Raw genomic sequence first — 69,240 nt, 5'->3', positions numbered from 1 at the left:
GATTTGGGTGCGCTGTACAGTTATCAACGAACATGAGAAGACATAGATATAAGTACGATACATTACCATTACACATAATTCCAGAAATAATACTTTTTATTTTTTTTTTGAAAATTTGTTGTTTTTTTGGAAATCATGCAAATGATCCATTTCTCAAGAAGCATTAAGGCCATCCAGTTCTTGGTGTTGCACTTGTAAATCACTGATAATGGCTTCTTCTTTTTGAAACATCGTTGGTTTTTACTCTTTCCATTGGCCAGCAACGATAGTTTATCGCTTCCATCCATGTTGGTTGTGCTTTGAAGTTGAGAATTCCCAGTTTCTGGACAAATTCGCTAGCCATATCCCGAAGAATAGAACCTGAAAGAGGTGAATTATTCTCTCTGACTTGATGAGACAAAAAATCCATTGACCGCTCCAGCTTTTCGATTCCGATATGCTTTTTGTCTAGATTAAATTTTCCCTTTCGATACCATTTTTTCTCTAGCTTGAATAGTGTTGATATCGTACTATGTGCAATACTGGAATCTTTTGCAGCTTCAGACCCTTTTCGTCCATAATTTTTGACCTACCCGGTAATGCTCAAACGTTGCGCAATTGTTAGCGTTTTAATCGTGACCTGGTCTTTCGTGGTTTTCCATACTTGAAAAAATAAATTCCTTGATTACACGAACACTTCGGCTTCACTTTCAAGAGCAATTGAAATAACAGTTAATAACGCTTAAAAACAAAAAATTAATCTAGTTAGGGAGGTGAAAATCCATGAACGATGAATCAAACCCCATCGAGTAAGGGAGGCATCGAGTTATGGAAAGAAGAATGCTCATAAAATCAAAGGTGCCATGAAATTCATCGAGTTAGAGGAAATATCGTGTTACAGAACATTGAATAAGGTAGATTTGGCTGTACTCTGTACTGTACTGTTTTCTGTACACTGCACTGCGATGAACAAAGAAAAACCATTGTGTTTTTTATTGTTATAATTACCTAAATTTCTGCATTTGAATCTTCAAGTAGATAATGAAACAATCAGATCAGTAGTAAAATTAAAATAATATTGATTCTTAGCATTATAACTCCTCGAATTCGACATCTAATTATTCCACATACTCAGTATTTACTCATACCGTTGGTGTAAGTCACTCCACCAACTTTATGCGATTGATCGTGATATCGGTAAATTATGTTGCTAAAATTACCAACACAAATTCAATTAATTGAAAAACACGAACCTGCTGTTCTTATCAAATCCCAGGAAATTCCAGGAAAAAAAATTCAGGAAAAAAGTACTATCATAGACTCGCAACAAATCCAGAGCACCTTTTCCAGACATTTCACTAAATTTCTTCCAAACCTTTCCGATTTTACCCGATAACAACTGAAACTACCTACGGAAAAGTTTGACTATTATCGGAAATGCAAATACTAACGCTACAGACAGAGCAACCTGGTGATTACGTCTAGCTATGCGAACAAATGTTCATTGAAACGATTGATTGTCCGCATAAATAGACGCAGGCGTTTTCCAAATGGGAAAAAGATGTTTCAATCCGCAAAATATCTTAGGCCCTCTTTTTGCCGATAATATCAACTTCAACTGGACAGATTATTTAATTGGAAATTTGAATGGTTACGCTTGTAGGCGAAAGAAACAACACAAATGCGTTTTCCCAACACTAATGTTGTTGGTAATTACGTCTCCTATGCAAACATGGGTAGGATATGATGGATTATGACCAGGCGAGGCCAAATGGGCCACCATTAGTTTGGGTTCGTCATTCAACCAATAACACCTATTTTCCAGCAATTGTGTTAGAAATACACTTATTAAGTGTCTCCGTGAAAACCGTATTAAAATTCAATTATTTGATAAAGATATTGAAAGAAATCTCACACTGACTGATTATCACGAAAAACATATAAGAAAAGCAGTCAACAAAATAAGCTCTGTACACTTCATACAGAAATTTATGACTCTGCATATCAATTCGTGCTAGTATTATTTGTGAACTTTTCCACAGATTTATTTCACCGCTTTGTCGTTTCATGTAAAAGATCAGTTCTTTTTTATTGGGTGTAAATGTACGGGCAGATTGGGCATACTTCTTTAGAGCAGTATGAACACGTATTTTTTTCAACATAACTGGTAATTCATCCTAAAACGTAACCTGCAGTTTCCCCTGCAGAAATTAGATCTCAATCGTGATTACAACCTGATAATAACTCGAAGCAAACTGATCTCATCGTGCAGGAGTGCCTGCTCTATAATATCCCAATCAACTTAAAGCACCTTCGCAATCACCGGACTTGAACACTATTGAACACTATTGAGCATCTATAGTGGAAAAGCAGCGATACTCAACCTGCGGCCCGGCAGGCTCTACTGTTTGGCCCATCTGGTGTGTATGATGTTTGAAACTTATACACAAAAATCTATAAATATTGGTGAAAGTCCGCGTCTCTCACTCAGTTAAAGCATTTATTCATTGGCCCTTGTCACACAGTGGTCCCTCAGAAATTCTAGGAGGCATTAAATAGAAAAATGATTGGAAATGCCTTGAAATTTGGTGTACGGCAGTTTTCGAAGGTGCTGAATCTATTTTTGAGTCATTTTGATTATGAACTCCAAAGCAAGGGCTGGGGGAGGGGGTAAAATTTGAAATTTTCTGAAAAAACACGTGTGGGGTGTCTAAATATATGTTTTCAAACTTCCTGAAAACGTTTTCAATATTCTTTTTACTCAAAACCCGAAAGGGGGTGCAGGGGGAGGGGATAAAATTAAAAAAAAAAAGAAAAACACGTGAGGGGTATCAAAATACTTATGGCATATTTTTCGCAAAGTGGCCAGAAGTCATAAAGGAAAAGTGTAGAGGGGGCCCTAAGAAAGACATTTTGTTATAAAAAACTTTGGAGATATTTGGAGAATTTCTTGTAGGTCTGCTTTTGTATAAATTCAATGTCGAAAAAGTACTTACTTTCAAACACTCATTTCTCAGCTTCAACATTTTTTAAAATAAAACCGGAATACAAATTCGAAATCAGAATAAAATTCTCTATCCAGAACACGATCATATTATTTTTTAACGTATTTTGTAGCACTTGTGCAAAATTTGAAAAACATGCGTGTTTATCGCTACACTGGTTCACTGCATCAAACACTACGTTGCCACGTCATTATCGCAACGAAAATCGTCACGGACACTGTTGTCATATGTGATACTAGATGCCTTGAAGGTTATAGAACAAAACTAGACCATCCATTCGGTCAGGCATTTTTGTTCATTTTTCTATTTAATGCCACCTAGGGGCTGTCCACATACCACGGGGGGGGAGGGCTAGGGGGTATTAAAACGTCCACGCTTGTCCACGGTGAGGGGGGTGGGGGTACAGATTATGTCCACGTGGACACGTTAAACAGATTTTTATTAAATACATTCAGCTCAATTCAAATAAATGATATCTTTTCTGCATTTTCCGCCTATTTTGGGTACTCCATATTTATCCATAAAATGGTTATGTCGAATATTCTTCCATATCATCGAACTTCTTCACTGAAATATGTATTCTGCATGGAAGTCACATAAACATTGAGCGATCAAGCTTTTATTGGTAGTGGAGGATCTTTGTTTTCAACTTCTTAGCTACGTCATATTTGAGTATAAACTGAATTCTGTGTTCTAAATCCAGGTCTACGTGAGAGTAAATTTGACATAGCGAACTGCTGATACATTTGTATCTGCAGAGTATGTGTGGGATGTTAATAATATGATGAAATGACCGGAATATTATAGGATTTTCCAAATAATTTGAGAAAGACTTAGCGAAACGAGTGCGATCCAAATTTTATAATACCAGCTCAAAAACAGAGTTCATATACAGAACTCTGTACTAAAAGAAGCAGATTCAGTCCACCTTTTCTGATGGTTGTACCCCCGTTCCCAAATATTTCTCGTATTTTAACATCCATTTTGCGACGTTATTTGACGTTAATGACACATTGGCCCTGATTCTCGAATACATTTCACGGTGGAAACGAAATAAACGGCACGCCATTGAACTACGTTTTACGAGTTAGTGAAGTGTCGAAGATAAAGATGAGTTTTCAGGCAGAATGAGCACTTTTCAAATAAAAAATCATTAATGAAAATTAACTTCTTCGTATCAAACTGGTATTCAATATGAGTGGAAAACTTTGTTTTCTTCATGTGGTATAATAATCTCACACAAAAATTTCATCTGAAGATAATTTGATATTATAATGATAAGTTTGGTGGGAAACTAATCTCGTATCCAGATGTCGACACCGTACCGTTGTCATCGCGAATACGTTTCATACCGTTTCCACCGTAAAGTGTATTCGTAGTGTTTTCGAGAATCAGGCCCATTGATACAGCTGCGTTAGGTATGCTCAGCACCGGGATCAGTTTTTTAAGGATCATTTTGTCCTACCGATCGAAAGATTTTGATGTTACAAATGAAATTTCCGTTAATAAGCACATGTTATTACGACATTCGTGTTTTTTGACGTAGAACTACGTCTTTCATTAAGGGTGCCAAATCAGAAAACAGGTCACGTTTTTATGAAATTAAGTTAACGTTAATAACTATTTTTGCCGCGAACGAATTTCGGCGATTTACACACCAAACTAATCGGAAATTCCCTAAGATTTGTTTGATATGCTATACATTACAATCCCATAGTCGGTATATGGTTTAAATTGATGAAAATCGGAAGCATTTCCATTTCCTCATACATTTGTTCTGTCCATTTGTGTGCTTTCCCGAACAGAGCTGTCAATAACGAACAACTTATCGACGAGCAACGAAGGGAAAATCATAAGATGTAACGTATCCGTTAACGAAGGAAATGAAGAAAAACGAAGGGGAATATTTGCCTAGAGTATAAACAGTGGATCTCGCTGAGGAAAACCTTAGAGGCGAATGAACTGCAAAGTTTAAAGCCTCTTAAAAACAAAGAAAGAAGAAGAAGGAAAACTTTCATTCTTCGGGAGTAAATCGACTGAACAACATCGTTGGTGGACGAGCTGGACGGCGAGGGATCGAATGCCTTTCTCAAGGCAATACGGAGGGGGAGTAATATTATGGATAGAGTAAAGTTTTCCAAGGGCCTGTTTGAAGATTAGAGACGAATGAACTAAAGATGTTTGGAGTCTCAAGCAAGGAAGGAAGGCAAACTTTCAGTATCTTTCGATGCCTCTGGCATTACAATCATTGCATCAAACTGACGCCATTGCATTAGGGTTCTGAGCTACACAATTGTGTGGGGAATCATCAAGCTAGGCCGATGATAGCTCACCAAGAAAATAAATGTTCTGGAAATTTGTCAGTGATTTGGTTTCGCATGACGGTAGGAAAACTCTCTCCACAAAGGATGACAGCTAAGGCAATCTAGACTGGCAATATTAACAGAAAAGGCTTCTGTTGAGAAGAGCGCAAATCGGAGATAAGTGTGTGTATATTTAGTTGCTTCAAGCCATCGTATGCATACGTGCGTGCTTCATAACCCGTGCGTAAAAATAGTGCATCTTCTCTACGTTGAAACCCCATTTGTATCTGCTCCCATGTGCATTGGCCCTGTAACGATGCAACAATCACCTATTTTTATTATGCTATGATTGACGATTGTTTGGTGTTGTAAATTATGCAGTCGTAACGATAAATATAAACAAGGAGGGGAGATAGCGGGAGGGAAATATTTACGCTAGGGTATTGGTAATGCTGCTGAGGCAAACATTCAACCTTAAGTTAACATTGTTCGTTCTCTGTCATCAATGCATTGAACTGACGCTATGGTGAAGTAGGTGTTGAGGTTGTGCACCTAACAATTTTTTTGGGGAATACCAAGTTATTCATTGAATCTTATTAAGTTATTAATTTATTTGGGCTCGCGTGCCAGTCGCAAAACAGCTTTCGACTGGGATTGCATTTACGCTAATCTTGATTATAATGAAGCAGTGCTACTCTTTTCGAGGTTGTTGAGATTAACAAATAGTAGACTTCGTTTATTTGTGCTCCCTTGGCCGAGTGGTTAGCGTCACAACTAACATGCCGGGTGTTCGGGTTCGATTCCCGTTCTGGTCGGGGGAATTTTTCGTCAAAGAAATTTCCTCCGACTTGCACTGTGATCACGCGTATTCTAGAGCTTGCCACTCAGAATGCATTCAAGGCGTGTTACTTGGCATAGAAATCTCAACTAAGTACTAATAAAAATGACGCAAGTAATACTACGTTGAGACGGCGAAGTTCCTCTAGGAACGTTAGTGCCATTGAAGAAGAAAGAAGAGAAGACTTCGTTTATTTAGTCACCAAGAAAGTAAATTTCGTTCTGAAAATTTGTATGTGATATGGTTTCGCTTGCCAGTAGCGAAACTTTCTCCACTAAGGATGACAGCTGCGCTTACCTCGAGCATATATTGTACTGCGAGCACAAGAATGAATCATCAAACAATTATCGTCAATAAAAAAAAAACATTTCAGAGCGACCAAACTGGTAGAATGGTTATTTCAAAATTTTCGAAGTATTATAAAATAATACCCGCAGTTATAAACAAGCGGCTTGAATTAAACTACAGCGTAGTTCTACGTCAACAATGCGGTCGTGTCTTGGACACAACCTCCTATAATTTTTCCAAAGGGGCATTGAATCCGGAATTAGATTACATATTCTGCACCACAGCTAAGAGGAACCCCCTATCAACACGCTTTATGGAATAAAACATTCATAATATTGTTTTCTTTGTTCTAATTCTCGCTTCAATATATGAACTAGTATCTTGCAGTCAAAGTTTAGTAAAGAGTTTCTTCATTTAAATGCTTTCTACACATTTTTTGACGTAGGACTACGTCTTTCATTTCTATACCGGGGTGTAAAATCAAAGTTTCGAAAACGAAAGCGTTACGCCGGAGACCGAGATTTTGAGCGTTAATAGCTCCTAAAAAACTGAACGAAATGGTATGATAAACACTTCATTCGAAAGATAAAATGTCTACGCGTTATATACTTGTTACTTTTTGATCCAAAAACTTGTTTCAATAGTCTTAAAATTGCTTTCAAAACAGGCTATTGAAATCACCAATCGGTATATAAGCGAGCGGCGCTCGGAAATCCACTCAGTTCTAATTGAACAGCGATTGGAGCATGTTGTCGCTGTTGCGGTGAAGCTCTTTATTTATCATGAAAGCGCGGATGAACGGTGTCACCAAGAGCCTGTTTGTGCACCCTAGGCCAGAAGGGAATCTATCAGGAGGAGAATGATGCCACAAACGGATCCCTGGGAAGACATCGCTACACACACATACACGCGCGGCTATTAACAGGTGGTTATCGAGTTGGCATTAACCACTGGTGGGCTTCCAGTATCGAGGAAAATGTGGAAATATCTAATCGTTACTGAAAATAATCTGCCAGTTCCTTTGGGAATTTTCAAAATATATTCATGTGAAAGAGTTTAATTGAATGTTTTCTATCCATGTAACACTGTGACCAAATACATTTGGTTTTGTGGTTTTTCAATCAATCGCAATTAACAGGATAGCTTCAGAAGATTATTCTTCCCCATCAGTAGGATATTTCCGTATCCAATATTGTATGCGCCCGCAATCGATTATTGCTCAGTCGCCGAAAGTTCCGAGCTCAGAGAGTTCATTCCCCTCTAGTTTGCCTTCCAAATTGCCATCGTAAACCACACCTTCTCTCGATTCAATCACACACAAAAAGCATACTTAAGCGATATTCTGGTGGTGAGACACATTCATTTTTCGTGAGGACATCGACAAGACAACATCGTTGCCTAACGTGCTGGAGGAGGTGGACGGCGAAGGATCGACACATACACGCGCAGAACTCTTTCCGTTAGGATGCCATTCAGCATCGAGAAAGTTCCGGAAAGATCTAATCATTGCTGGAAAATAATCTGGCAGTTCCTTTGGGAATTTTCAAAATATATTCATGTGAAAGAGTTTAATTGAATGTTTTCTATCCATGTAACACTGTGACCAAACATATTTCAATCAAGTGCTATTAACAGGTGGTTATCGAGTTGGCATTAACCACTGGTGGGCTTCCAGTATCGAGGAAAATGTGGAAATAACTAATCGTTACTGAAAATAATCTGCCAGTTCCTTTGGGAATTTTCAAAATATATTCATGTGAAAGAGTTTAATTGAATGTTTTCTATCCATGTAACACTGTGACCAAATACATTTGGTTTTGTGGTTTTTCAATCAATCGCAATTAACAGGATAGCTTCAGAAAATTATTCTTCCCCATCAGTACGATATTTCCGTATCCAATATTGTATGCGCCCGCAATCGATTATTGCTCAGTCGCCGAAAGTTCCGAGCTCAGAGAGTTCGTTCCCCTCTAGTTTGCCTTCCAAATTGCCATCGTAAACCACACCTTCTCTCGATTCAATCACACACAAAAAGCATACTTAAGCGATATTCTGGTGGTGAGACACATTCATTTTTCGTGAGGACATCGACAAGACAACATCGTTGCCTAACGTGCTGGAGGAGGTGGACGGCGAAGGATCGACACATACACGCGCAGAACTCTTTCCGTTAGGATGCCATTCAGCATCGAGAAAGTTCCGGAAAGATCTAATCATTGCTGGAAAATAATCTGCCAGTTCCTTTGGGAATTTTCAAAATATATTCATGTGAAAGAGTTTAATTGAATGTTTTCTATCCATGTAACACTGTGACCAAATATGTTTCAATCAAGTGCTATTAACAGATGGTTATCGAGTTAGCATTAACCACTGGTGGGCTTCCAGTATCGAGGAAAATGTGGAAATATCTAATCGTTACTGAAAATAATCTGCCAGTTCCTCTGGGTATTTAAAATTACATTCATGTGAAAGAGTTTATTTTAATGTTTTCTATCCATGAAACACTGTGACCAAATACATTTGGTTTTGTGATTTTTCAATCAATCGCAATTAACAGGATAGCTTCTGAAGATTATTCTTCCCCATCAGTAGGATATTTCCGTATCCAATATTGGATGCATAAAACCTTGTGCCTCCAACGTAACGCTCTCGTTTTCGAAGTTCTCCAACTGTCATTCAGAATGAATTCAGATTCAACTTCAAACAAATGATCTCTAAATCAACGATAGTCCTACGTCACCCTTGCGGTTATACCATAGATATAACCCACTTCCTGTTTTTTAAATAGTACCTCGATTAGCTTCAAATGAAACAACATTCAATTGCACTAAACAATTGCAGAAGTCTTCAGAAAAACTCTTTTCGATAGACACTCGTTTCTCGAAGATTGTCTGCAGGCGAACGATTTTACTGTCAAATAAGTTTCTTCAGATGTTATTTCATGCTTAACTGTAAAAATATTCGCTTGATTGTGCAGTTTTACTGTTGTACTGTCCTTTGAAGTCACCGAAGAAATGTTTCTAATTTCAGTTTTTATTTTTGCTCTGGAAACAATTGCTACGTTAAAACCTGAGAGAGAGGAGCCAGCTGAATGACAGATAGTTTGTTTTCTTTTTATTCTTTTCACACATTTTCATCAAGAAAATTCAAATCGGACAATTTCAATCAAGCAAGTTGTTGTCATTCATTTTTGAGAAAAGTGTTCAAACTTAACGTGAATCTTTGTTTGTGAGTACTTTTGTACGTTTTTATCTCCGATTTGATTTTTGACGTAGTATTACGTCTAACAGGAATATATGGGGGTAAAACGAAAACAATATAAACAATATCCGAAATAACAAGCAACTGATTTTTATGATTTGCTTTCCGGTAGAGATCTCGTGTGAATTTATGAGTGTTTTGGGTCCATTTGTGGCTTTTTACGATCGCTCATTCAATTCTCGCGAATTTGTTGATTTTTTCAGAGTTAAAGAAATCATCACGAAATTAGCTTCGCCACATCAATCTTGAGCAGCGATAACATGCTGCAACCTCTGTACAATTATAATTGAGTGGATTTCCGAGCTGACACCTGCTTATATACAGATTTTTGTGATTTCAATAGCTTGCTTTCAAATCAATTTTTGAGCTATGGAATCAAGTTTTTGGATCAATAAGTAACACACATATAACGCGTAGCCATTTTATCTTTCGAATGAAGCGGTCATTTCTTTCAACCGGCAAAGAGGTATAATTGCTTAAAATCCTGTTTCTCCAATTCGCGATGACAGTGGTACGATGTCGACGTCTGGTGGCGATTTCCAATTAGGAGCCATCAATTGGGTCCCAAATTCGTTAGTATAATCTCTATCAGATTAAAAAACATGAAGCCAGTTTTCTAATGTTAAAATTTGAATGAAAATTTTCACATCATGTTTTTCAATTACTTGAAACACATATTTCTGACTTTTATGTAATCATATGGCTATACATTTTCATCATTACCACTCAATCTTTTTTTCATTATAATATAAAGTTGTTTTCAAAAACTATTTTGGCATGACATTTTTTCACCACCTGCAAAAAAAGTGGTTTTCATTCAAATAGATAACTAATTTTATACGTGAAGGTTAATTTTCATTCATAATTTCAATGTTCATTCCGCCTGAAATTTAGTTATTCTTTGACGCTCCCCTAAACTAGTAAACGAAGCTCAATTCCATCAACGCGGATGTAACACTCTCGTTCTCGAAGCTTTGAACTTACACCCCAGTATAGAAATGAAAGATGTGGTTCAACGTCAAAATTATTTTCAAAGAAAGTGTCTTGCAAAAAATGTCATGTCAAAATTTTCTACATATTTAAATACTTCCCCTTGGTTCACCGTGACTGGTTCGCGTTGACATAAGGGTGATCACAACAAACGCGAGCTGGCTCCTCTCTCTCAGGTTAAAACCATTAGAAAAGCAGATATGTATCTGACGTTGATTCTCTGGAATGTTCTCGAAAAGCGTTTTGAAGAAGTAGTAGTTTGGGCAGTTATCATAATGGGATTATTACACAAATCATTAAATAGATTTCCATACGCATTCGAACAAATGGGATGAAAAAGAACGAATTTTTGGTTTTAGTCATTTTAACTTACCATTTCATACAATTAACAGAGCGTTTCCTGAAGCCAACGATATCACATATTTTCAAACTCTCAAATATATTGGTAGGAAGTGGTATAAGAAATACTACATAAATATAATTTGGAACAAACTGAAGCTCGATACAAATATCTTTTCGGGCAATGTTAATGACTACTAATAAAGCCCATTTGCATTATTTTTTTTCAAAAAAAGGTTATTTGATTTAAGATTATAATCAGAAAGTAAAGCAGTTTGCGTTGCATCGAAAGAAAGATGCACTGCCTCAGACGAGAATTGTCTAATGTAATTTTGCCTCACGAGCACTCTGGAAGTAAATGCAGAATGGTCGCTGGGAATTCGTTAATAACACATATTTTCAAAGCGCCGATGTAGTCTTAGTCGATTTATGGAATGGAACGCGTCCTCTGTAAATTCTCCAAACGATGACGGGAAATGTTTTGTATTGCGCTGACAACAACAGTTAATTTGAGATACTGTAGCTGGATGAAGTACAGTTAAAAAGCTTTCGAACTGTTGCCTACTTCATTTTTTGAATATGTGATTTGCGGAGACGAAAGAAATCATTTTTTTTTATTTTTATATTCATTTGTTCACAAAAAAAACATGTTTTTCTCTTGAATTGTTTTTATCATTAAAAAACACCAAATATAAAATAAGAGTAATTTAAAATTGAATATAGGCACAATGCAATTGTTTCCTTTTTTTGCAATTACAATGTATGGAAGAATGTCCACGTGGACAACAGGGGAGGGGTATAGTTAATGTCCACGCTTGTTCACGGAGGAGGAGGGGGTAGTCTAAAAGCGTACTTTTTCTGTCCAAGTGGTATGTGGACAGCCCCCTAGAATTTCTGAGGGACCACTGTGTGTCAGTGCAACCAAATGAAAATATGATAGAATAAAGACACCTCTAAATCCGACAATTGCTTCCTCGAGTTCTGCTCTTATCAACACATCCGGCGATCCTTTTTTTGGTATAGATAGAAGAAGATATACGAGTGCGTTTCATCACATTAAAATCCATTTCCAGTTTCGAACAAAGATCAATTTCGCTAACGCAAACATCAAATGGACTAACAGCATTTTTATTTTCAGAAAGTTATGAAAGTTGTGATGTTGAGGAATAATGTCTCTCTCTCTCTCTCTCTTTGTACTGAACCGTTTCATTCTTGAATTTTTATAATGTTTGTTTCTCGCCGGTTGTATTTTCGTAGTACATTTATTTTTATTATGCGGCCGGCGATGCCATGTCTAACATGTGTTTGTGACCCCTCTGAAAAAAAGGATGAACACCAGTGGTCTAAAGGATAAAAATCCAGGGAATAAAAGCGGAACTGGAGATCTGGGAGAGCATTCCGTCTACAGTGACCAGAAATCTCGCCTCGTCGCTCGCAGGTAGTGCTTTACGCCAAGCTGGCCATACCAAATATCACGCCTGGTATCAAATTTCCACGCCTGAATTGAAGATTTTATGTTTGTTTTTTAACTTGCCTATACTCGGGCGTAGGTCTGACAGACCGAAAATCAATGAAATGGCTGAATAAAATGACTATTAGAACTTAATGGAGTTAAAGAAAAAAATATTTTCTGGAGTTCATTCCTTTTCTTTAAATGAATACCAATAACGCCTAAAAATACACAATAGTCAATATTACAGTATTACAGTTATTTCGATTTTTTTTATAGAAAAAAATGTTTTTTTGGCATTTGGTCGTTTTTTCGCCTGAAAAAACGATTTCTGATTCGATTTTTGACAAAAAAATTTTTTTAAGATAACTGTAAATCTCGACGTGTCATGCAATTTCGAGACATTTGGCATCAATTTTTTTTTTTTGAAAACCGTGATTTTCGGTGATTTTTCGTTTTCCAAAAAAATCTCAAATTTTATCGTCTGCGACATCAGTAAATGAAGATCGATTGAGCTAATATTTCACATAATGTATATTATCGTCCAAATCAACATTTCGTAGCAAGTTCCGAATGAAAAATCGAGATAACTATTTTCATTGGCAACCATACTTTTCGTTTCGTACTCCGAATAAAAAGCCCCAGAGTGCCGATTTTTGACGAAAAAAAATCGAGATGACACTAGATCTCGACGTTTCATGCAATTTCAAGACATTTGGCATCGACATTTTTTTTTCGAAAACCCCGATTTCCTTTAGAGCCCTCGCACACTGCAGACTTTTTTTCAGCCGATAGTTTGGTCGGGTTGGGCACACCCAGGGTTGCCAATAATTTTTTTGAAAAAACTGGAAGATTGCTATTAAAAAAACTGGATCCTGTAAAACCTTTTTATTTTAAGAAGACCCGCTTTGATTTATCTAAATTGATTTTATTTACCCATTTCAATGCTTGAGAAATAGAATTTTTTTATGCTTCGTGTAATGTTTATACAGGGTGGGCCATTTAAAGTGGAAGCATCTGGCAACCACATAACTTTTGACAGAGATGTCAGATTAACAAATGTCATACCGCGTTGGAAGCGTCATTTCAGTACAATTTTAACCAAGGAACAATACACACCTAAACAACGCGCTGAAATTGTTCAGCTGTACATTCAAAATAACTTCTCAATTGTGTTAACTAAACGTGCGTGGAAAAATAAAAATAAAGTTAAAACATCGCCTGGAGACAACACTATACGTCGATTATATGCCAAATTTATATCGTCTGGTAGTGTTGGTAATGCCAGTCATCTGTCCAGACAACGACCAAGACGTTTCGACGAGAATATTGATGCCGTTCGAGCCAGTGTTGCAGAGACTCCATCGACATCAGGTCGCCATCGTTCGCAAGAGTTAGGCATCGCTCGAACCACTCTCCGACGCATAATTCGTGTTGATTTGAAAATGTTTCCGTATAAAATTCAACAGGACGGCGCTACATGCCATACAGCGGCTGCCACGACCAAATTATTGCGCGAAATGTTCCCCGGAATATTAATATCGAAAAACGGCGATTATGACTGGCCACCGAGATCACCTGATTTGACGCCTCCTGACTTTTTTTTATGGGGATATTTAAAATCCAAGGTATACACTGGTAAACCAAGGACCCTGGCTGCGCTGAAAGACAATATCCGAGAAGAAATTGCTGCCATATCGGCCGAAACATTAGGCAAAGTGATGGAAAATGCCGAAAAAAGGGCACATTTTGCGGTCAAGGCCAGAGGCGGTCATTTACGAGATATCATAATCAAAAAGTAGTTAGAACAAATCTCCTTGGAACAAAATAAATGAATTTCAAAAAAAAAAATTTAAAATTCCACTTCTTTACTTTGCTATTGAAAAAACAAATCCTTCCACTTTAAATGGCCCGCCCTGTATGTAGTTCATAAAACTGTAACTGTGATTACGGTGAAACAATATTTGAGGGATGGTTTTATTTGGGAAAAACTTGAAGAGTTTCGTTTTTATCGCTTCATAAAATCCATAAAATCGCTGATAGAAGAGCGTAGCAAAACTGCGTATAGTTCGATACCTCAAAAAGGCACGGATCAGCATGAGATTCGAGGTAAAATACAAAAACAAATACCATAAACAACTTCTCATAATGTTATTTCAGTACTCAAATAACCACAAACAACGTTGCTCAATTATTACTTTGGTATTGAAATTATCAAATTTTGGTATTGAGAAGCTATTTCTCTCATTTTTTTTTTTTGGTATTATTCATTGCTCATTTACATCACATATTAAACTTGTACAAACCAAATTTTGGTATCAATATCAAGATGAGGGATCCTTTTATATTTCCTCTAGCTCGAGAAAGTACTTTTGAAAAAATATGCACAGTATGCTTTCTTGCAAAATATACACTATGGTTCACATTCATTTATGCATTATGCATTGTACGCATTAGCTATTTAGGGGAGTTTGTTTGCATTAATTAAATTAATTATATTAAGAACTGAAATTCCTTTGAGTGACTATGAGAAATATCCATTTGTTGTAAACGGAAGCAAGGTTACTTGGGTTTTATATTCATATCAATTAAAGTCAATGGAGACCATTTACTCTAAGACCTTCTGAGCTGTTTTGAGAATGTTTTGGAGGATCTATAACATCTGATGTTTATATAAACTCAGAGCCTGCATAGCACGCGGACACCATGAAGTATTTTGGGTAAGTTTTCTTTCTATGAACATTGTACCAGTCGCGAATGGAATGGTAGATCAATTGGTCTGAACTTCAGAATGAGTTGGAATATCCGATATTTATATAAATTGATAAAATTGATTGGTAAAACACCGACTGATTGAACAAAATGGAAAGAACCGAAATACAACCTCGCCTGTCGCAGAAAAAAAAGATCGATCGAAGGTCGAATGATAAATGTAAGAAAATAAAATTACATAAGGGATAGGAAGAGTGAGAGACAGATAATATTTATCATTGTAAATTTATTTTACATAAAATGGATCAAACTAGGGCACACATATGAAAAACTGGATAAAACTGGACAATATTCCAAAAAACTGGAAGATTTTAGGGTTCAACTGGATGACTGCCTCCCAATCTATGGTGGGATAGCATATGTTCCAAGCTTTATGTAGAAAAATCGAATGCATTTAAAGCTTTTCAGGAACCCCTGACGTATTTGGACCTTGAAAATCAATTTAAAAACTTGATCAAAGGGAAAAAACGTGCTTATTGCCGAAATTTCGTGGGAGGTTTGTCACGAGAAACGTCAATGAAAAAATTATGGAAAGTGACTCGAAACATGAGAAATCGCTCTTCAACGAATGAAAGCGAAGAATATTCACATCGATGGATTTTGAATTTTGCACGGAAGGTTTGTCCTGATTCCGCTCCTGTGCAAAAAATTGTTCGAGATATACCACAAGATAGGTGCGATCTTGATTCCGAGATTCTCTCTTACTCTCCTTTCATGTAACAATTGTGCTCCGGGATCGGATAGAATTAAGTTCAACTTGCTGAAAAATCTCCCTGATGTGGCGAAACATCGCTTGTTGAACTTATTCAATCGGTTTCTGGAGCATAATATTGTTCCAGATGATTGGAGACAAGTACGAGTTATAGCTATTCAAAAGCCCGGAAAACCCGCGTCCGACTTCAATTCGTACCGCCCAATAGCAATGCTGTCTTGTATACGGAAATTGTTGGAGAAAATGATCTTGTTTCGCCTTGATCGATGGGTTGAAACGAATGGCCTACTCTCAGATACACAATATGGGTTCCGCAGGGGCAAGGGGACGAATGATTGTCTTGCGTTGCTTTCTTCAGAAATTCAAATGGCTTACGCCGAAAAAAAACAAATGGCTTCAGTATTCTTGGACATAAAGGGGGCCTTTGATTCTGTTTCAATAGAGGTTTTGTCAGACAAATTACACTCTCGGGGTCTGCCGCCTCTATTGAATAATATGTTATATAACTTGCTTTGTGAGAAACATTTGAACTTTTCTCACGGAGATTCGGCAGTAAGTCGGGTCTCTTACATGGGACTCCCCCAGGGCTCATGTTTAAGCCCCCTTTTGTACAACTTCTATGTAAGCGACATCGACAATTGCCTTACACAAAATTGCAGCCTAAGACAACTTGCAGATGATGGAGTGGTGTCTGTCGTAGGATCAAACGAATCCGACCTGCAAGGACCCTTACAAGATACTTTGAACAATTTTTCAACCTGGGCCATTGGGCTAGGGATCGAATTCTCCACGGAGAAAACAGAGATGGTTGTTTTTTCTAGGAAGCATAGACCAGCAAAACCAAAGCTTCAACTTTTGGGTAAACCGATCACTCATGCTATGTCATTCAAGTATCTTGGGGTCTGGTTCGACTCCAAATGTACTTGGGGGGCCCATATTAGGTATCTGAGTAAAAAATGTCAACAAAGAATAAACTTTCTCCGTACAATTACCGGCACCTGGTGGGGAGCCCATCCCGAAGATCTTATTATGTTGTATCGAACAACTATTCTCTCAGTGATGGAGTATGGCAATTTCTGTTTTCAATCAGCTGCCAAAAACACACCTCATTAAACTCGAGCGAATTCAGTATTTTTGTTTCCGTATTGCGTTGGGATGTATGCCCTCAACGCATACCATGAGCCTTGGCCTTGGCATGAGTTTTGGCAGGCTTACTCCCACTAAAAGATCGCTTCAATTTATTATCTCTTCGGTTCCTCATCCGGTGTAAGGTTATGAATCCATTGGTGATCGGAAATTTTGAGCAATTGCGAGCTAAATTTTCATTCTGGATTCATGAATTCATATCATGAATTCACCTCTATGCAGGTTGTTCCTTCTTCGTATATTCCCAACCGTGTTTGTTTTCCTGACTACATCAATTCCTCTGTACATTTCGATCTGTTCATGAAGGAGAAAATCCATGAAAATCCAGATTATCTTAGATTGGGGTTTGTTCCTACAATCTTCAATGCAAAGTATGGGCGTATCAATTGTGATAATATATACTTTACTGATGGGTCCTCTATGAATGAGTCCACAGGATTTGGAGTGTTCAACGTATTTTTTAGCACCTCACACAGTCTTCAGAATCCTTGCTCGGTATATATTGCTGAATTGGCAGCGATATACTGGGCGCTGGACAGCGTCGCCTCACGACCTATTGAACACTATTACATTGTAACGGATAGTCTTAGCTCTGTCGAAGCTATCCGTTCAGTGAGGCCGGAAAAGCACTCGCCGTACTTCCTTGAGAGAATACGAGAAATTTTGAGTGCTTTATCCAGACGCTGTTATGTCATTACCTTTGTCTGGGTCCCTTCACATTGCTCAATTCCGGGTAATGAGAGGGCTGACTCATTGGCAAAGGTAGGTGCAATTGAAGGCGATATTTATCAGCGTCAAATCGCTTTCAATGAATTTTATTCTTTAGTTCGCAAAAATACCATCGCTAACTGGCAACGCAAGTGGAATGAAGATGAATTGGGCCGGTGGTTTCACTCGATTATCCCTAAGGTTAGCCTCAAACCGTGGTTCAAAAGTCTATACTTGAGTCGGGACTTTATCCGCACCTTCTCCCGACTCATGTCCAATCACTGTTCGTTAGATGCACTACTCTTTCGTTTCAATCTTGCCAGCAGCAATCTCTGCGTTTGTGGCCAAGGTTATCACGACATCGAGCACATTGTTTGGTCGTGCGAGGTGTATCTGGTCGCCAGATCGAATTTAGAAAACTCCCTTCGGGCCCGAGGAAGACAGCCCAATGTGCCGGTGAGAGATGTGTTGGCTCGGTTAGACCTTGATTCTTCTTCTTCTTCTTATATGGCACTAACGTTCCTAGAGGAACTCCGCCGTCTCAACGTAGCATTACTTGCGTCATTTTCATTAGTACTTAGTTGAGATTTCTATGCCAAATAACACGCCTTGAATGCATTCTGAGTGGCAAGCTCTAGAATACGCGTGACCACAGTGCAAGTCAGAGGAAATTTCTTTGAAGAAAAATTTCCCCGACCAGAACGGGAATCGAACCCGAACCCCCGGCATGTTAGGTTTGACGCTAACCACTCGGCCACGGGAGCAGGGAGACCTTGATTACATGTCCCATATATATGTTTTCCTTAAAGCTATAGATCTTCGTGTGTGATTGTCCCTACATCCTTATACCCTCCTTTCCTTCCTTTGCGGGTAATTCGTCCCCTTGCTATAAATAGTAGAATAAGTTGAAATGTAAATAAACTATAGATATACGAATAGATTTAAGAATTGAGTGCTCATCAACATTGTTACAATTTCCTTATATCCCATCCTTCTCCTAAAAATATGTCACCCTTCTAAACTCGAGTACACCGCGAGTAATCGGTTTTCCACCTTACTAACCATAGATGTAAGAAAATTGTTTCTATATATATATATAGTTTTAAAAATATATTTAAGAATTCGGCTCCTTTAAACTTAAGTAACTGAGCCTGTAAAAATAAACGAATTAAAAAAAAAAAAAAACTGGATGACTGGATCGAGAAAAAAAAACTGGAAGAATCCAGTTTAAACTGGAACATTGGCAACGCTGGGCACACCGAGCCAACCAAACAGTCGGGTTGGTCGAGAGTACACACACTAGCCAACTGTCGGTCGAATATTCTCTAAAGACTGTATTTAATTTGTGTTTGACGACGGAGAAGAGAACGGTGGAGGAATATAAAAAAGAGATTCCGAGAGCATTGGGTGCATCCCTTTCTCAGTGATTCGCACGGCACCTATGTCGGATGCCAAAATTGAGAGAGAAGAGAGAGCGAATTGAGAGCAAATTGAACAATCGACCGATAAACAATCGTCGTGTGTGCGGAGGACGATGCTAACCAGTACTGATTTAACTAGAGATGGGCAAAACAGTTCACTTTGATGAACGGTTCACTCATTAACCGTTCATCTAAGTGAATCAGTTCTTTTGAACCGTTCTTTCGCTCATTCGTTCAGCGGTATTAATAACAACATAGAATGTTAGCAGGAACCCAACATCAATAGACAGCTATTAATTGATATCGTTGGATTGGACAGTGTACGTATGGGATTTATATTTTTGAAATTTAGTGGAGAAAGATAAGCTGCTTCTTTAAAAGTCGCAAACTGTATGTGAAAATATGTTTATCGATCGACAAAAGTTTATGTAATAATGTTTATGTAATAATATGCAATTTTTCAAATTCTCTTTTTGGACAACACACAGGTTCCATGTAAGATCATATTTTATAATTTTCATTCAGGCAAAAAAATCAGCAGCAATTTTCACTAACAATCAATTATACAAACAATCACGATAACACGTACACGCAATAGGCCAAACAATGAATTGAAAGCAACGAAAAAACTTTTTTCTCAACATGCCCTCACTATAATATTTTATGTTTACCTAATCCATGAATCGCCCCAGCTTCCCCCAGATTTTTCCGGATAATCAGAAAGTATATGATTGTTACGCGGAATTGAAAAAATACATGAAATTGAAAATATATAGTTTTGCTTTTAAAACTACGAAAATCTAATTTAATTTTCAACCCAAAATTGAGTATACATTAACAAAATAAACCATGAGTTACATGCATTTTGCTCATAAATGACAAATCGTTTTATTTTCCTTACAAGCGTTCTCGTTATATTTATCCATTCCGTCCAGCGCAAATCAGTTCAGCTGCACTAGTTTGTTCGCAAACAGTTCGGCCGCAAACACTTCGTTCTCAAACAGTTCGTTCCCAAACAGTTCACTCTCAATCAGTTCTTTGCCATACAGTTCACTCGCAAACAGTTCGTTCACAAACAGTTCACTCTCCAAAAGTTCACTCTCAAACAGTTCACTCGCAAACCGTTCTTACGAAATCAGTTCGTTCACAAACAGTTCACTCGCAAACCGTTTTTACGGAATCAGTTCGTTCCATTCGTTCACAAACCGTTCGCTCGCAGTTCGTGGGGAGAACTACCGTTCTTTGAAAAAGAACGACCGCTCGTTCACTCTTTTCAGCGAACTAGTTCTTTCGTACCGTTCGTGAACGGTTTGCCCATCTCTAGATTTAACCCTTTCACGTACAATATCGAGTCTCACTCGATATGAAATGATTGTGCCAAAACGTACAATATCGAGTCATTCTCGGGGTGCGCTTTCTATTACAAGGCACTAAGACACTCAGCAGAGTAGTGAAATTACTCGATGCGTGACCCATCGAAGCATTTGCATTTGGTCCGCTCTTTTGAGAATCAAATCGTAAGGGAAGGGGTTAACGGACGACCGATAGCTGGCGGACAGGTTAGTTTGAATGCAATCGGGAAGCCTATCGAACTTTTTTATCGGCCGGTACTGAATCGGTATAGTGTGCGCATCAGACTAATCTATTGGCCAACGAAAGTCCGCAGTCTGCGAGGGCTCTTACTCCCCCCTTGGGTTGGCATTAAGATGGCGATGAGAATGCTATTCAGCGTTGTTTCAAACACTTAGGAATCGATTGTCGTTCGAGGGAAAGAACTTTTAGAACAACCTGATACATGGTGTTTTTTCAGAAGCATTGAAGGCAACTAAAATAAATCGAAAATAAATGCCCATGACTTCGGGTTCATTCGGAGAATAATTATTTGCCATTTTCATTTGAACATAGTTCCTGACATGCGTTCTCGGTTGGTCAGAGAAGGCTCAATTGGAAAAAAATCGTTTCTATGGAAAATCATTGGACTGTGCTAAGATATTTTGCTAATGAATAATTTATTATTTTTCTAGAGACTTCTGAATAGAATTTATAAGAAGTCACACATCGGGACAAATGATGTACCTCATTCTATCAATCAACAATTATGTGGTGAACTTCGATGCTACTTCCATCGCAAAAATCAGACAATAATTCAAAAATATGTTTTTCAATATGAGATAGTTGAATGATGAATCATTTATTTTTACATTGTTTGCAAATAAATAAGTTTCTTTACATTTATATGACAACTATCAGCTGAAAATCGCTCATGGAAATGGCAATCTCAATACAGGTCGGACTCGATTATATAAATATAATCGCAATTTCACTTTCAACTTTAATTTTCGAATCCAATACATATTCACAAAAAAGCTATTTTTCTATTAATGTTTGACATTCATACATTAATGAAAGAATTGTTTTCTTGAGATTCGATTAAGTATAGGATTTGAAAATAATTGTTGAAAAAAAATGGTCGCCTATACATAATCGAGTCCGACCTGTATTACATCAGAGCAAAATAGCCATTTCCCGAAGCGCCCTCCATTCGGAACGGAACAGCCGATCAGTTCGTTGCGTTCATTGTCGGACAGAGATTCAACACGCTGGCATATGCATCGAGAATTGACCAGCAGGTTCGGCAAATTTATTTCTTAGTAAGTACGTCCCGATCACCTCTGCCACTTCGTGCGGACGATCTTCGTGCACTGCATGGCCACAGCGTGCGAGAACCTGTAGTTGAAATTTGCCTGAAACATCGAACATTTTAGCTAGTTTTTGTGTGAACATATAGATTTCACTTACCCTGCATCTGACCGACCGTGAGGGCACGATCCAAATTGTCGATTCCAGCCAGAAGTAATAGTTTAGGAACTCTTACGTCAAGAAACTTCTGACTGAGCCCTTGGAACCAACCTTCCCAATACTTCTCCGATTTCGATAAATCAATACGCCAAGTGTACTTTTTAATGCTACTCGATGGCGTCGGAAGAGTTGTGGGAACAGCGGGAGATTGCAGCTCGGCATCCTCAGCGATAGCGTTCGGATTACTGAATCGGAATCTTTCCTCTGTGGGTTCTTCTGGCAGTGGCAGTTCATTTGTTGACAGCTTGCCTGTTTCACTACTGCAAAACAGATTACGTCAGTTAAAGTAGAATTGATCAACGGACAACTCTTTTGGATACCTACTTTATTATCTGTCCTGGCATTGAAATACGTGCCGATTCAATGTTTCGAATTTGTCCGCTCCGAACACTCCATTCGATGGCATGCTGGATGCTTTTAAACGTTTTCGGTCGAGAACGTAAAAAACTTTGCATGCTGGCCAATGCTTCCAACGCTGTTCCTTCTACCACGTCAATTACAACGATACCGATGAGGGCATCCACGATGTTCAAGTTAGCAACATGAACACAAATGGCTCCTCCCATTGAGTGACCGATCAGAATCACTGGAGGAGAACGTTCGCCATACATTATTTGCAGAATGTCACCAACGTCTCTAAAGGTATTGAAGAACAAATTTACTGTAGGCTTCAACATGAACAATTACACCACTGTTATAGTCAGCAGTTATACATTCATATTTCTTCTTATTTTTGCAAGTATTCTGTGTAAAACTTAACAAAAGAATGAATAATGTTCAATCATTCACAATTACTTGTTGATGGGTTGCTATTACACTTCAACTAATATATCCAACATAAATATATGTAGCATTCAACAATTAAAGTGTTGTGTATTATATAGATATATACTGTAGTTATATCGGCTTCACGCCAATATACTTACTGTGCTAAGGTCTCTGCAGACAGGTCGTCCTCATTCTCGGTATAGGTATCACCATGTCCTCTAATATCAATAGCTAAACACTGACAATGAATAATCTTTGTGATCTCCACCTAAAATACCATAATTTTATATACAATCAAGTTAAAATACACATTCATTTGCCGATTAAATTAGATCAAAATTATATTCACTCACGGTAAAGTGGGCCCAAGAAAGTGCGGAAAACCCTCCTCCGTGAAGTAGTACCAGAAGTGGTCCGGTAGAATCCGACGCATTTGACATGTACACACGAAACTTGCCTTGCTTCGTTTCGATATCGCGCATTTCACCAAAATACTCGTTCCACATTATAGGGTTGTAGTCATTCTGGCGACGGAATCCACGGTCACTAAGGTCAGAAATTCAAAACATTACCTCTGTTTATACGGGAAGACAATCTAATGCAATTGACATACGAGGGCTTCGGAAACTTGGGATTAGGACACATCGGTGGTAACTGGGACTTCATCATCGCACGCTGTAAATTAGACATGGTTCCGGAAGCAATTCAAAAACGGATACTTCAGCAGGATCCAAATAATCACAACTTTCTCGATAAAAACAATTTCACAGAGCTGGTACATGTAACGCAAACAAAAGTTAAATCAGGCATCTGGCATCAGTCAAATCGATGCTTGCTGTTCGAGTAAGGTAACGCATACTTAAAAATACGTCGGTCTGACGAAACCCGAGCGTTTAATGTGCGATTCACATAGCACGTTACGGAGAAGAACGTCTACGTTCCGTCAACGTCTCCACCAATTCACACATGCAGTCAATGCTTCCACCAGCACCGTCACGTCAAATGCCAAACGAATGATTTATTTAATTTTATTCATGGTGTCGCCACCTACAACAATTTTAAATTGCAATGCCCTCTTTCAAATCAGCATGCCTAGAATCAGTTCTAAATTTAGAAAAATTCAATGAGAATCATTGAATTCAATTATTTAAATGCTTAAACCCCGTAGTCCGACCCTTATGCAACAATAATAATAAATAGAATAATTCTTTCAACTAGTCGCGAATGATTTTCACTCCGAATGACTTAGCTCCAAAGAGATATGTTGGCATAAAAAGCACAGTAAGTTACTTATAAAGCGATATGCTGAGGCACAACTCAGTGTCGCATTGGAGTCAGTTTCGACCAGTAATTGGACATTTGCGACTGGTGGCAACTTTCAATGTGGGGCCATAATTTGGGCCCCGAACTCAATGTTTACAAAAATGTCCAACTAGAGGTAAAAATGTCTAATGAAACGTGTTGCATCACAGATCTGTTCAATTAGCTTAATGTCGATGTAGATGTAAATTACTGTGCAACCAAATCAAAACAAAAGCCGAGACACAAAGCCCAGACAAAAACCAAACGAGCCGTCCGTCTCCGTCAATTATTCTTTTCAACAAATCCTGCCGGTCGTTTTCGTTGAACGCAAGACGGGTCTATGGTACTAGGTGAGGCCGTTTCGTCACTAAGTTGGTTAGGGGAGCGGTATATGAAAACAGTACGGAAGAAAGCAGAAGGGGAATTATTTCCTTGAAGCGTGAAAGAGACAGACTGATCAGGAGCGAGCTTCGGCACTAGCGTATTGTGTTTTGTTTACAAACAAAACACAGTAGATTTCCAAGATGGCTGAAGAGTGGTTTTAGCAAGTTGGCCCACCTTAGGATATACTTCTACGCGCCTTGGTTGAACGTATGCTGACGGGACGTTACGTTGCTGGTGTATGTGAATGTTTTCATGAGAATTGCATGGTAGAATCATTGACGTATCGTGACGTGACGGGACGTGAACGTGACGTGTATGTTGTATGTGAATCGCACTTAATGCGGATCAATTATAAAAATCAAGGCGCCTAGAAGTATATCCTGAGGTGGGTCAACTTGCTAAAACCACTCTTCAGCCATCTTGGAAGTCTACTGTGTTTTGCTTGTAAACAAAACACAATACGCTAGTGCCGAAGCTCGCTCCTGATCAGTCTGTCTCTTTCACGCTTCAAGCAAATAATTCCCCTTCTGCTTTCTTCCGTACTGTTTTCATATACCGCTCCCCTAACCAACTTAGTGACGAAACGGCCTCACCTAGTACCATAGACCCGTCTTGATAAGAATAAATTCGTCTTGACGGCACTGACTTCTTGTTGGTTTTCAGCATGGAATAAACACACTTTAAATAAAAATTATGAATGGAAATATATTTTCCCGTACCGAATATGTATTCTATGGAATAAAGTAACACATTTTCTCGCTATTTTGGGAAAATATTTAGAAATGTATAGCCAAATGGTTAAATGAGAGTCAGAACTCCTTTTTTAATGTAAAGCCTGGTTTAGATCTCTCGTGAATGTGAACTTGAACAGGTGGTGAAATAGCGAGATGGAAAATGAGAGGTGGGAAGATTTTTAAATCTGTGACAACACAGATTTTGTTTATGTATGTTACTTTTCTTATAATTCGGAAAAAATAAGCAGATGGAATTAGTTTTTTTCCTAATTCAATGCTAGCGTTCAAAATCATAATGGCCCGACATTTTAACAGAAACTGAAATTTCAGTATTGTTGAAGTGTTCTACACTCAATTTCATTTCAATTTTAATTCTCATTACGTCGACCAAAAACGTAAACGAACGAAGTCATAGTCACACAATCTTTTGCTCCTTTGAAGGATAAACATTTGACAGTGCATGGGAAAAAAAGGTTGCATGTTTTTTCATGTAAAATGAACTTGAAAAATAAACTTAATTGACTCCGTATGACTTAAATTGAGACGAAAAGTTTTCCGTTTGCGTCTTAGTTTTAGACGACTGAAGTTTTTCAGCAAGGCGCCTCTATATATACCAGGTGAAACAATCATATGAAATGCACTTTCAGCCATATTGAAATTGCTGTCGGTATTGTTTACAAACAGCAACAGAACTCTGCCGGCGGCTCTCTACAAAGTGCTACGACGCTTATTGGAACGATGCCAACTATGTTCGGCTTTCGCGAATTTATGTGAAAGAAGGGATGATTTTGTAAAATTTCATTCTTATCCGGTTCATCCACTACTCTCGCATGTGTAAATGCAAAAATGGCGTATCCTAGCAATAACAAAACAAACAACCTCCGCTCCACAAACCGTAATCCCCTTCTTATTGAAGTGATGATGTTGCTTCACCTGTTATACATTTATACAAGCGCCTTGGTTTTCAGCACCCTAACTGTGAAAAAAGTAAATAAAATTGCTGACAAAAGTCAAACTTCCATGAAGTTGTTCTAAAATCCAAACATAGTAGACATTAGAATACTATTTCTGAAATCAAAAAAAAATAAACATTCCAGTTCGTGATAATAAACATTCCAGTTCGTGATTGTTTTTTTTTCATCATGCGAAAAATATGATTTGGAAATCTGCAATTATCTTCTGTATATCCTCCTTCAACGTTATTCGTTGACACATTCAATTTTGTACCATTTCAGTAACTGACTGGTATGCCTGATATGTGAACTGCCTATCTTCCTGGCTACTAACACAATCAAAGTTCAACACAACCAAAACCCGTGGATCTTCCCACCTTCTATTCTTCATCTCGGTGAAATAGTACGATCATTTCTCGCCTTACTTTTGAAAAGGTCCTATGTAACAAATGTGAACAAATCGAGTTAATGGATGCACGCTATTAGTTTTCAATAATTGAATACATTACAAAAATAATCGTTCACGTATCTATCTTCTTCATCTTTTTATCGCCGATACAAAAAATATCCAATGTACAGATTAGGATTTTAAGCACTCGGCTGTTACTTCGGACGCCACTTTCCTCCGATGCTCGAAAAGTCCGAAGTACTTCGGTCGTTTTGAGTTTTTGTTTCTTTCGGGTGTTGTTATCGATTTTAGTGCAATTCAACGAGTGATGACAATAATAATCTGTCTTTAGAACAAAATGTTGATATCTGGATCGTTGTTTAGTAGTTAGTTTCAAATTCTTATCGTGCAACGTAATATGTCCAATGTGCAAACGCGGCAGTCAAAATGTCCAATGTAACATTTTTCGCTCCGAGGCTTCAAATTTAAGCTCAAATCACGGAACAATAGTTACGATTGGTTTTTCAGAGTTATTATTGACTGCTAGTGGTGAAAATAGTGATAATGATACATACCTTTTAAGACAATTTACGGAATAATGTTCGGGTCTTCAACTCCGTTTTTCTCGAGTTGACGAAAATGTTAAATTGGCTCTTTCCAAAAACTACGCGAGACTTCACAGTGAATCATATTGAAAAATTTACACAAAGCTACAATATATTTTCTTCGTCTTTCTTCAGCCTAATTCAGCCTCCTCAAAACAGAGTAATTTTGATACTCCAACACAAATAACGAAATTCGACTTTTTTCCTATTATTAGTTAAAATGATGCAACTTAATATAATTCATGAAAGTATAAAGAGCTGGAATATAACATAAAAACGTATTTATCGATTGTGGTTTCATTGGTGTGAAAATCAGAACACCATGACTGCATGTTCGAGACAAACATATTTCGTACATTTCATGCATTTGTAGCGTGTTGCTGACATTAGCCACAGGGGTGACAATAAAGCTCGCCAATTGGGATCGAATTTGACAGAAGACAGATCAATACACGATACACCATAATCACACATTCCACACCATCTACTAGAAGACAAAGGACGACGAGTTAAAATTGAAATTGAGTTGAATATTTTATATACATTTATAATTTAAATGAAATACGAATTTATACACGAATTGGACTAAAAATTCTTGAAGCTAACACAATAAAAACGTGTTTGCTATCGAGGGTCCGACAGACAGATTTGTAGTAACAAATCTTCAAGAATTTTTATATTCTTCGAGTAAACCGATCGTAATCAGGTAACCACGAGTTTTCAGTCAGAACACGACACGAGAATGTCTTCGAAGAGAACTAATAAGGGCGCAATTCCAAAGAATGTGGCGAAACCTAACCTCGAAGCATCTCCGCGGAACTGTAATGCCTGTACAGATCCGGATTCAAGAGAAGATATGGTAGAGTGTGAAAAATGCCATAAATGGTATCACTACTCGTGTGCAGGAGTAGATGAATCCATACAGCGAAGCAGTTTCATCTGTACGCGGTGTATTCCTCGTGTTTCGATTCCACCTACCAATGTTTCTCGCAGCAGCAGGTTATCCTCGTCAAGTGCTAAGGCGGCAAGGGCTAATTTAGAGCTTCAGCGGCTGGAAGAGGAGAAAGCTCTGAAAGACAAGATGAGGAAGGAAAAGGAAACTGTGGAAGAGGAATATCTGGCAAAAAAGTTCCAAGTAATGCAGAGTCTCATAGATGACGACGTAAGTGAGAAAAGCTTCAGCAGTCGCAGGAGTGGCATCAATAAAGTGAAGCAGTGGCTAGACGTACAGCAAAATACGTCCTCGGAAGCGGTCGTCGCAGTAAATCAGATCGTTATCCCGACGTTTGCTGAAAGTGTGCCCACTACAACGAATGTCTCTCCGAAGCTTCTCATATACGCCGAAAATCAACAATCTCAGCATCAAGTAGTACGTCTCGATTCATCACAGCAACCAGTGCAGATAACATCGGAACAACAGAAGGAACCACATCAGCTAAATCAACCGACTTTGGTTCAACGGAATTCACCAGTTCTTCAACCGATTCAGATTCACCACCAGCCAACAGTTCGCCCAACAATGCTGAATCAACAGAAGCCACCAGTTCACCCGACAGTGCAGATTCAACACCAGCCACCAGTTGGTTCGACGATGCCGGATCAACAGCAGTCACCAGTTCACCCGACAGGGCAGATTCAACAGCAGCAGCCTCAACCACAGATGATTTCATCAACGCAGAATTATTACCCATCACAAGTTCGTTCTTCGGCACGGGATCACCCATCGCTATTGCCACTTCTACCAACGACATTCCATCGGTCCGGGATTTTACAGCAGAGGAAGGAAGTTCATTCACGAGCGGAACAACAACATACATTTTTAGTTGCACATCCCCCACCAACAAATAACCCAAGACCTATTATTGGTGAAGTATATCGTAAAGAGGTAGGCCCATATGAACCAGTATATGAAATTCAAAATACAGGTCAGTACACTCAATATGCCAGAGATAGTCATGTCAATGTTGGTCAACCAATGTTAACATACAATTGTCAACCATTATCTTACTCTACACCACATATCGAACTCACAAATGTACACCCGTCCTCTACTGTCAATCAAACGACTGTGCGAGACATTCGGCATAACGAGTCTCATTATCACCGTTCTGAACTGAACCGCCCTTCTGCGGTTACAGTTTCCAGCTACCAATCACCTATGGTATCGGCATCATTTGCTCCGGATGCACCATCAACGAATTTTGTTATAACTGGCCCTACGTCACAACAGCTAGCTGCTCGTCACGTAGCATCAAAGGAATTACCAAATTTCAGTGGTGATCCAACGGATTGGCCAATATTTATAACAAGTTATAATAACTCGACTCAGTTGTGCGGCTATTCCGACTCTGAGAATATTATAAGGCTACAACGCTGTCTAAAAGGCAGCGTTGTAGCCTTATAATACCCTTGAGGCAGTGAAGAGTTTTTTATTACATCCCTCAACACTGTCGCAAGTTCTGTCAACACTTTACACACTATACGGGCGGCCCGAACTTATCGCGAGTACACTAGTGACAAAAGTGAGAACTACACCATCACCAAGAGCAGACAGGCTGGAGAGTTTAGTGAATTTCGGACTTGTAGTGCAAAATCTATGCGCTTATTTAAAGGCAGTCGGAATGAACAGTTATCTTCAAAATCTTTCGTTAATGCAGGAGCTAGTAGACAAATTGCCAGCCAACGTTCGCTTGGATTGGGCACTGTACCAGCGTCAAATTTTATCACCGGATCTAAGCACATTTGGCGAATTCATGTCATCTCTGGTGGCAGCGGTAAGCAGCGTGGTGACGCCTACTGGAATGAGCGGTCAAAAGGAATCGAAAGGACATAAAGAGAAGGTGTATGTTAACGTACATGCGTTTGATAGTGCGGAGTCAAATACGCCATCAACGTCCTCCGTCAACGATTCAAGGCAACGTATAGAATGCGTAGTATGCAACAAAGCGGAACACAAACCGAAAGATTGTTTCGAATTCCGAAAGTTGGACGTTAATGCTCGCTGGAAAATAGTTCAGGGAAAACACATGTGTCGACGTTGCCTTATTCCACACGGTAGACGCCCCTGCAAATCCAATGTTTGTGGAATTGACGGCTGCGAATATCGACATCATAAGCTTCTTCATAGCACGAAACTGAACGTAAAATCAAAATCAGTTGTGCCAGCCAAAACCTCTGGCACAGTTTCGATTCATAAAGAACATGGAAATTCAACTTTATTTCGATTATTACCCGTAACTATTCACGGAGAGAAAACATCGATAGATACGTTCGCGTTCCTAGACGACGGATCTGAGTTAACGTTAATAGACGATGAGTTGGTTCGTCAGCTTGAACTTTCTGGTCCTATTGTCCCACTATGTATGCAATGGACTGGTAATGTGACGCGATCAGAAATGAATTCGAAGCTCATACAGCTTAAAATCAGCGCGCGTGGGAGTAGTAAACTGTTTCCTTTAAAGGATGTCCATACAGTAGCAGATTTAGATCTACCATCGCAAACGCTCGAATTTGACAAAATGCAAAATGCATACCCACATTTGAAAGGGATTCCGATGCAAAACTACTGCAATGCTAAACCTCGTTTGTTGATAGGCTTGAACAATGCATCATTGAACACAAGTCTGAAGGTAAGGGAAGGACGAATTGATGATCCGGTAGCAGCGAAAACTAGGCTGGGCTGGTCAGTGTATGGAAATAATAACAACCGTACGATAAGCCGAGCACAACATGTTCACGTCTGCAAACAATATTCCAGCGAAAGCCTGCATCAATTAGTGCAGAATTTCTTTTCCTTAGATGGATGTGGAACAACATCCATAACAATAATCGAGTCCGACGATGATCAACGTGCCCGAAAGATCCTCGTGCAAACAACAAAGCGTACATCAACTGGTCGTTTTGAAACCGGATTACTATGGCGATATGATGTGGTAGAATTTCCGGATAGCAGACCAATGGCCGAGCGTCGACTATATTGTTTGGAGCGTCGACTAGCAGCTGACGTTGATCTGTATAACATCGTTCGCAGTCAAATCGCAGACTATCAACGAAAGGGCTACGCCCATAAGCTGACAGAGGACGAATCAAAGAGAGTTGATCCTCGCCTCGTATTCTCGTATCCTCGTATCTGGTATCTCCCACTTGGTGTTGTTGTAAACTCTAAAAAACCAGGTAAAGTTCGCATAGTTTGGGATGCAGCTGCTAAAGTTGCTAATGTGTCCTTCAATAGCATGATGCTGACAGGTCCAGACCTTCTCTCCTCTCTGCTAGGAGTGCTATTTCGTTTTCGTCAACGTAGAATAGCGGTAGCAGCGGATATAAAAGAAATGTTTCACCAAATCCAAATTCAACAAGACGATCGCTCTTCGCAACGGTTCCTATGGAGAAATTGTCCTACACTTCCAGTGGACATTTTCGTCATGGACGTGGCCATATTCGGTTCCAAATGCTCACCTTGTAGTTCGCAATACGTGAAAAATATAAATGCCAAAGAATATGAACACAAATATCCGAGGGCATCAGCTGCCATCCAACAAAACCACTATGTGGATGACTACCTTGACAGTTTTGACACGGTAGTAGAGGCACTGCAGGTATCGAAAGAGGTGAAGACAGTTCATGCAATGGCAGGGTTTGAGATGCGCACTTGGCTGTCGAACTCCGAAGAAATAACACGAAACATCGGCGATGCAACACACGAAGATTCTAAAGAGTTTTTCATCGAGAAAGAAAATGAATGCCAACGAGTGTTAGGGATGGTATGGTGGCCAGAAGAAGATGTATTCCGATTCACCGTTATACTTCGGGACGACCTTGAGAGACTCGCAGAATCAGGAACGGTTCCAACGAAAAGAGAGCTTCTTCGATTCGTTATGAGTTTTTTCGACCCGTTAGGGTTGATAGCCATGTTTATAATACATGGTAAAACTATGCTTCAGGATGTTTGGAAATCTGGTATCGATTGGGACGATAAAATCACGCCCAATATCTACAATCGCTGGTGCCGATGGATGACGTTGTTAGAGAATTTAGCAACGATTACAATACCACGCTGCTATTTCCCAGAGTATGATCCATGTAGCTATGACAGGTTAGAGTTGCACGTATTTGCCGACGCGAGTGAAGCAGCTTACGCCTGCGTAGCCTACTTCAGAATCACCGATCGGGGACGAATTCGATGTATGTTAGTATCTTCTAAAAGTAAGGTGGCTCCTGTGAAAAGTCGCTTGCAGCGTTTAGAGCTGCAAGCAGCCGTTATCGCTACACGATTGGCCAAAACAATAGCTTCAAACCTGACCATAACAAAAAGGTACTTTTGGACCGATTCCAGTACCGTGCTTTCATGGATCAGTTCCGATCATCGTCGTTACAGCCAGTATGTTGCGTTCAGGATAGGAGAAATTCTCAGTGAGTCCAGCATAGAGGAATGGCGGTGGGTTCCAACCTCAAAGAATGTTGCGGATGAGGCCACAAAGTGGACTAATGCTAATTACAATTCATCTTCCCGTTGGTTCAATGGCCCAGAGTTTTTGTATGACGATGAGAGTCTGTGGCCAACCCAGAAAAGAAATATAGAAACTTCGGAAGAGTTACGGACGGTTCATTGTCCTCACGTCGAGGTGATTTCTGCTCTTTTTGATTTCTCTCGCTTTTCCAAATACGAAAAACTAAGACGCACTGCAGCATTCGTGCATTATTTTATCAGATGTTGCAGAAACAAGAGTATAACTTCGAATCAAGAAAATAAAAGCATTTCTAGGGAAGACTTACAAAGAGCCGAAGTCACTATATTCAGAGCAGTTCAAACAGAGTGCTATTCATCCGAGCTAGTAAAGTTGATGAAGAACATAGAGTTACCGTGGCACAAAAGGTTGTCGTTGGAAAAAAGCAGCGTCCTATACAAACTCACTCCATTTCTTGACGAACATGGGGTCATACGTTTTGAAAGTCGAATCGACAATGCAATTTACATATCATACAATGCGAGAAATCCGATTATTCTACCGAAATCACACATCGTAACGTGGTTGTTAGTGGATTCTTACCACCGAAAACTTGGTCATAGCAACAACGAAACAGTGGTGAATGAATTCCGACAAACATTCTACGTATCCAATTTGAGAGCATTAGTACGCAAAGTCTCGAGAGAATGTGTTTGGTGCCGTGTGTACAAGAGTTCGCCGAAGATTCCGAGGATGGCTCCTTTACCTGTAGCCCGTTCAACTCCATACGTAGGGTAACATGGGGTGATTTGGACATATGGGGTGATTTGGACCACCCCTTTATCTCAAAAAATACGGCTCAATTTGGATTTTTTATAACGGTATTTCCTTTTATTGTTGAACCGTACGTACCTAACGCAAAAAAACCTTGGTAAAATTTGACAGGTGGAGAGAAACGGGAAATAAACAAAACAAGCACTTTGATTGAATGAAATTAGAAGTTTTTCAATCGTGGTTTTAAGGTTTTTTCCCACTGATTATACAAACTTTTCGCGTATTGTGCAGTAGGGGAAAAGGGGGGAATTTGGGCCACCTAAGCAAATCACCTAATATCTCCAAACCAATACGGTCTAAATTAAAAACGTCACATTGTACACTGAGCTATACTTGTTTTCTCTCAATCATCAATGTTTGATAATCATATTAAGCTTTAAACTATCAAATATATAGTAAAACAAAAGTGATGTTTTTTGGACATTAAATTTTGATGAGGGGTGATTTGGTCCATCTGTGGGGTGATTTGGTCCATCAGTGGGGTGATTTGGTCATAGTTGTCGATCATATGAATAATGTTAAAAATGTGTGTGTTTCATCGAAAAAACATACTTATGTTTATGTCAAGTAATTCAGGATTCTATTTCAATGAGTAACAGTGTTCTGGAATTGATACCAGGTGTCTTGGTCAGAAGCCAGACCAGAAAAATTGCATAGAATCCATGCAATTCCTTTTTCACATTTTATGGCATTACCCAAATTTTTTTTATTTCAAAATAATTTCGAAGTTATCCGTTTATAATACCATGTTCTTTATTATTATTTAACATGACTTGGCACTCTTTCATTTCATTTCACATTGATTTACAACATACATATGGGGCATGTTACGCTTTCATTCTCTGTGCATTGATTGTGATACCATACTTTACAACTAATGCACAGCATCCACCCTAATTGGGACTGACTGAATAATGCTGCGCAATACTCGCATAAAACATCCTCTGTGACATCCGAATCCATTCCCTTCCTTTTACGATTTCTCTTCGGAACAACTTTTTTCTGGACTTTACGCATAGCTTTGATCGACTTTTGAACTTCAGCTTCTAACAAACTTTTACGATGACTTGTTGCTGTCAACTCGCAAGATTTATCAGGTATTCGCTTCCTGTCATTTGATGCAATTGCTTTCGGTAGAGGAATGATGTCTGACGGGCCAACTTCGAAAGAATCATCCGCAGCATCCACAGCTTGATCAACACCGTCGAATTGGGTTTGATCGTGGGAAGATATCGTTTCAGTTTCTGGTTGATTAGTAACTTCTGCGGGTGCAAAATCGTCCACTTCGAATATTTCCCGATTGAATGGACAGATTCCTGTAGCAGAAAAACCGTTCGCAGCTATCATTTGTGTCGCTGCACGCGGAAAAGCGATTCCGACCAAACCCGCTATGTCGTATTGTGTAACTGCTTTGCCTGGAGTTTTCTTCAAAAGTAAGCCGGTAGCATCTCCGTAGAACTTTTTGAAAGGACCCATGAAGCTTACGTCCAACGGCTGCATACGATGACTGCAATGAGGTGGAAGCACGATTACTACAACGTGCATCTTTGCAGCAGTTTCACAAAAATCGAAATTCTTGCTGTGGGAAGAATGACCGTCAAGAATCAACAGAAGAGGGCGTTCCGATGTGGGTCGTGCATGTTGCACAAAATGCTTGAACCATTCCGAAAACAATTCTGTGGTCATGTATCCAGAAGGATTACAAGCAAATGTTGTACCGTGAGGAGCACCAGTTTTCAATTGATCGTTCATTCTCATGCGGGGGAAGATTATCATTGGTGGTATGTAATGTCCCGACGCAGACATACACATTACCACTGTCGTCGACTCGCCTCTTTCCGCACTTGTTATGATGCCCACACGCTTCTGGCCTTTCTTTGCAGCTATTTTTATGCTGCTGTTTGGAACCTTGCGAACCAAAAACAGAATATTAAATTCATATTAAGAAAAATAAAATAAAATAGTTTTATACTACCGTGGAAACACTCGTTTCATCAACATTATAAATTTGTGATGGTGTGTATTGCATTACATTCAATTTGCTCTCAAGAACATCGAAAAACCGTTGGACTGATGGTTTATTGAATGCTCTAGCTCTTGCTACTGATGTTCCTTCTGGCGTTCGCATTGAAATTGTTGGATGGCGCTTCATGAATCCGATGAACCAATCTCTTCCGGCTAAGCGAGTTTTTGGATTGAACGGATGAGGAAGTCTATTTTTTTCGGCTAATTCAAATGCCATTTTCCGGATATCACGTGCCGTCAAACCATATAGCCGACTTTGCAGGTTGAGAACATGGTTGAGCATCTCCTGTTCCTGCTGGGAAGAGAAAACGGTTCTGTGTGTTTCTTCGGATGCGGCCGACGAATTTTGCACAATTCTCATCAATGTTGTTCGAGGAATTGCAAACACTCTCGATGCTTTGCGCAGAGAAAATCCGTCCTTGATGGCCTGCGTTGCCTTTTCAAGTTCCCCCTCCTTCCAACGTTGTCTGTCCATCTTTTTTTTGTATTTCCGCGGCATCTGGAATCAATTAGACCAAAAAAAGCTTTAAACTTGTAGGACCAATTCACACATCATGCGAAAATTTAAATGCAAATTATTTCATTTGTTGTTATCAAACTTACAGTTTTTCTGCATCAAATAATTCCTCTTCTGTAGACGAACCGAAATGTACTGCACAATACGCGAAAAGTTTGTATAATCAGTGGGAAAAAACCTTAAAACCACGATTGAAAAACTTCTAATTTCATTCAATCAAAGTGCTTGTTTTGTTTATTTCCCGTTTCTCTCCACCTGTCAAATTTTACCAAGGTTTTTTTGCGTTAGGTACGTACGGTTCAACAATAAAAGGAAATACCGTTATAAAAAATCCAAATTGAGCCGTATTTTTTGAGATAAAGGGGTGGTCCAAATCACCCCATATGTCCAAATCACCCCATGTTACCCTACATTTCGGTTCGTCTACAGAAGAGGAATTATTTGATGCAGAAAAACTGTAAGTTTGATAACAACAAATGAAATAATTTGCATTTAAATTTTCGCATGATGTGTGGGGTGACATGGTCACGTTTATGTGGGGTGAATTGGTCCTACAAGTTTAAAGCTTTTTTTGGTCTAATTGATTCCAGATGCCGCGGAAATACAAAAAAAAGATGGACAGACAACGTTGGAAGGAGGGGGAACTTGAAAAGGCAACGCAGGCCATCAAGGACGGATTTTCTCTGCGCAAAGCATCGAGAGTGTTTGCAATTCCTCGAACAACATTGATGAGAATTGTGCAAAATTCGTCGGCCGCATCCGAAGAAACACACAGAACCGTTTTCTCTTCCCAGCAGGAACAGGAGATGCTCAACCATGTTCTCAACCTGCAAAGTCGGCTATATGGTTTGACGGCACGTGATATCCGGAAAATGGCATTTGAATTAGCCGAAAAAAATAGACTTCCTCATCCGTTCAATCCAAAAACTCGCTTAGCCGGAAGAGATTGGTTCATCGGATTCATGAAGCGCCATCCAACAATTTCAATGCGAACGCCAGAAGGAACATCAGTAGCAAGAGCTAGAGCATTCAATAAACCATCAGTCCAACGGTTTTTCGATGTTCTTGAGAGCAAATTGAATGTAATGCAATACACACCATCACAAATTTATAATGTTGATGAAACGAGTGTTTCCACGGTAGTATAAAACTATTTTATTTTATTTTTCTTAATATGAATTTAATATTCTGTTTTTGGTTCGCAAGGTTCCAAACAGCAGCATAAAAATAGCTGCAAAGAAAGGCCAGAAGCGTGTGGGCATCATAACAAGTGCGGAAAGAGGCGAGTCGACGACAGTGGTAATGTGTATGTCTGCGTCGGGACATTACATACCACCAATGATAATCTTCCCCCGCATGAGAATGAACGATCAATTGAAAACTGGTGCTCCTCACGGTACAACATTTGCTTGTAATCCTTCTGGATACATGACCACAGAATTGTTTTCGGAATGGTTCAAGCATTTTGTGCAACATGCACGACCCACATCGGAACGCCCTCTTCTGTTGATTCTTGACGGTCATTCTTCCCACAGCAAGAATTTCGATTTTTGTGAAACTGCTGCAAAGATGCACGTTGTAGTAATCGTGCTTCCACCTCATTGCAGTCATCGTATGCAGCCGTTGGACGTAAGCTTCATGGGTCCTTTCAAAAAGTTCTACGGAGATGCTACCGGCTTACTTTTGAAGAAAACTCCAGGCAAAGCAGTTACACAATACGACATAGCGGGTTTGGTCGGAATCGCTTTTCCGCGTGCAGCGACACAAATGATAGCTGCGAACGGTTTTTCTGCTACAGGAATCTGTCCATTCAATCGGGAAATATTCGAAGTGGACGATTTTGCACCCGCAGAAGTTACTAATCAACCAGAAACTGAAACGATATCTTCCCACGATCAAACCCAATTCGACGGTGTTGATCAAGCTGTGGATGCTGCGGATGATTCTTTCGAAGTTGGCCCGTCAGACATCATTCCTCTACCGAAAGCAATTGCATCAAATGACAGGAAGCGAATACCTGATAAATCTTGCGAGTTGACAGCAACAAGTCATCGTAAAAGTTTGTTAGAAGCTGAAGTTCAAAAGTCGATCAAAGCTATGCGTAAAGTCCAGAAAAAAGTTGTTCCGAAGAGAAATCGTAAAAGGAAGGGAATGGATTCGGATGTCACAGAGGATGTTTTATGCGAGTATTGCGCAGCATTATTCAGTCAGTCCCAATTAGGGTGGATGCTGTGCATTAGTTGTAAAGTATGGTATCACAATCAATGCACAGAGAATGAAAGCGTAACATGCCCCATATGTATGTTGTAAATCAATGTGAAATGAAATGAAAGAGTGCCAAGTCATGTTAAATAATAATAAAGAACATGGTATTATAAACGGATAACTTCGAAATTATTTTGAAATAAAAAAAATTTGGGTAATGCCATAAAATGTGAAAAAGGAATTGCATGGATTCTATGCAATTTTTCTGGTCTGGCTTCTGACCAAGACACCTGGTATCAATTCCAGAACACTGTTACTCATTGAAATAGAATCCTGAATTACTTGACATAAACATAAGTATGTTTTTTCGATGAAACACACACATTTTTAACATTATTCATATGATCGACAACTATGACCAAATCACCCCACTGATGGACCAAATCACCCCACAGATGGACCAAATCACCCCTCATCAAAATTTAATGTCCAAAAAACATCACTTTTGTTTTACTATATATTTGATAGTTTAAAGCTTAATATGATTATCAAACATTGATGATTGAGAGAAAACAAGTATAGCTCAGTGTACAATGTGACGTTTTTAATTTAGACCGTATTGGTTTGGAGATATTAGGTGATTTGCTTAGGTGGCCCAAATTCCCCCCTTTTCCCCTACGTCCTTTCAGTTACGTCGGTATCGACTACTGTGGGCCATTTCTTATCCGAAGCGGTAGATCCAATGTTAAACGTTGGGTCGCTTTGTTTACGTGTCTAACCATCAGAGCGGTGCATCTTGAAGTGGTACACAGTCTCTCAGCTGAATCCTGCAAACTGGCTATTCGACGTTTCATAGCAAGAAGAGGAGCGCCACAAGAAATTTATAGTGATTGTGGGACCAATTTCCAGGCAGTAAGCAAGGAACTGATAGTAGAGATTAACGACATCAATAGACATCTTGCCAATACGTTCACCAACACAACCACTCAGTGGAACTTCAACCCACCTGCAGCCCCCCACATGGGCGGAATATGGGAACGCATGGTTCGTTCCATAAAAGTAGCCATGATATCGCTATCCGCAGCCAGGAAACCTGATGATGAGTCTTTCGTTACTGTGTTAATCGAAGCCGAATCTATGGTCAATTCCAGACCTCTCACCTACATGCCTCTGGAAACGGAATCCCAGGAATCTTTAACGCCGAACCACTTCCTGTTGATGAGCTCGTCCGGTATAATTCAGCCTCCGAAATCGACGCCAGACGAACGCACTACGTTACGCAGCAACTGGAACATGGTTCAACTGCTTATTGACCAGTTTTGGAAACGATGGATAAGGGAATATCTGCCGAGCATATCCAATCGTAGCAAATGGTTCAAAGACATTGAACCACCGACAATAGGTGCCTTGGTTTTAACCGCTCATGAAGAGCTTAGGAATAGCTGGACAAGGGGACGGGTGATCAAAGTCTACCCCGGAAAAGATGGGCGGGTACGTAGAGTTGACATACAAACGAAGAATGGCATTTTTCAAAGACCTGTATCTAAACTGGTAGTTCTTGAAGTGGGCAATGACTGTATAGCTGGCTCAGTTGACCAGCAATACGGGGTGGGGGATGTTGCTGACATTAGCCACAGGGGTGACAATAAAGCTCGCCAATTGGGATCGAATTTGACAGAAGACAGATCAATACACGATACACCATAATCACACATTCCACACCATCTACTAGAAGACAAAGGACGACAAGTTAAAATTGAAATTGAGTTGAATATTTTATATACATTTATAATTTAAATGAAATACGAATTTATACACGAATTGGACTAAAAATTCTTGAAGCTAACACAATAAAAAACGTGTTTGCTATCGAGGGTCCGACAGACAGATTTGAAGTAACATAGCGTGTTTCTCGGGTCTTTTTTCGAAAAAAAAGGATACATAACGACCTTCTAGATAGTTACCAGATAATGAAGGCTCTGGAATTTCAAGTTTTCATATTTCTAATATTCTTTGTCTCTGTGTTCTTGGTAAACAAAAAATTAATGCCTTTTTTATGGGGCACAAAAAGACAATATAAAAATATTTCTAGGAACTTCCTGCGACTTGTTTTCATATCGATATTGTTCAGCCAATATATTATAAAAAAATAGCTGCGAAATTGTAACAGTAAAAAATAACCATCAGCCACCGATTAGCTATTAGTTTACAGTCTACAATTCTTCAACAAGTGCATTTCTTTCACAATTGTGTATATGTATGACCATTGTATTTAGCGAATAATCGTATAACTATACGAAATTCAAACATTTCTATTTTTCTTTTGCACATATCAATATAACAACGAATAATATATGAATGCGTTCAATCCGGTGACAAAAAGGATTAAATTAAAGGATCAACTAAGAATAGTCCGGCAATGATCGTATGCATTATATTCAATAGATGTTCCACGCCACTAACATAAATTTATACATTTCATTGAACAATATTCTAAAATAGGAAAAAGGTTCTTGTCCAAAAAAGTTACACCTGTATTCGCGTCGGTGTGTCAGACCGAAAGTGTTACGGTGATGATCAAGACCGGCACGTTACTGTGAATTGGAATCACTACCGCTCAATGATAACCGAATATTTTTGGCCCAAATTGGATATGGACTTGGACAATATGTAGTTTCAACAGGACGTCGCCACGAGCCACACAGCGAATTTAACAATCGATTTATTGAAAACCAAGTTTGGTGAGCGTGTTATCTCACGAAATGGCCCAGTCAATTGGCCGTCTCGTGCGATTTGACGCCGTTAGACTATTTCCTGTAGGACTACGTCAAGTCTATGGTCTATGCCAACACGCCAGCGACGATTGATGAACTTCGTACGAATATCGAACGTGAAATTGCAGCATTATCGGCCGATTTATGCTTGAAAACCGTCGAAAATTGAGTTCAGCGTCTGGACTTCTGCAAGCGCGCCCGTGGTGGCCATGCAAAAGGAATCGAGTTCCATACATAATGGCATCAAATGTACTTTCACATGAATAAAGAATTTCATTGATATACAAAACCGTTTTTGTTTAATTTAAAAAATCTTTTCTAGCGCTCTTATTGAAAAACCCGATACATGAACTATGAGCACTAGTTTCCGAATAATTTTTCAGAAGCTCATGCTGTGGATAATAGCAATGCAACCGATATCATTATTAAGTTGATTGATATAATTGATTATGCAGGGGATTCCGTTCGGTGGATACGAGAAGGAACTGCAATATTTAAAGGTCACATTTGCCACCCAACGTTTGCCTAGTAAAATAAGTAAATTACTACACTTATGCCAAGCAATTCTTCTGTGTTATGAATGAAACAATGTAAAATGATTATTTTTTAACCTTTTCAGCGTAAAAAGAATACTTGAGACTGGGAAATTTGGGGAAAAATTCTGATTTTTCTAAAAAAGTCACAGGACATAGGATTTCGTTAGGCTATCTGTTAGTTTTGGATATGTTTGAAGAATTACATCGTTAAACTTTTTGATAATGATTTGGCGACTCTAAAAAGGGCCGTTTTGTTTGGTTGTTGAGTATTGTTTGTCCACTCCACCAGTATTTACCGAGTGATGATGACAGAAGGATGATAAACAGTCGTTGGATGGTGTGTATCAGCTAAAAGATACCGAATTGGAACGAGATATGGTGAAAGCCGCCCTCAGTGATCCTAGATGAGATGCCTCCTGTGATATGTATGGATGAAATGAAGAAAACAAACTCACCAATGTAATATAAGACAATTACCAACACCGAACACAATTATCAATTTTTCTCATCAGTAAAAACATGTTACTTAAATATAGAGAAAACATATTTGAAATGGAAAAGGTAATTTTCATTTATAATTTTTACTTTCTGAGAGTTTATTGAACCCAATGCGAATTTTAATTGGACTAACAACACCTATTACTATGTGTAGAGCATATGGAAAATCATTTTTTCTAATATTTCTTCACTTTTCCAATTTTTCTCGCCGTATAAACTTTCCTTGTGTGAAAATGAACACAACAAAACAGACAGCTTAAACCAAACGACCAGTTTTCGAGCGGGAACACACTTTGGTTTTTATTTATGAAAATTGAAATAAATAGTTTAATATATCAAGCCATTTTTAACACAACTGCTACCATATACTATTTTTCACAATACACGCGCGGTCATTGGTATGAAATTTCACGAAGCAACCAACATTAAAGTTCCATATTTAAATTTTATTTGCTAGAATTAATCGTATCACTCACCTTACTTGCAATACAAAAATGCCCCCGACTTGCATATATTTGCAATGCCGATTTCCGCTGAGCACCTTGGTTTTGATCTCTCTGTTAGGGAATACATTTCGGTAGGAACAAAAGCTCCCCCTACATTCATGTATTTGCAATGTCGATTTCCCCCAGGCAGCTTGGTTTTGATGTCTCTGTTAGGGACTCGCCGCATATGTCGTCAATTTCGACCAATCAGAAGTGGGTGTTTCTGTTAGGATAGGGGTTGAGATTTTTCAATTGTTCGATAGTTAGTTTCATGACATATATTATTTTCTTCAATATAGAAAATTGTTATGGAGTGCCGAAATCGATGGACGCAAAAATTTCATCAATCCATCATGAAATCTCGCTTAATTTTTGAAAAGGTCCTATGTAACATTCACATCAACTCGAGAAAAACGAAGTTGAAGATCGGAACATTGTTCCGCGAATTGTTTCAAAAGGAATCGATCTTTATCACTACTTTTAGCACTAGCAGTCAATAATAACTCCGCAAAACCAATCGTAACTGTTGTTATGTTAAAATCACATTTGATATTGAAACCTCCGAGCGAAAAATGTTACATTGGACGTTTTGACTGACCGCTTCGTACATTGGACAAATTACGTTGTACGATGACAATTTGCATATAACTACTGAACAACGCTTCAATTACTTGCATTTCGTTGTAAAAGCAGATCATTATTGTTATAACTCGTTGAATTGCACTAAAAACGATATCAACACCCGAAAATAACAAAAACTCAAAATGTCCGAAGTGCGACTTCGTGTTGTTTTGATTGCTTTGTTACTTCGGACGTATCGAGTGTCAGAGGAAAGTGGCGTCCGAAGTAATAGTCGAGTGCTTAAAATTCGAATCTGTACATTGGACATTTTTTGTATCGGTAATAAAAAGGTGAAAAGGATAGATACTTGAACGGTTGTTTTCGCATTGCATTCAATGATTGAGCACTAATAGTATGCATCCATTAACTCGATTTGTTTACATTTGTTGCTTAGGACCTTTTCAAAAGTTACGCGAGAAATGATTGAGCAATAAGCGTTTGAAATTGGACTATTTTCACGATGTGCTGGAATTTCGATTTTCAATGTTCCCCCAACCCCAATATGTTCCCGAAAGACGTAATCCTACGTCAAAATTTAAACGCCATCTTTACCACCCTTAGAAAAATCCTCGGTCGAAAACTACTAAATACATTTGGTAATGCAAAATTAGTAGAATGTACAAATTTTTTGTACATATTGTCAACAAACCCGCATCCCTACCAGAGATTAGTATATTTTACTCGATAACATTAGTAAGCTTGGATATTGTCATATCTAAAAATTGGTGAGAAAAGCGCGTATTAACCATTTTCATTGTTCCCATAAAGCAATACGGAGGTATAATAAGGATATAATTCTGATACGTGCATTTTCGGCGAGAAAATGTAGCCGATATTGGGCTTCCGAATCATGGTTGTGCTTGACATATGTGTTTATTAGTACGGTCGAAAATGACTATAGATTGGTAGTATTTACCAAAAAATTCGTTATATTTACTAATTATTTCTCTCAGTGCAGAGAAAATTTTTGAATTCTTGCGTAACTTTTGAAAAGGTCCTATGTAACAAATGTAAACAAATCGAGTTAATGGATGCACGCTATTAGTTTTCAATCATTGAATGCATTACAAAAACAATCGTTCACGTATCTATCTTCTTCATCTTTTAATCGCCGATGCAAAAAATATCCAATGTACAGATTCGGATTTTAAGCACTCGGCTGTTACTTCAGACGCCTCTTTCCTCCGACGCTCGAAACGTCCGAAGTAACAAAGCAATCAAAACAACACGAAGTCGTACTTCGGTCGTTTTGAGTTTTTGTTTCTTTCAGGTGTTGTTATCTACGTCAGTGCAATTCAACGAGTGATGACAATAATAATCTGTCTTTAGAATGAAATGCTGATGTTTCGATTGTTCTTCAGTAGTTAGTTTCAAATTCTTATCGTGAAACGTAATATGTCCAATGTGCAAACAGGGGCAGTCAAAACGTCCAATGTAACATTTTTCGCTCCGAGGCTTCAAATTTAAGCTCAAATCACGGAACAACTATTACGATTGGTTTTTCAGAGTTATTATTGACTGCTAATGGTAAAAGTAGTGATAAAGATCGATACCTTTTAAGACAATTCGCAGAATAATGTTCGGGTCTTCAACTTAATTTTTCTCGAGTTGACGAAAATGTTACATTGGACCTTTTCAAAAGTTACACGAGAATTATTTCCAATTATGCTTCCTTTACAATGCAGGCTTTTAATCGCATGCGAAATACTCACTCGCGATATTTTTCAATGCTGCTCTACAATGCTTAGGGTGCGCATACACTGTTTGACCGAAGCCAAATATTTGACTCTTTTTGACAGATAAAATTTGGTCAACGTGTACTGATCAAATATATTCTACACAAAACACGACAAGCAAATATTCAATTATTGGATGTCTAAAATATTTTTTCAGTTTGTTCTTCGAACCTGTCGGTACATGGTTAGGTTACCTTGAATATTTCAGCGGATTTTTTCCATGTTCGGTGTTTGAAATTGTTTACCACTGTTGAAAATTGAAGAGTGGCAAACAAAATAGTGTTTGTACAAATATCAAATCAAACCTTATCTGTCAAAAAATATCAAATATTTGACCTCCGGGCAAACAGTGTACGGCCACCTTTAGCGATATCGCGCGATAATTTGTCATAATCTGTCTGTCAAACCTGCATCCCTCTAATCATACTGTCATTATTTGTTATGGATAAGATCGTACTAGATTGGTGGAACAAAATCATATCGCTAGAAATGTGAATGGAAGTATAAAACTCCAAATAATTAATAATTGAAAAACTAACAAATTCAATCAAATATTAACAAAAATGTGTAAAAATAATATTGATTATGCAGCAATACGCTTGCAATAAGTGATCGATTCAGCTCTCACTTTATGAAGCGTTTCATATGTACAGAGCTGAACATTTCTTTCGATATATCGTTCCACCCATCAAGCATATTTTGTTCCACCTGTCTGATGTATATAGTGTCTCCTATCAAAACCAAGACGGGTCTATGGTACTAGGTGAGGCCGTTTCGTCACTAAGTTGGTTAGGGGAGCGGTATATGAAAACAGTACGGAAGAAAGCAGAAGGGGATTTTTTTCCTTGAAGTGTGAAAGAGACAGACTGATCACGAGCGAGCTTGAGCACAAGCGTATTGTGTTTTGTTTACAAACAAAACACAGTAGACTTCCAAGATGGCTGAAGAGTGGTTTTAGCAAGTTGGCCCACCTTAGGATATACTTCTACGCGCCTTGATCAAAACAACGCGATTTTCGCAGCCAAAGCTTGGAGAGCTCTATCTTTTTTCGCACTGTCATGGGTGATTTCGCGCTTTGCTCTGATTGGTTGACGAGTAAAAATCGCGATTGAAGGAAAAAAATCGCGCTCATTGTGGATGATTCTAAATCCGGCATTAGAGGTTCAACCGGACGGCAGGTGATATTGTTACGAAGTTGTTTTCAGAAAGCATTATGGGGTAACCAAGGTATGCAAACGCACGATTGTTCGAACTTTCAACGGTTTGAACAAGCAGCTGTGGCAGATGTTTAGGACAGGCCTTCGGAGAATGGTAGAAGGAATATTATTCTACGAAAGTTATGATATTAATTAGAAAAGAATTCAGTATGAAAACATTAAAAATTACAGTGCCCAGAACTTCTCAAACCAAGAAATGGATTATCCTGTATGTATTTACCATGCCGCTTGTGTTAGAGGTTATTATGAACTGAGAACTAAGAACATTATTCCTTTTAACATTACGCTTTGTCGTCAAAGATATGTTACCGAATGAGGCAAACGAAAAAATGTCAATTGTTCAAGGGTAAACTCTCCTGATTAAATTTCTGGATATCGTTCGAATATAAATACCACAAAAAGTTTAGTCCCCTCGACTTCGATTCGGCTTTTCTATCAAAACATAACATGTTTCTATATTGGACACATAGATGATAACGAGAGCATATACAATTTGAAATAATTTTCATGAAACACAGAAACAAATTATATCATTTCTAACTTGAGCTGATTTCAGTCCCTCATAAACCTTTCCGATGAATTAACAGATGTAGATCGTATGCTAGGGATAATATCGTTTTCCAAAACCGACACAAAATCCATGTGTTGTTTAACGAGTCTTTTCTTGTGAGCACATTGTTGAATATGTTCATTACATCCTTCGAATCCGATGGTATGGTTCTGATGACACGAGATGCAACGCTCTAGAACATCACCATTCGCAATAACTGGGCAGTTCTTTTCAGTGTGTCTTTCGAAGGGCAAAGTTTTGCTGCAAACACCGCATCGTGGTTTACGCATACAATTCACCAAGCGATGACCATATTGTAAACAATTGGAACAGTAAATAGGTTGCCGCACAAGTAATGTGATAGGAATGCATTCACCCTTGATTACTATCTCACTCGGTAGCTCTGTACCGCGTATTGCAAGTGTGACCTGCACTTTTCTATCGGCAAGACGTTCAGTACGCCATTGCAATACTTCATATGAATCAACATATTTAAAATCTTTTAAGTTGAACTTTGCCTTGACAATAGCAACACCCACAACAACTACGAAGCTCAGTGGAATAAATGCATAATATTCAGGATCATCTGTTGCCGCGAATGTATTAGCCTGTTCCCAGTTGTCGAACATCACGATGCCTTTGTGAGGCCCAACTCGACGAAAATAAGGTGTTTCTTTACGCCCCGGCTTTTTTAATCTTTTTGCAGTCTGTGGTTTTTTTGGTGGTAATTTATAAGCGGACAACTTAGCTTCAAATTTAGCAACTAATTGCTTAGTTGAATACTTGATTTTGGACGCTGAAATAGATTTTTTTTATATTGGACTTGGGATTTATATCAAGCATTACTTACTCATATTAACAATAACCCCGAACACCGGTAACTTCTCGTTCCTCGAATCGTATGGGTAGGACATTGGTTTTCTTGGAAGACTGCCTTTTTCCGTTTCGGGCAATTTCACAACAGCTTCTTTCGTGTCCGACTCATGCATTATTTCTAATATTTGTGATCCGACAAACGAAAGTATCTGAATTTTATCGGGTATAATTTTTGAATATCAAAACATTAATCGTCCGGGTATTGTTTTGTTTGGCGGTTTGACAGCATGCTGATTTCCACGGCTTACAGAGACAACGCTAGTTCTTTAGCGAGTAAATTTTTTTTTGATGACGTCATCCGAGTCGTCAGTGTAAACAGTCGTCAGTTGTGTTTTGTTTTCCGACTTACGCGTAAATGTTCCTGAAATGAAAAATCGAAAATGGTTCAATGCGCTGTGAGCGGGTGTATAAATTATGAAAATGGCATTATCGGGCCAAAAAAGAGATTCTTTCGCTTCCCGAAAAACCGAGAATTATGTTCTTTGTGGATAAATGTTTTATCAAATTATTCATGGTGTTAAATATAATCAACTATATTATCAACGCACAAACTTACAAAGCACGAAAAATCAAAAATAAGAACACATTGTTTACTTCAACGACTCAGATGACGTCACTAAAAAATGACTGATCCGGAGTAGCTAGCCTTGTCTCTGTAAGCCGTGGCTGATTTCAAAAGTATTGTCTTTGTTTTGATTCATGTTCACTGTATTTCAATGATTATATGGAGATGGAGTAGTACGCGAAGTTTATTTGCATTGGAAAACAAAATATGCTGTCGTCATTATTTTCATTCTGGAGAACGGTATCGGGAACAAATTCCGAGCCGCGGGAAGCTCAGCCGGTCTGCCAAAACATTTCAAAGCAGAAAAATACCATCTCCACGAAATCAGGTATACGGACGGCTCAAAAGAACCATCAAGAGCAGGCTTTGGAGTAAGCGACGGTAAAACAAAATTGTTGCCGAGAATCGGACCGGATAGGGAAATCTCAAACACGTCTTTTAGCAGCCGTTACTGTTCAAGCAGCTTTAAAGCTGAAATATATTTTGAATATTTTCATTTGTTTTGATACATGTTATATTTCTTACATTTTAGTTTGCGTTTTCCTGAATAAATCTATTCTTCCAACATAATCCAATCCTCGGGTTCAATATACAATCTGCGATAAATTCATTTTAAATTTCAATTCCTATTCCATATCATCATACAAACTGTTACTTCGACTTTTCACACCTATTGACGTAGGACTACGTCTAACCGGAAGATATAGGGGGTGAAATGGAAATCTAGGCACTGAACAAGTAGGAAAAAATACAAGATTTGGAACGCTTATAACTCGAGCATTTCTCAATAGATCGCAAAGGTTTTTGCATCAATTGATAGAAAATATATCTACGCATCTATCATAACGAATAACATTTCATTTTTCTTGAGATAAATAATTGAATAATTGTGAAATATCAAGCATTGTCAAAATGCACTATGTGCCCATTTTTGATTGGTCCATTTTGTGCTCCTCAAATCGTACCGACCAAAACGGGCAACCAGAGCAGCAGCGAAATAGAATGAAGCACGATTGGAAAGGAAAAAGACGGGTGGGTAATGTTGGGGACATAACTGGAGTGACGTAGGACTATACAAAGGGGACAGCTCTTGTTAAATATATATTTTAAATATATTGTTTTATTTTCTTCTCCTACGTGAATACCCCTATCTACCTGAAAAATGGATTAGTGTACTGTTTACTCTTTATGAACATGTTGGTGGTTCTGAAAAGAACCTTTGGCGTTGTGTTTTTGCGTTTTTTGGTTTCCCTTTCGACAGTCCCCTCTGGGCTGGTTTTATTGTGGCTCTCCACTGGGCTAGTGGCGAATGAACTTCAAAGTTTAAAGCCTCTTAAAAACAAAGAAAGAAAGAAAGAAAAATACATTCATTACGATTTGTTCGCTCGTTGGATTCACATGCAGGCTAAAAAGGGTCCTTTTCAGGATCACAAAATTATCTTCAATCCAAAGAGTATATTGTTTTGTTATCACTCGATATCCCCATCTTGTTCGGCTAAACCTTTCTGTTTAGCGATTGCGTTTGCCACTCGCCACAGCTTTCACAGTTGGGAAATTTCTTCCCATCCAGCTTGTGACATATTTTACAGTAAATTACATTCAATGGCACGTCGCATTACCACCACTCAGTATCGGATTGGAGGTAATTTTAACCTGTAATTGAACATTTGCGATGACAGTGGTATAGTGTCGACTTTCAATGTGGGGTAATAATTAGGACCCCGAACTCTATGTTTACAAAAATGTCCAACTAAATATGTCGCATTACAGGTCCGTCCAATTAGCTAAATGTCGAGATAAGTGTAAATTACTGTACTTTCAATCTAGAAGCAATTTAAGAATTGGTGATAAATTTAATTTAAAAAAAAAAAGTTAATCAATAAGCTCAGAACAACTGCCAAATTCACATACTCATCATATCCTGGCAAACAAATTATGAAAAAATCAATTTGTGTTTTATTATTATTTTGGATATTATTTTAGAAAGCATTGAACTGTATTTCGTAAACTTTTTTTTGAAAGGTTTAATGGCCCTGATAAGCGCCTTGTTTTATGGAATGGTTCCAATTTAGAAAACTTAGTACTCGTGGTTTTGAAAAAACAGGAAGTGGGTTATATCTATGGTATAACCGCAATGGTGACGTATGACTATCGTTGATTTAGTTATCATTTGTTTGAAGTTGAATCTGAATTCATTCTGAATATTTAGGGGACTTCGAAACGAGAGCGTTACGTTGGAGGTACAAGGTTTTATGCATCCAATATTGGATACGAAAATATCCTACTGATGGGGAAGAATAATCTTCGGAAGCTTTCCTGCTAATTGCACTTGATTGAAAAATCACAGAACTAAATGTATTTGGTCGCAGTATTATATGGATAGAAAACATTAAAATAAACTCTTTCGCTTGCATGTAATTTCCAATTTCAAGGGGAACTGGCTGATTATTTTGCAGCATCATCTTTCCGGATTCTCCTCGATTCTTCTCGAAATCCACCAGTGGTTAATGCTAACTCGATAACCACCTGTTGATTGCACTTCATTGAAAAATCACAAAACCAATTGTATTTGGTCGCAGTATTATATGGGTAGAAAACATTAAAATAAACTCTTCCGTTCGAATGTAATTTTCAAGTTCAAGGGGACTGGCTGATTATTTTGCAGCAACGACATCTTTCCGGATTCTCCTCGATTCTTATCGCAATCCACCAACCATGGTTAATGCTAACTCGATAACCACCTGTTAATAGCACTTCATTGAAAAATATTTGGTCACAGTGTTACATGGATAGAAAACATTAAAATAAACTCTTTCAAATGAATGTATTTTTCAATTCCCAGGGAAACTGGCAGATTATTCTTCAGCAGTGATTAGATCATTCCGGAGTTTTTTCGATGCTGAATGGCATCCAAACGAAAAAAATTCCGCGCGTGTATGTGTGTGTGGCGGATGCTTCGATGTCTTCCCGGGGAAAAGTTTTTCGATGCTGATACTCTTTTGGTCACCTTCTCTTCTCCTTCTCTGGTTCCCAGGGGAACTGACAGATTATTTTTCAGCAACGATTAGATCTTTCCAGATTTTCCTCGATACTCAAAGCCCACCAGTAGTTAATGCTAACTCGATAACCACCTGTTAATAGCACTTGATTGAAAAATATTTGGTCGCAGTGTTACATGGATAGAAAACATTAAAATGAACTTTTTCGCATGATTGTATTTTTCAGTTCCCAGGGGAACTGGCAGATTATTTTTCAGCAACGATTGAATCTTTCCGGAATTTTCTCGATGCTGAATGGCATCCAAACGAAGAGTTCCGCGCATGTGTGTGTGTGTGTGGCGGCTGCTCCGATCCCTTCCCGGGGAACCGTTTGTGGCATCACTCTCCTCCTGATGGATTCCCTTCTGGCCTAAAGTGCACAAACAGGCTCTTGGTGACACCGTTCATCCGCGCTTTCATGATAAACGAAGAGCTTCACCACAACAGCGACAACATGCTGCAATCGCTGTTCAATTATTACTGAGTGGATTTCCGAGCGGCGCTCGCTTATATACCGATTGGTGATTTCAATAGCCTGTTTTGAAAGCAACTTTAAACTATTGAAACAAGTTTTTGGATCAAAAAGTAACAAGTATATAACGCGTAGACATTTTATCTTTCGAATGAAGTGTTTATCATACCATTTCGCTCAGTTGTTTAGGAGCTATTAACGCTCAAAATCTCGGTCTCCGGCGTAACGCTTTCGTTTTCGAAACTTTGATTTTACACCCCGGTATAGAAACGAAAGACGTAGTCCTACGTCAAAAACCATTTCGAACGCCCTCGATGCCGCCTTGTTCTGGATTTGCCACCAAAGCAGTTTGTATAAAGAACAAACTTTTTTCTTCTGCTACCTGATGCCGTTTTGCGATTGCGTTTGCCACCCGCCACTCGCTGCATTTGCCTGTTGTTGTCTTGAAGTGTTCTGTTCTCAATGCGGGTTTTCTTATCGTCGCGAGCAGCTTTACCAGCCAACTCGATCACTTCGGTGGCCGAAACTATATAACGCCGGCTAGGTGGACTGGTGCACTGGTACTAACGCGCTCGGCCTAGCTACCCTTGCGGGGAACTCCAGATCAACACGGATCGAGCGGGATTTTGCCTTTCGATTTGAGGAGCACAAAATGGACCAATCAAAAATGGGCACATAGTGCATTTGGACAATGCTTGATATTTCACAATTATTCAATTATTTATCTCAAGAAAAATGAAATGTTATTCGTTATGATAGATGCGTAGATATATTTCCTATCAATTGATGCAAAAACCTTTGCGATCTATTGAGAATTGCTCGAGTTATAAGCGTTCCAAATCTTGCATTTTTTCCTACTTGTTCAGTGCCTAGATTTCCATTTCACCCCCTATATCTTCCGGTTAGACGTAGTCCTACGTCAAAAGAAAAAAATGAACGAAACATTGGTCGCAGTCTCACACATGCGTAATTCTCGAGCCAGCCAGTGAGCTTAAAAATCCCCGCTTCGCTGCCGTAACGATCATTCTCATTCAAACCGTACACCACAACGGTTCGCATCACAACACATCAACAAACCAACCCAAGCAGCCATGTCTGGACATGGTAAAGGAGTAAAAGTGAAGGGAAAGGCAAAATCCCGCTCGAACCGTGTTGATCTGGAGTTCCCCGCAAGGGTAGCTAGGCCGAGCGCGTTAGTACCAGTGTACCAGTCCACCTAGCCGGCGTTATATAGTTTCGGCCGCCGAAATGATCGAGTTAGCTGGCAAAGCTGCTCGCGACGATAAGAAAACCCGCATTCGGAACAGAACACATTCGGTTCGGTGGACATCAAGACAACAGGCAGTTGCAGCGAGTGGCGAGTGGCAAACGCAATCGCAAAACGGCATCAGGTAGCAGAAGAAAAAAGTTTGTTTTTTATACAAACTGCTTTGGTGGCAAATCCAGAACAAGGCGGCATCGAGGGCGTTCGAAATGGTTTTTTTTCAAAGCAATTTAAGAATTGGTGATGAATTTAATAAAAAAATTAGTGAGTTATATCTATGATATAACCGCAAGGTTCACGTGGAACTACCTTAGCTGAGCAATCATTCGTTTGTATTGATTAAATTCTTGATTGAATGAAACAGTTTCCAAATTCAATTGAGTTCAATATATTTGCTCTGTGAGTGAAAAAAATGAACAAATGCCGTGTAAAGTCAATTCATTTATTGTGATTGATTGTTCTTCGTTACAAGTAAATTTAATGACGGACCTTTTACGTTTGGTATGATGACTAGAACAAAATATATGTACGGAAGAATTATCAAACGTTTGATGAACCAGCCTAAGGCTGAAAATCTTTCCAATAAAGACAAAAAAAAAATTATCAAACGATTATTTTATTTTACATTTCCCTCTGAAGTTTACATCCCAAAAGTGTACATACTTCTCGAATCTCGAATTTGCTTGAAACTGGGAAGTTCATTCGCTTCTAGTGGCTGCACGATTTTCCCAGGTTCCTAAGTTTAGAAGATCATGTTAGGACAGACATATTCCACTCTGCACAAAGGCAAGCGAGGACAAAAGTACTTGCAGTTTGCATTTATTTGCAGAGCCGATTTCCCCAGAAACCACGGTTTTGAAGTCTGTGTTAGGGAAACACATTTCAATCGGAACAAAAATACCCCCGATTTGTATGAATTCACAATGCCGATTTCCCCACGCTTCATGGATTTGAAGTCTGTGTTAGGGAAACACATTCCAGTCGGAACAAAAATACCCCCGACTTGCATGAATTTGAAATACCGATTTCTCCAGGCACCTTGGTTTAGAAATCTCTATTAGGGAACACATTTCGGTGGGAACAAAAGCTCCCCCTACTTTCGTGTGTTCTTTTTCTTCTTTTTGGCTTTAAGAGGGTTTAAACTTTTCAGTTCACTCGCCTCTAGGCTCTTTCGTGTGCTTGCAATGCCGATTTCGCTGCTTGGTTTTAAAGCCTGTGTTAGGGATCATTTTTCGATGAGAACAAAAGTCCCCCTACTTTCATGTATTTGCAATGCCGATTTCCCCAAGGCTGCTTGGTTTTGATGGCTGTGTTAGGGAAACCGTAAATCGGGCCAATCAAAACGATGCAGTTAGGGCGTTTAGATAACGCCTAATATTTTACAGTTATTCAATTGTTTATCTAATGAAAAACAACATTTTGTTAGTTGCGATAGATGCGTAGAAATATTCCCTATCAAGTGATGCAAACATCTCTCCTATCCAGTACGAAATGTTCGAGCTATAAGCATTCGAAATCTTTCATTTTTTCCTGCATGTTCTGTGTTTAGGTTTTCATTTTACCCTCCATATATTCCGGTTAGACGTAGTCCCACGTCAAAAAAAAAAAGTTAATCAATAAGCTCAGAACAACTGCCAAATTCACATACTCATCATATCCTGGCAAACAAATTATGAAAAAATCAATTTGTGTTTTATTATTATTTTGGATATTATTTTAGAAAGCATTGAACCACGAGTACTAAGTTTTCTAAATTGGAACCATTCCATAAAACAAGGCGCTTTTCAGGGCCCTTAAACCTTCCAAAAAAGAGTTTAGGAAATACAGTTCAATGCTTTCTAAAACATTATCCAAAATAATAATAAAACACAAATTGATTTTTTCATAATTTGTTTGCTAGGATCTGATGAGTATGTGAATTTGGCAGTTGTTCTAGGCTTATTGAGAATTGGGGACTTTCCTGATTATTCAATTTTCACCAATTCTTAAATTGTTTCCAGATTGAAAGTACAGTAATTTACAATTAGTTCGACATTTAGCTAATTGGACGGACATGTAATGCGACTTATTTAGTTGGACATTTTTGTAAACGTAGAGATCCAAATTATGACCCGACATTGAAAGTCGACACTGTACCACTGTCATCGCAAATGTTCAATTACAGGTTAAAATCGCCTCCAATGCGACACTGAGTTGCGCTTCGGCACGTCGCATTGAATGTAATTTATTGTAAAATATGTCACAAGCTGGATGGGAAGAATTTTTCCAACTGTGAAAGCTGTGGCAACTGCAATCGCTAAACAGAAAGGTTTAGCCGAACAAGATGGGGATATCGAGTGATAACAAAACAATAAACTCTTTAGATTGAAGATAATTTTGTGATCCTGAAAAGGACCCTTTTTAGCCTGCATGTGAATCCAACGAGCGAACAAATCGTAATGAATGTATTTTTTTGCCATCGCTCCCTTTTAACGCTCATTCGTTCCTCTCGTTGGACTCGCCCCTCTGGCTGAGTCTGCCGATTTGTCTCTATCCTGTGAGTGTGTACCGCTAGAGTATAAAACACGCGGACCCCAAAAAAATATCTTATTTTCTTTCAAACCGTAAACCCGTGTGGTTGTACGGCATCGGCATCGTGGACGTAACAAAGGAGGATAAGTTAAGGGAAAGGCAAAGTCTCACTCGAACCGTGTAGGTCTCCAGTTTCCTGTTGGTCGCATTCACTGATTGCTCCGTAAGGGTAACTAGGCCGAACGGATTGGTGCCGGAGCACCAGTATACCTAATAGCGGTTATAGAGTTTCGGCCGTCGGAGTGCTCGAGTTGGCTTGCAAAGCTGCTCACGACAATCAGAAAACCCGCATCAAGAACAGAGCAGCTTCGGTTCGGCGCTCATCAAGGCAACAATTAGTTTCAGTGAGTGGCAAAGTGTTTCTCCGGCACGTCGCATTAAATTGTAATTTACTGAACAACATGTTACAAGCTGGATGGGAAGAAATTTTCCAACTGTGAAAGCTGTGGCGAGTGGCAAACGTAATAGCTAAACAGGAAGGTTTAACCGAACAAGATGGGAGTATCGAGTGATAACAAAATCACAACACCAAAGGTTCTTTTCAGAACCATCAACATATTCATAAAGAGTAAACAGTAAACTAATCCATTTTTCAGGTTGATAGGTAGGTATTCACGTAGGAGAAGAAAATAAAACAATATATTTAAAATATATATTTAACAAAAGCTGTCCCCTTTGTATAGTCCTACGTCACTCCGGTTATGTCCCCGACATTACCCACCCGTCTTTTTTCCCACCGAAATGTTTTCCCTAACAGAGACAATAAAATCAAGCTGCCTGGGGGAAATTAGCTTTGCAAGTACATAAAGGTAGGGGGAACTTTTGTTCCTACCGAAATGTGTTCCCCAACAAAGACATTAAAAAAAATCATTATCAAAGAGTTATCGATGTAATTCTTCAAACATATCCAAAATCAACAGATAGCCCAACGGAATCCTATGTAAACTATGCGGTCGTGTCTCGGACAGAACCCTCCTATGACTTTTTTGTTACTATTATAGATTTCAGACATACAGAACATTTTCAATAGAGGATTCCGAGAGTGAACCCACGATCGATTGCTAACACATGCGTAATTAATAAAAGTGCAAATTTTCATTGCAAAATGTCTATGCAAATGCAAGAAAAATGAAAATGAGAATTATGCATGTCAATTAATAGATTGAATACTCTATGCTGGCAGCTCGGTCGTTTTGCTACACTAAAAAAAAAGAAAAAGAACATTATTGAAATGTCAAACACACGTGTGTTCGGTTTCAGATTGTTTATTTTCATTGATAACAACATCTTCGGTTAACGTACAGTTTCTGTGCTCATTTTTATTCCACAAAATATATTACAGTATAAAATGGATGATACTGTATGTCACATAAAGCCGGAGTAAGTATTACGTTTCAAGCCAAATCTATTTATAATTTCATCTGTAACAGCTCTAGCTGCTTGATGTTTAGATCATGTGGTAACTTAATTTGGATTATTACAGAGATTTAGGATGCTAAATGTTAACAATCACATTTCATGATTATTGACTATACTTTTCGTTTTAAGATATCTGATCCCGCGTCTGCCTGTGTCAACCAGTGAAGAGAAATCAACTGACCAGATTTCAACGTCACCCGATGATGGCAAACGTTTACCGGAACAGGACGAAGAAGAACCGGCCGCCAAGAAAGGTCGTTTTGAGAATGGTAAAAAAGTAAAAAATAGGGGCCAGAATAAGAGCCGACAGCTACCATTCAAAGAGGCAGACTGTCTGCGACTTTGCAAAACACTACTGGATGGCAAAGTCAACGAAGGGAAATGTTCCAACCCAAGATGCCGCTTTTCTCATGATCTGGAGAAATTCCTTCAAGTGAAACCGAAGGACATCGGGGAAACGTGTTACATTTACTCAACCAAAGGTTACTGTAACTTCGGAGTGACATGTAGATTTGGAGGTGCTCATTTGGATGAGAATTCGGGAAACAAGATTGATGAAGGAGTTCAACGAGATAATACGAACGTCGTTAGCTTATGTTTGAGTTTTGATGTTCAAAATGCACTGAAGAAGAAAAGTTATGATTTCTCCAAATCTAATTCAATTGTCTCGAAATTCGAGAAAATGTGCAGAGAAACTGGAACAAAAACTGAAGATGCAAGTGAATCGAAACCGGTTGGGGCCTGTTCTGACGAAGACATTATCAAATTACGTAGTGCCGAACGAAAGAAAATCAATTTTAAAGATAAACTTTATCTAAGTCCATTAACGACTGTTGGAAATCTACCGTTCAGAAGAATATGTAAGGAGTATGGCGTTGATATAACTTGTGGTGAAATGGCATGCTCGGTACCAATTATCACTGGTATGATGCAAGAATGGGCTTTGACAAAGCGCCATTCGTCTGAGGATTTGTTTGGAGTTCAAATATGTGGCCACAACACTAAATTAGTGACATATGCCTGCCAAATCATCGCAGAACGTGCGGATATTGATTTCGTTGACATAAATCTTGGTTGTCCCATAGATTTAATTTTTAATCAGGGCGGTGGAAGTGCATTGCTTCGACGCCATAACGTGCTAGAAGTTATGATCCAAAGTTGTACCCGAATTCTGGCGGATTTCGGTAAAGAATTTACCGTCAAAACAAGAGTGGGTATCCACAACAACAAAAATGTCGCTCACAATCTTATCCCGAAATTTGAAGATTGGGGTGCTAGTCTAGTCACTGTCCACGGAAGAACCAAAGAACAACGGTATACGAAGCTAGCCGACTGGAATTACATTCAAAACTGTGCTCTACAGGCAAACATAATGCCAGTGTTTGGCAATGGAGATATCTTGAGCTACCAAGACTATTGCGATGCACGAAATTCAGCACCAAATGTATCGGGCGTTATGATAGGTAGAGGTGCTCTGTTCAAACCGTGGCTGTTCCAAGAAATTAAGGAACAGAAGACACTCGACCCTTCCAGTTCCGAACGAATGGAAATGTTGAAACGTTATGTCAATTATGGACTCGAGCATTGGGGTAGCGACACCAAAGGTGTAGAGAGCACTAGGAGGTATGATTGAGTTGAAGGTAGATTAGCTTTGTATAATTGTGCATTTTTGTGTGAATTCAGATTTCTTCTCGAGTGGCAATCGTTCCTCTACCGTTATGTACCTTATGGTCTATTAGAAAGACCACCGCAGAAAATCAATCAAAGGCCAGAAGCTTTTCGTGGACGAGACGATTTGGAAACTCTGATGGCGTCTCCCAACTGCGCTGATTGGGTTAAGTTGAGGTATGAATATATACTCAAACTTTGTATTTATATTGCGTATGCATAACTTTTTTTTGGATTTTAGTGAAATGCTATTGGGCCCGGTTCCAGAGGGATTCAAGTTTGTCCCAAAACATAAAGCCAATTCATTTTAAATGACAGATATACACCGAACAGTGTGAATAGCTGTATTTGTTGAATTTATAATAAAACTATACCAATATAAGTATAGACTTAAAAACGCATAACCATTCACTCGTTCCGAAAAGTACCTTGTATAACTTGTTTGAAAATTTCGTACAGGACTATCCATTTGGCGTTTTGGAAAACATAATTCTCTATTTTGACACTTCAGAAAAGCTAGACTGATTTAAAATTTGTTTTAATCAAGTATTTTTTAAGCATTCATCTATAATCTTTCGCCATTTTTCGGGAAATTTCATAAATCCATTCGTGTAGAACTTTGTGGTTTAACGGCGATAGATGGCTTCCTAACAGTTCCACCATGCATAGAGCATCATCTTATTCGGTATCAATCCAGGCTCTGAAGTTCCAAAATAAATATATATATATATATATATATATATATATATATATATATCAAGGCTCATATGGCGTTAGCCTAACGGGGCCGGGAGTTCAATATTTCGACATTGCCTTAAAAACTATGTTAGTAATATGTAACCGATTATTCGCGGTTGGCTCGAGGTTAGTATTACAAAGTGTTCTCATAATTGGGATGTTGCAGTCTCCAATGCTCTGTACGCGTGGCCGATACGGAATACTTCCTATTGGGATGCAACCGACCATTAATCAGCAACGCCTCCCTAGTATGTACCCCATAGCTAGCGTGGTGGTCACTAGCCGGCTAGTGGCACCAGTGGCCAGAGCTTGGAAATATTGAGCTTGTTAAGCAACATTGAAAATATATTTTTATCAGTGTAACGCGTTTATTTTGCTTGTCGATGCTACTGTCATTCATTCGACGGCAAACAAATTTACAACTGTGTTCATTCATATTCATTCTGTGCTCTCTGAGCTTTCCTCAAAGCTCGAGTCATGAGAATTCATTCACATTTATTCATTGCCATTGAATTGTCAGGAATGTTGTGACTGTTCATTTTCAGTATCCCGATATGTGTGTGATTTTCTCATTGAGTCAGTGCCTTGCTTATTCAGTTGTTTTTGAAGTTACTCCGAAAGGGCAACGCAAATCGGTGGCGCAAGCGGAAATGCCAACAAAAGAGCAAGATCTGCATGCACACTCACAGCTAAGGATTGCTTAGGCTTGGACGGCGAGGGGGCATTCTGCAGAATCGATCCAAGCAGCGAATGCAAACTGTGTCAGCCAAAGCTGGATGTTGGCAATTTCATCCGCTAATCCTATAGCATAGTTTGATCCGTTTGCAAAAGGAAGCTCGAAATATTCCCATTGCGGTCGTGTCTTGGACACCACCGTTTTATGTTCGTGTGTTCAGAATTTAAAAAGAATTAAATGTTTGAAATTTGAGTCAAGACGGTATTTTTTACATCGGAATTCTTCTTTTGAAGCATTTCTGACAAGTGGATTTGGAGCTGCATATTCACTATGTAAAATGAAAGCAATTTAACTGAGACGGAAACCTTGCATGCTTGAACAATTTAATTTATTGTCACTATTATGAGCATTCTGTACTTTCTTATCTTCCTCAACGAATTTCTCCGTTTCGTCAGTGTCCGAGAACGATGCTGATAGTGAATGAACTGGTATGTTAATGTCAATGAATGACAAAACTAGGGATATTTTGTTTTGCTCACATTCCGTGAACGCAGAACAGAACGAAAAACAGAATGAAAAAAAACTGGATGAATCAACTGTGAGTGGCTTGCTGTGATTGTGAGGTTTGGCGTTGGTTCATTTTCGGTATCCCGAATGCAATGGTATAATGATCGAATGTGGCCGGAAATTCTGCTGAAAAGATTGATGTGATACAGATATTTCTAAGCACTGCCAGTGGCTCACTGCACTCACCCCATGATCATTCGCGAATGAAATTTCTGTTTTGACGTGGCACTACGTCTAACCGGAGTATATGGGGGTGAAATGAAAACCTAAACACATAACATGCAGGAAAAATTGGTAGATTTCGAATGCTAATAACTCTCAGCAGTCTTGCATGTTTCACAAAAAACACTGCGTCCGGAATAAACATGTCCGCGCTGCTGTTCACAGTTTTGTGTTTGAGTACAAACATGATTTTTTCGTACCTATGTTAGAAAATGTGACATGTTTGTATTCGTGGTATGTTTGGACATACGATGTTCAATCCCAATGTTTCACATGATGTTCCAACATGGTGTAAAATTTCTCTTGCATTTTCACCCCATGCACCGGCAGTGCGTAAAGTAGAAGAAGCGAATCGGACACCACACCACCACCACTCAACCTAAGATAAGATCAGACAATAGGGGGTCTTTTACGGACCAAATTTCTGTCAGATACGGACCAAATTTCTGTCAGTCGTTCTGATTTCTGATTGGTCGATTTCGATAAATTTTGTAAACAAAGTCGATTTTTCCAGTGTTGCCAATAAAAATAAATTACGTTGGGTTTGTATTGAATTTAGAAAAAAAAATGAATTTAATTGATATTACGATACTTAGTTTAGAGGAAATGTGAAGGAATTGTATACACGTTTTACCTAATTATTTTGTTACTATATTTTGATTGAATTGAAAAATTTATATATATATATATATATATATATATATATATATATATATATATATATATATATATATATATATATATATATATATATATATATATATATATATATATATATATATATATATATATATATATATATATATATATATATATACATCCATTTCATGTCAAACCGATATAGTGCTCCTCAGATTTCCATGAAAAGTGGTAGTTTCTTTCTATATTGCAAAATATTAGACCCGTATTTTTTATTTTTTCGTTAGGGTGACCTTTTCTTATTTTAGGGTGGTCCGAAAAATCATTTTTTTCAACTTTTTCCTAAAAGTGCCTTTTTTAAAAATTCATAACTTTTGAATCACTGAACCGATTTAGATGATCGATATTTCAAATTGAAGCCAATTAATCTTTTTTGGAAAAATATTAGGCTTGCCAAGAAATCGAATTTTGTTTTCGTAACTATTGATTGTAGTTGTTTTTTGTTATTTTTATGTTTTTTGTTTTTATGTTTTTATATTTTATGTTTTTTCTTGAAAGCTGAGGATTTATTACATAACATATCTCGATATCAGATAGGCTTTTTTGTGTTTTTGAGTGACTTTTCAAAGTTAACTGGTCGTCCGTAAAATCATTTTTCCACTCTTATCCAAAAATAATTTTTTGCAAAAATTTATTACATTTGAACTACTGAACTGATTGAGATGATCGACATATTAAATTGAAGCCAATAAGCCAATCTTTTTTGAAAAAATATCACACTTACCGGAAAGATAGGATTCTAGTCGCATAGGTCTAGTCTAGTCACATAAGAATATTGAACGAAGACTTAAAACATGTTAAATTTACAAAATAATGACTCTAAAACGAAAAAAACACCTCTCTAGAACCCTCTTTCCAAGTTCAATGCTTTTTTCAAAATTTTTTCTATTAAAAATCTACCTCATTGGCTTCAATTAGATTTATTGATCATCTGAATCGGTTCAGAGGTTCAAAAGTTATGATTTTTTGAAAAAGTCATTTTTGGGAAAAAGTGGAAAAAATGAGTTTTCGGACAACACTAAAATGGAAATGGACATAAGTTTAGTTTAATAATAATCTATTTGGTTTCTGATACTAATATATTTTATTTCTACCATGCCATGCTCCTGCTATCAAATTTTCGTTTCCTTGTTTTTTTTGTTTTCTCCGCTTTTTAAACGAAAAGATATAATTTTTTTATAATGTCATTCCTTGTTTTTTCACAATGGAATAAAGTGGATGGCAAAACATACATTTCTCCTGCCATTTTCTTCGGCAAATCAGCTTCGTTAGGTTCCAAATGCGATTTCATATTTCGGAATAGAATTTCCATTGCTAAGAAGAAATTAGAAGTCTCATCATTCACTATGCAGATGGGAGAGTTAGAAGCTGTAGCTCGCAAATATGAAAAAAGAGACGGTTGATACAATCTAGGTTGTGTTTTGCTGACTACCAATCTCTTGTTACACTGCTGACATGTTCTTTCCCGCTGAATAATTTTTTTGATGATGAAACCAGCTATATAGAACAACGAATTTTGTTCTGTTCTGTCGAGAAAAGTTTTCGCTTCATCGACGGTGTACTCATAGTCGAATTCAATATTCATATCATCCACATTATCACTAGAATTAGATGAAGCTGAAATTCGATATGATGTCGATGCTGCTTCATTGTCCATCAATTTCTGGGCTGAACATTCTTCACGCCGCTTTGATAGCAAATCTATCAATCCAATAAGATGTTGTTGTGTATCGGCTGTATACGAAGCATTCGGTACTACGGTCATGTATTGCGAAAGAGTCACAATTTTCAAGTTATTGCTGAATTGCAATGGAGTTGGGCGTCGTTGCTTTGCACGAATCAATGAGAAAAGACTCTCCAGACAATCTTGGACGAACCGCGATGTAAATATTTGTGGGTGTCCTTCATGCAAAAGCCGATCTGTCAACCTCACAATTGCATTCGTGCAAACGATTACACTTGTTTGCCATGGTTTCCAATGTCCGTGTCCTACTTGGAGATCATACATTAACCGCACCATGGTCTTCAGATGAGCGATATCCTCGTCATATTTCATAGGATCATTCAAACAAAATACTTTTTCTTCTGCCCTATTATTGATAAGCTCGAACCATCGAGCAAAGTCTTCTATGAAGCATGCGGTAGTAAGAAGCTCCGGTAATTCTCGTATTTCCGCATGAAACTTCAATGCTGCAGCCACCGTCCTGTTGCAATATTTTGTTGCGTTGCATACTTTCATTTTATCTATTGAAGATGTTCTGTTGTCAAAGCACACATCCGAGGCCGTTAGTCTGTGACAAAGCCGCAACGTGTTGTTTATTTCGGAGTTCACGATTGTGGTTAAATGGTTTGTTGCGTTGCATACTTTCATTTTATCTATTGAAGATGTTCTGTTGTCAAAGCACACATCCGAGGCCGTTAGTCTGTGACAAAGCCGCAACGTGTTGTTTATTTCGGAGTTCACGATTGTGGTTAAATGGACTCGATGAACAATATTGGATGTTAGCTTTTTTTCACGAACATACCAATCCGGAACTTTCAGGTAGACATTGTTCAACCAGCCATGTACTGTATTTTTAAATACGTGTACGGGATCGGGTATGATCTCTTGCATTCTGTTCTCAGCGTTTGGATGAGGTATTGCAGCATTTAATGTTTCATTTTTGCGACGAATATCGATCCCCAAATCCTTCCACATGCGCTGGTTTTCGGACCCGGAATCTGTTGTTATAAAATGGACACGCAAACTGATTCCCTCTGCTCTTGAAACTGCAGACAATACAGCATTCTTCAAAAACTCTTTTTGTATAGAGTTGCCGGTGTACTCGAAAGCAACCACCTGTTTCCAGCGCGCTGCGATTCCAACTAGCATGAATACCAAAGCTTTACAGGCTAAAGTTTGGGACATAGGAAGCGTTGTTGTTCCAACAAACTGCTTCGTATTTTGGCAAAACTCATTTGCCTCGTCTATGCTCATTTCGTCTAGAACCAATCCGCAGTCCTTTTCTTCAACCGACATTGTGGAGACTTTATGTTGTAGCAGCTCGAATATATCTTCAAGAATACCTACAAAATATCATTTCATATATTAACATGCGATGAGACATATGATTATAATTACATACCAGGACTGAAACGAACTCCTTCAATTTGGCGTAGTAGAGTCCTCGTGGATGGGAACGGGAAGCCTTTTTGAATAAGCTTGTCGTATCCACCTTGACATGCAAACCGAATTTGTAAATTTTCCGTAATCGTTTCATTGGACCAACGTTTCACTTTTTTAACCTCTCCTGTTAATAGCTTAATTTGATCTTCTCTGAAAAGCTTCTTCAAGGGTTGTTTTCCACGAATTCTCGAGGTCAGATATCCGCATTTTTTCTTCCATTGTTTTACAATTCTATTAACGGTTACATCAATATAAAATATTAGAAAATAACATATTTCTTGACACACTACCTTTTCAGCTTGGAAATTTGATGTTTCAAACGAAATATTTCTTCCTGTAGTTGTTTATCTCCTTCATATACGTCAACCAAATCATAATTGTTCTCAATACTTTGTATCTCTTCCCATTCCTCATTCGCGGATGCAGCTAAGGTCGGAATTTTCGTAACTCCATTTTCATTGTATTTCCCATCAACAAAATGAGCCTGTATATATACTAGTATTAGGATATGTTTTAGAATTAGTTTTTAATACTTACGCTACATATTCTTGTGCTTGATTTGATTTCAAAGAATGAAACTTCTAATTCACTGTTCACGCAAAATCGAATCCATTCTTTCCGAATATTTTTGTCTTGAGGGAACCGATAAAATTTATACTCAGGATGAGTATCCGTCCTTCGCTCACAATTTAAGGCTTTACACTTCATTTTTATTTTTGAATTACGTTTTGTATGAATAAAATGGCTTCCTAACGTTGTTTTGGTTGTATTCCTGCTCATATAATAAGATAGAATGTTTTGGTTCAGACAATGAGAATCTGCATAACGCTGTAACGGTTGTCAGATTAGATTTATTTGCTAAAAAAAAAATCCCAAATTTGTTTTGGAAACGATTATATTATAGATATGGGTATTTAAAAGACTTATTTTATCCTTTTAAAGCATATTTTTGAGATTGTCTATTTGAAAATATGCAATAATCATTGAATTCGCACCAACCAAATGTTACGATTCATTAAAATAGAAATTTGAAAAATCCGATATTTTATAATATTTGGCAGCTCTGGCATCTTCATGTCATGGCTTCGTTTTTGGACGACGAAGAAGAGTAAGAAGCCAGTTGTCTGGTCTTGTCTTAGCACTCAACGCGTGATGTGTTGGTATGTTGACATGGAAAAAATGCTTTCCTTTCATGACAATGGGTGCTTCATCAAAAATATTGGGCAAATAAAATAAACCTCTTTTTCTGTTCTGAACAAAATAAATATCGATTGATATGAGAGTTTTTCACATTTGATATCATTATTTAGTGCACGCATCAATTTATATATTGAATTCATGTAACATTCGCTATTATTAGCTATTTGAACAAGTACTAAAATTGAATTATTCAGCAGGGACATGTTAGGCGTGACGCTAACCACTTGACCACGGGAGCAACAATTTTGACTGTATCTTTGAATACAAATGGCCAATACTGCTTGTTCGCGACGATCGCGACCCGAGCTATAAAACGAGCGGAGAAGAGGAGAAGAAAGGATGATGCAATCGCATGCACACATAGCATATGTAGTGCAGTGTAAGTGTAGCTTTTAGTTTTTTCCTTCATTCAGTTTGTGATAACATCGAGAAATTAATGGTGTGTTTTAGCCGCTGAAATTTCTCTGCTGGTTCTGCTGTGTGCCGCTGAAGGTTGCATCTAAAACTAATTTTTGGGTATTTATTTTTTTGGTCAGCATTTGTACGACGTCGCCCGTCGCGTCGCCGACTGCATGCTCCCCAGACTTTAATTGCCAATATGCACGCAAAAAAAATAGAAAGCTTCTTTCTATTCAGAGAATGTTTTCTTTGAACGAAACCAAGGATTATTTAATCAGACTTGCAAAATGTGCATGAACGATCTATAAACTTTTACTTAGTCGCGGCAATACATACACACACTCTTTACAGATACACGGGCCGAAGGTTGTGAAGTCCACTGATGATTCAACAAGAGACAACCTTTGGCTCTTGTTGACAACTCTACACGAGCTGATGATTGCGCCGGCTAGTGATCATTCTATCCTGGATTCCTCGAGTCGAAAAAGACGCACCACGCTATATATGGGGTGCAGACTAGGGGGTCGTTGCTGATTAACGGTCAGCTGCATCCCAATAGGAAGTATCCCATGTCGGGCACACGTACAGAGCACTGAAGACAGCAACATCCCAATTATGAGAACACTTGTAATACTAACCTCGAGCCAACCGCGAGTAATCGGTTACATATTACTAACATAGTTGTAAGCAAACATTGTCAAAATATTGAACTCCCGTTAGGCTGACGTCATATGAGCCTTAATAAAAATATATATTTTGGTGCATGAACTTATAGCTTCTTAGTTCGTGCAATTTTTGAAATGCGAACTAAATTTCAAGTTCGTTTCTGTGAAAAAGTATTCTACGAAGAAATGTTTTGGGATGAATAATTTCTTTCCGTGTATGAAAAGAAACGAAACGAAAGCAATGAATACTGCGACATCGGGTGATATGTTTGTACATGATGTTCTTGAATTATAAACATCGTGTTTGTTTTCACATGTCTATGTTTGTGTATCATTGCTCGTGTTGGGGATAGACACTCAACACTTGCGAGAATCATGTTCGAATTCAAACAAAAACATGGAATTTTCACATCGCGTGGACATGTGTAAGTGTTTTTCGGAAGACTGACTCTCAGGGGCAGTCCACATACCACGTGGACATAAAAAGCACAATTTGGACTACCTACTATGTCGATCGCCTACACCAAAAAGTTTATCGAGAAGCTCTTGATCAACCTAACCGCACAAACTGATTCGTTCTCTGACACCAAATTGTTAAATTATTTACTTCCGTGGCAATTCCATTTCGAGCATTTTCAAAAACCACGAATTATGTCCACATTGGCAAGTATTTGAAAAAAATCAGGCAGCTCAAACATTTCATTGTGTAATACGCAGAACAAAATTGATCAGAAAGTTTGAGAATTCTTGAAAATAAGAAACAGATTTCATTGATTGTATAAATATAGATGTGGCTTTATTTTCTTAAAAATTTATTGCACTAGTCCACGTGGACATTAACTATATCGTTACCCCCCTCACCGTGGACAAGCGTGGACGTTTTCGTAAACCCGAAACGTCGAAATTTCATAAATAACTCTTTAGTAAAAAGTTCCGAGGACCCTTAAAAGGTTTAATGGCTTGCGTGGTTTTGTAGAATCATTTCGAGAAGCAACGATTCTTTCTTGTCTTTGCGAGAACAATACACTAATTAGTCATATGTTGCAATTTGTTTCTTTCTATATCAATGCACTCATTGCACTGAGTAACTTCCGGGAGGCATCTTCCGTGCATCACCATTCAACAAGCATCAAACACGCGTCTAACAGATGCACACAGTTGCCACGATAAAAATGAAACATCGCGAGAATTATCATTTATGAAAAATCGTTTCTTGACCCTCGGTCAAAACCGTCAACAAAGCTAGTAGCTTGTTGTATCAGAACAAAGCCAATGCGCACGAGAGCAAATACGAATGGCAACTAAAAGTATCGAAGGTGTGTTATTCACATGTACAAAAAATGAACAAGTTCTAAGTTTCGCGCAACGAAAACAGGCAACACACACAAAGCCAAACACTGATGGCTAGAAGCGACCTATAATCATTTGCACTCTTCTCTTTTTTCGCTTGCTTTGCCATGGCTCGGATGGTTGTGTTAATTGCAATGTCAGATGCACTTCAAGTGAAATATTCGCTAGCGTTCACAGCTCTAGGGGAAAAATAAAATAAATAAAATAAGCGATCTTTGTTGTTTCGGGCACAGAATTTTCCTCAGAGCAGATGCAATACTTATACGCTAGCGACAGCTTAGTCACTATACAAGGGTGGAGTTTACTTCGCAAATATTCTCTTTTCGCTATGCCCCTTCGTTGTTTCTATTCTAGCGGCTGCATAAGTTGTCCGTTATTGACAGCTCTGTTCGGGAAAGTCGACAAATGGACAGAACAAATGTATGGGGAAATGAGAATGCTTCCTATTTTCATCAATTTAAACCATATACAGACTATGGGATTGTAATGTATAGCATATCAAATAAATCTTAGAAAATTTCCGATTCGATTGGTGTGCAAATCTTCAAAATCCGTTCGCAGCAAAAATAGTTATCAACGTTAACTTTATTCATGAAAACTGTTTTCTGATTTGGCACCCTTAATGTAAGACGTAGTCCTACGTCAAAAGTATACATTGGAATGAAATCAAACGGATCACTCATTTTAAATATCTTTTCTTGTCAAGTTGTCCAGAACACTAATTTTTTGATATTGTGCTAACGTAAGAACTGCTGTACACACACTACACGCGGGACGCGACAGGACACAACACTTAAGCAAGGCGCAAATTGAAGCGCATATAGCGCGAGTAACTTGGCGCGATATAGCGCCTGTTTTGGTGGATAATGAAAACAGATAGAACGGCGCAAATTCGCCAGATGACGCGAGATGGTGGAGCGCTCGTGAGACACGACTCGCGCGACGCTGTGGCTGAACCACAGTTTCTCGTGCTGGTCATGCCGGTTGTGGTAGATGTGTTGGTGAACAATCATATAGCGCCGTGGGTTTGACACTGTA

General features: G+C 38.5%; 6 protein-coding genes across 8 annotated transcripts; 3 read left to right on the top strand and 3 right to left on the bottom strand.

The window, feature by feature from the left end:
- Positions 1-21,394: 21,394 nt before the first annotated feature.
- Positions 21,395-24,103, bottom strand: LOC129776877 (protein phosphatase methylesterase 1). 3 transcript variants are annotated; one of them, XM_055782785.1, is made up of 7 exons: positions 23,709-24,103; positions 23,453-23,611; positions 23,193-23,385; positions 22,998-23,107; positions 22,396-22,707; positions 22,012-22,331; positions 21,401-21,956 (listed from the first exon to the last, which is right to left on the bottom strand). In XM_055782785.1, exons 2-7 carry the CDS (start codon positions 23,527-23,529, stop codon positions 21,805-21,807), a joined length of 1,164 nt encoding a protein of 387 aa, XP_055638760.1. In that variant the 5' UTR covers positions 23,530-23,611; positions 23,709-24,103; the 3' UTR covers positions 21,401-21,804. The 3 variants fall into 3 exon arrangements, with proteins under 3 accessions (XP_055638761.1, XP_055638760.1, XP_055638759.1); XM_055782784.1 differs by having other exon boundaries at positions 23,699-23,715; XM_055782786.1 differs by lacking the exon at positions 23,709-24,103 and having other exon boundaries at positions 21,395-21,956; positions 22,012-22,328; positions 23,453-23,692.
- A 5,723-nt stretch (positions 24,104-29,826) lies between these two features.
- LOC129773493 (uncharacterized) lies at positions 29,827-33,447 on the top strand. The gene has a single exon (XM_055777103.1). The coding sequence runs from the start codon at positions 29,827-29,829 to the stop codon at positions 33,445-33,447; it is 3,621 nt and encodes a 1,206-aa protein (XP_055633078.1).
- Positions 33,448-33,733: 286 nt separating this feature from the next.
- Positions 33,734-36,262, bottom strand: LOC129778268 (uncharacterized). The gene is made up of 3 exons (XM_055785064.1): positions 36,112-36,262; positions 35,459-36,007; positions 33,734-35,391 (listed from the first exon to the last, which is right to left on the bottom strand). Exons 2-3 carry the CDS (start codon positions 36,005-36,007, stop codon positions 34,288-34,290), a joined length of 1,653 nt encoding a protein of 550 aa, XP_055641039.1. The 5' UTR covers positions 36,112-36,262; the 3' UTR covers positions 33,734-34,287.
- A 357-nt stretch (positions 36,263-36,619) lies between these two features.
- LOC129778185 (uncharacterized) lies at positions 36,620-38,890 on the top strand. The gene is made up of 2 exons (XM_055784928.1): positions 36,620-37,164; positions 37,232-38,890. The coding sequence occupies exons 1-2, from the start codon at positions 36,640-36,642 to the stop codon at positions 38,333-38,335; spliced, it is 1,629 nt and encodes a 542-aa protein (XP_055640903.1). The 5' UTR covers positions 36,620-36,639; the 3' UTR covers positions 38,336-38,890.
- Positions 38,891-46,519: 7,629 nt separating this feature from the next.
- On the bottom strand, positions 46,520-47,820 carry LOC129778010 (uncharacterized). The gene is made up of 2 exons (XM_055784640.1): positions 47,498-47,820; positions 46,520-47,443 (listed from the first exon to the last, which is right to left on the bottom strand). Exons 1-2 carry the CDS (start codon positions 47,634-47,636, stop codon positions 46,650-46,652), a joined length of 933 nt encoding a protein of 310 aa, XP_055640615.1. The 5' UTR covers positions 47,637-47,820; the 3' UTR covers positions 46,520-46,649.
- An 8,852-nt stretch (positions 47,821-56,672) lies between these two features.
- Positions 56,673-58,917, top strand: LOC129776880 (tRNA-dihydrouridine(47) synthase [NAD(P)(+)]-like). The gene is made up of 4 exons (XM_055782788.1): positions 56,673-56,813; positions 56,982-58,475; positions 58,536-58,697; positions 58,762-58,917. Exons 1-4 carry the CDS (start codon positions 56,782-56,784, stop codon positions 58,829-58,831), a joined length of 1,758 nt encoding a protein of 585 aa, XP_055638763.1. The 5' UTR covers positions 56,673-56,781; the 3' UTR covers positions 58,832-58,917.
- The last annotated feature ends 10,323 nt before the right edge of the window (positions 58,918-69,240 follow it).

The sequence above is a fragment of the Toxorhynchites rutilus genome, chromosome 3, assembly GCF_029784135.1.
Source record: "Toxorhynchites rutilus septentrionalis strain SRP chromosome 3, ASM2978413v1, whole genome shotgun sequence".
NCBI classification, from domain to species: Eukaryota; Metazoa; Arthropoda; class Insecta; order Diptera; family Culicidae; genus Toxorhynchites; species Toxorhynchites rutilus.
The sequence above is the reverse complement of the archived record's forward strand: the minus strand, read 5'-3'. Positions and strand labels throughout refer to the sequence as shown.

Bases quoted from the DNA above. Each gene is read 5' to 3' on its own strand.
- LOC129776877 (XM_055782785.1), bottom strand. From the start codon at position 23,529: ATGTCTAATTTACAGCGTGCGATGATGAAGTCCCAGTTACCACCGATG. The intron at 22,332-22,395 runs GTAGGTATCCAA...TCTGTTTTGCAG, and splicing joins ATGCCAGGACAGATAATAAA to TAGTGAAACAGGCAAGCTGT. The intron at 21,957-22,011 runs GTAAGTGAAATC...TCGATGTTTCAG, and splicing joins CACGGTCGGTCAGATGCAGG to GCAAATTTCAACTACAGGTT.
- LOC129773493 (XM_055777103.1), top strand. From the start codon at position 29,827: ATGAACAGTTATCTTCAAAATCTTTCGTTAATGCAGGAGCTAGTAGAC.
- LOC129778268 (XM_055785064.1), bottom strand. From the start codon at position 36,007: ATGCCGCGGAAATACAAAAAAAAGATGGACAGACAACGTTGGAAGGAG. The intron at 35,392-35,458 runs GTAGTATAAAAC...TTGGTTCGCAAG, and splicing joins ATGAAACGAGTGTTTCCACG to GTTCCAAACAGCAGCATAAA.
- LOC129778185 (XM_055784928.1), top strand. From the start codon at position 36,640: ATGGACAGACAACGTTGGAAGGAGGGGGAACTTGAAAAGGCAACGCAG. The intron at 37,165-37,231 runs GTAGTATAAAAC...TTGGTTCGCAAG, and splicing joins ATGAAACGAGTGTTTCCACG to GTTCCAAACAGCAGCATAAA.
- LOC129778010 (XM_055784640.1), bottom strand. From the start codon at position 47,636: ATGCATGAGTCGGACACGAAAGAAGCTGTTGTGAAATTGCCCGAAACG. The intron at 47,444-47,497 runs GTAAGTAATGCT...AATCTATTTCAG, and splicing joins CGGGGTTATTGTTAATATGA to CGTCCAAAATCAAGTATTCA.
- LOC129776880 (XM_055782788.1), top strand. From the start codon at position 56,782: ATGGATGATACTGTATGTCACATAAAGCCGGA. The intron at 56,814-56,981 runs GTAAGTATTACG...TTTCGTTTTAAG, and splicing joins GTATGTCACATAAAGCCGGA to ATATCTGATCCCGCGTCTGC. The intron at 58,698-58,761 runs GTATGAATATAT...TTTGGATTTTAG, and splicing joins GCTGATTGGGTTAAGTTGAG to TGAAATGCTATTGGGCCCGG.